This window comes from Rattus norvegicus, chromosome X (assembly GCF_036323735.1).
Source record: "Rattus norvegicus strain BN/NHsdMcwi chromosome X, GRCr8, whole genome shotgun sequence".
NCBI lineage: Eukaryota > Metazoa > Chordata > Mammalia > Rodentia > Muridae > Rattus > Rattus norvegicus.
The window spans coordinates 129,571,727-129,643,815 of NC_086039.1; positions in this window are offsets into that span (position 1 = coordinate 129,571,727).

Below are 72,089 nucleotides of genomic sequence, written 5' to 3' on the forward strand. Positions count from 1 at the left end.
ACTTTGTAAAAAAATATCTGACAAAGGTAAAGATATATTGACTCAAGTAATGAAACTGTAAGCATTACATTACCAGACATCAAAATCTATCTAAACAGTAAATGTAGTGATGATATTTTAGAAAAAAAAGACACACCCACCATTGAAACAATGCAGACATATCAAAAATAAAAGTGCCACTTATGATCAGTATATTTTTATCAATACCTCTAAAATGACAAAATTAACATAAGAATTTTATTAGATACTTATATAAATACTGGATATGCTTCCAAAGGAGAAAAAAAATTAATGGACTGTTAGCTCACTTCATATAAAGGGAAGTTGGACAGGGCTGTGTTGAAAGACACTTATACAAAAATACTTAATTTTAAATAAATGAAGCAAATAATGATGTCAAAAATATCTTCAAGGGGTTTAATCAATAGTACTCATTGAAATTATTCCAACCCAACATATATATGAAAAGCTAAATAATCATTAATCAGCAATAAAATGTAAGTTAGAATCATAATAAGATATTCACATACACATAAATAGATAATATCAAAAAGGTCACTCACGAATCCTAAAAACAATGTAGAAGAAAAAAGAAAATGCTTGCAAACCATTGTTAAAAGGTAAGATTGCACAATCATAAACATCATTATGAACTTTACTCAGACAACTAAATAAACAGTCATAGGACCCACTTCTTTGTATACCTAAAGTAATGAATCAGTGTGACCAACCAGGGTCCACACTCAGTCACTATTCATAGCAATATAACTGATAGACAAGATTTATAAACAATATACATATACATAACTAGGTTAATTGGTGAAGCTAATGTGTTTCACATATACATATACTATATTTCCTTAGGAAGAAGAAAACATTTTGTAAAATTATTGAATAAGCTTAATAATATTATTCACAGTGATATAAATTAGTCACAGGAAAAACAGTACAGTATGATCTTGTTTCTATGAAAAAAGCTATTAATTGCAGTTGCAAAAAATATAAAGATAAATAAGAAGATATTAACAGTAAATGCAATAAAGTATTTAACTAGTATTTATAGACGTTTGACACAAACTGATTTTTTAAAATTACTGTACACTTCAAAATTTTTAAGATGGTAGAATTTAGGAATAGAAATATGCAAAACAGATAAGAATATGTATTCTTCTTCTAGAGGATCCAAGTTTAATTTCTAATACACACATATGACAGCATGTAGCTACTTCATAAACTCAACGTTAAGATGTGTCACTTCTGGTTTTTGCAGGAGTCTGTATTCATGTGCTCATGCCAATTGCACAGATATCCACAGAGAAACTTTAAATATTTTGATTGAAAAAGCACTTTTTACAAAATACATTCTGATCACAATTTCCCTTCCATTGCATCTTCCCATCTCTCCATGCATCCAACTCAGTCCAACTTTCTCTTTGGAAAGCAAAGAGGCACAAAAGCCAAAATGGAATAAAACAGAAAAAAAAAGTGGAGGAGATCAAGATGGCAGAACATACACAAGCAGAGACACACACCCACATAGATAATACATAAAAATATAAAACTGGAGAGTACTGGCTGGAGAAGGGGCGGCGCAGATGTTCCTGGTTGCTGCCGCTGGAGAGAGCCCATGGGCAGCACCCCGCGAGTGAACTTGAGCCTCGGGACCACAGGTAAGACCAACTTTTCTGCTGCAAGAAAGCTGCCTGGTGAGCTCAGGACACACTGAGGCAGAATTCCTCTAGGACCGGGCACTTCCTGTGGTTACCTGGAGTCCCACACCCGAGGATCCCGGCCTGCAGCAGCTCTCTGCTCCCAGACCCCGTGAGAGAGAGACCCAACCTACTGGTCAGGTGGGCACTCCTGAGGCTGCAGAACGGAAGAGACCACCAACACTGCCCACCCCTGCCCACATCCCTGGCCCAAGAGGAAACTGTATAAGGCCTCTGGGCTCCCGTGGGGGAGGGCCCAGGAGCGGCAGGACCCCTGCCTGAGACACCGCTGGAACCTGAAGGAAACAGACCGGATAAACAGTTCTCGGCACCCAAATCCCGTGGGAGGGAGAGCTAAACCTTCAGAGAGGCAGACAAGCCTGGGAAACCAGAAGAGACTGCTCTCTGCACATACATCTCGGGCCAGAGGAAAACACCAAAGGCCATCTGGAACCCTGATGCACTGAAGCTCCCGGAAAGGGCGGCGCAGATCTTCCTGGTTGCTGCCACCACAGAGACCCCGAGGGCAGCACCCGGCGAGCAAACTTGAGCCTCAGGACCACAGGTAAGACCAACTTTTCTGCTGCAAGTGACCTGCCTGGTGAACTCAAGACACAGTCCCACAGGAACAGCTGAAGACCTGTAGAGAGGAAAAACTACACGCCTGAAAGCAGAACACTCTGTCCCCATAACTGACTGAAAGAGAGGAAAACAGGTCTACAGCACTCCTGATACACAGGCTTATAGGAGAGTCTAGCCACTGTCAGAAATAGCAGAACAAAGTAACACTAGAGATAATCTGATGGCGAGAGGCAAGCGCAGGAACCCAAGCAACAGAAAACAAGGCTACATGGCATCATCGGAGCCCAATTCTCCCACCAAAACAAACATGGAATATCCAAACACACCAGAAAAGCAAGATCTAGTTTCAAAATCATATTTGATCATGATGCTGGAGGACTTCAAGAAAGACGTGAAGAACTCCCTTAGAGAAACACAGGAAACCATTAATAAACAAGTAGAAGCCTACAGAAAGGAATCGCAAAAATCCCTGAAAGAATTCCAGGAAAACATAAATAAACAAGTAGAAGCCCATAGAGAGGAGACACAAAAATCCCTGAAAGAATTCCAGGAAAACACAATCAAAAAGTTGAAGGAATTAAAAATGGAAATAGAAGCAATCAAGAAAGAACACATGGAAACAACCCTGGATATAGAAAACCAAAAGAAGAGACAAGGAGCTGTAGATACAAGCTTCACCAACAGAATACAAGAGATGGAAGAGAGAATCTCAGGAGCAGAAGATTCCATAGAAATCATTGACTCAACTGTCAAAGATAATGTAAAGTGGAAAAAGCTACTGGTCCAAAACATACAGGAAATCCAGGACTCAATGAGAAGATCAAACCTAAGGATAATAGGTATAGAAGAGAGTGAAGACTCCCAGCTCAAAGGACCAGTAAATATCTTCAACAAAATCATAGAAAAAAACTTGCCTAATCTAAAAAAAGAGATACCCATAGGCATACAAGAAGCCTACAGAACTCCAAATAGATTGGACCAGAAAAGAAACACCTCCCGTCACATAATAGTCAAAACACCAAATGCACAAAATAAAGAAAGAATATTAAAAGAAGTAAGGGAAAAAGGTCAAGTAACATATAAAGGCAGACCTATGAGAATCACACCAGACTTCTCACCAGAAACTATGAAGGCCAGAAGATCCTGGACTGATGTCATACAGACCCTAAGAAAACACAAATGCCAGCCCAGGTTACTGTATCCTGCAAAACTCTCAATTAACATAGATGGAGAAACCAAGATATTCCATGACAAAACCAAATTTACACAATATCTTTCTACAAATCCAGCACTACAAAGGATAATAAATGGTAAAGCCCAACATAAGGAGGCAAGCTATACCCTAGAAGAAGCAAGAAACTAATCGTCTTGGCAACAAAACAAAGAGAATGAAAGCACACAAACATAACCTCACATCCAAATATGAGTATAACGGGAAGCAATAATCACTATTCCTTAATATCTCTCAACATCAATGGCCTCAACTCCCCCAAAAAAAGAAATAGATTAACAAACTGGATATGCAACGAGGACCCTGCATTCTGCTGCCTACAGGAAACACACCTCAGAGACAAAGACAGACACTACCTCAGAGTGAAAGCCTGGAAAACAACTTTCCAAGCAAATGGTCAGAAGAAGCAAGCTGGAGTAGCCATTCTAATATCAAATAAAATCAATTTTCAACTAAAAGTCATCAAAAAAGATAAGGAAGGACACGTCATATTCATCAAAGGAAAAATCCACAAAGATGAACACTCAATCCTAAATATCTATGCCCCAAATACAAGGGCACCTACATACATAAAAGAAACCTTACTAAAGCTCAAAACACACATTGCACCTCACACAATAATAGTGGGATATTTCAACACCCCACACTCATCAATGGACAGATCATGGAAACAGAAATTAAACAGAGATGTAGACAGACTAAGAGAAGTCATGAGCCAAATGGACTTAACGGATATTTATAGAACATTCTATCCTAAAGGAAAAGGATATAACTTCTTCTCAGCTCCTCATGGTATTTTCTCCAAAATTGACCATATAATTGGTCAAAAAACGGGCCTCAACAGGTACAGAAAGATAGAAATAATCCCATGCGTGCTATCGGACCACCACGGCCTAAAACTGGTCTTCAATAACAATGAGGGAAGAATGCCCACATATACTTGGAAATTGAACAATGCTCTACTCAATGATAACCTGGTCAAGGAAGAAATAAAGAAAGAAATTAAAAACTTTTTAGAATTTATTGAAAATGAAGGTAAAACATACCCAAACTTATGTGACACAATGAAAGCTGTGCTAAGAGGAAAACTCATAGCGCTGAGTGCCTGCAGAAAGAAACAGGAAAGAGCATATGTCAGCAACTTGACAGCACACCTAAAAGCTCTACAACAAAAAGAAGCAAATACACACAGGAGGAGTAGAAGGCAGGAAATAATCAAACTCAGAGCTGAAGTCAACCAAGTAGAAACAAAAAGGACCATAGAAAGAATCAACAGAACCAAAAGTTGGTTCTTTGCGAAAATCAACAAGATAGATAAACCCTTAGCCAGACTAACGAGAGGACACAGACAGTGCATCCAAATTAACAAAATCAGAAATGAAAAGGGAGACATAACTACAGATTCAGAGGAAGTTCAAAACATCATCAGATATTACTATAAAAACCTATATTCAACAAAACATGAAAATCTTCAGGAAATGGACAATTTCCTAGACAGATACCAGGTACCGAAGTTAAATCAGGAAAAGATAAACCAGTTAAACAATCCCATAACTCCTAAGGAAATAGAAGCAGTCATTAAAGGTCTCCCAACCAAAAAGAGCCCAGGTCCAGACGGGTTTAGTGCAGAATTCTATCAAACCTTCATAGAAGACCTCATACCAATATTATCCAAACTATTCCACAAAATTGAAACAGATGGATCACTACCGAATACCTTCTATGAAGCCACAATTACTCTTATATCTAAACCACACAAAGAAACAATAAAGAAAGAGAACTTCAGACCAATTTCCCTTATGAATATCGACGCAAAAATACTCAATAAAATTCTGGCAAACCGAATTCAAGAGCACATCAAAACAATCATCCACCATGATCAAGTAAGCTTCATCCCAGGCATGCAGGTATGGTTTAATATACGGAAAACCAACAATGTGATCCATTATATAAACAAACTGAAAGAACAAAACCACATGATCATTTCATTAGATGCTGAGAAAGCATTTGACAAAATTCAACACCTCTTCATGATAAAAGTCCTGGAAAGAATAGGAATTCAAGGCCCATACCTAAACATAGTAAAAGCCATATACAGCAAACCAGTTGCTAACATTAAACTAAATGGAGAGAAACTTGAAGCAATCCCACTAAAATCAGGAACTAGACAAGGCTGCCCAATCTCTCCCTACTTATTCAATATAGTTCTTGAAGTTCTAGCCAGAGCAATCAGAGAACAAAAGGAGATCAAGGGGATACAGATCGGAAAAGAAGAGGTCAAAATATCACTATTTGCAGATGATATGATAGTATATTTAAGTGATCCCAAAAGTTCCACCAGAGAACTACTAAAGCTGATAAACAACTTTATCAAAGTGGCTGGGTATAAAATTAACTCAAATAAATCAGTTGCCTTCCTCTATACAAAAGAGAAACAAGCCGAGAAAGAAATTAGGGAAACGACACCCTTCATAATAGACCCAAATAATATAAAGTACCTCGGTGTGACTTTAACCAAGCAAGTAAAAGATCTGTACAATAAGAACTTCAAGACACTGAGGAAAGAAATTGAAGAAGACCTCAGAAGATGGAAAGATCTCCCATGCTCATGGATTGGCAGGATTAATATAGTAAAAATGGCCATTTTACCAAAAGCAATTTACAGATTCAATGCAATCCCCATCAAAATACCAATCCAATTCTTCAAAGAGTTAGACAGAACAATTTGCAAATTCATCTGGAATAACAAAAACCCAAGGATAGCTAAAGCTATCCTCAACAATAAAAGGACTTCAGGGGGAATCACTATCCTTGAACTCAAGCAGTATTACAGAGCAATAGTGATAAAAACTGCATGGTATTGGTACAGAGACAGACAGATAGACCAATGGAATAGAATTGAAGACCCAGAAATGAACCCACACACCTATGGTCACTTGATTTTTGACAAAGGAGCCAAAACCATCCAATGGAAAAAAGATAGCATTTTCAGCAAATGGTGCTGGTTCAACTAGAGTTCAACATGTAGAAGAATGCAGATCGATCCATGCTAATCACCCTGTACAAAGCTTGAGTCCAAGTGGATCAAGGACCTCCACATCAAACCAGACACACTCAAACTAAGAGAAGAAAAACTAGGGAAGCATCTGGAACACATGGACACTGGAAAAAATTTCCTGAACAAAACACCAATGGCTTACGCTCTAAGATCAAGAATCGACAAATGGGATCTCATAAAACTGCAAAGCTTCTGGAAGGCAAAGGACACTGTGGTTAGGACAAAACGGCAACCAACAGATTGGGAATAGATCTTTTCCAATCATACAACAGATAGAGGCCTTATATCCAAAATATACAAAGAACTCAAGAAGTTAGACCGCAGGGAAGCAAATAACCCTATTAAAAAATGGGGTTCAGAACTAAACAAAGAATTCACAGCTGAGGAATGCCGAATGGCTGAGAAACACCTAAAGAAATGTTCAACATCTTTAGTCATAAGGGAAATGCAAATCAAAACAATCCTGAGATTTCACCTCACACCAGTGAGAATGGCTAAGATCAAAAACTCAGGTGACAGCAGATGCTGGCGAGGATGTGGAGAAATAGGAACACTCCTCCATTGTTGGTGGGATTGCAGACTGGTAAAACCATTCTGGAAATCAGTCTGGAGGTTCCTCAGAAAATTGGACATTGAACTGCCTGAGGATCCAGCTATACCTCTCTTGGGCATATACCCAAAAGATGCCCCAACATATAAAAAAGTCATGTGCTCCACTATGTTCATCGCAGCCTTATTTATAATTGCCAGAAACTGGAAAGAACCCAGATGCCCTTCAACAGAGGAATGGATACAGAAAATGTGGTACATCTACACAATGGAATATTACTCAGCTATCAAAAATAATGACTTTATGAAATTTGTAGGCAAATGGTCGGAACTGGAAAATATCATCCTGAGTGAGGTAACCCAATCACAGAAAAACACACATGGTATGCACTCATTGATAAGTGGCTATTAGCCCAAATGCTTGAATTACCCTAGATGCCTAGAACAAATGAAACTCAAGACGGATCATGAAAATGTGAATGCTTCACTCCTTCTTTAAATGAGGAAAAAGAATACCCTTGGCAGGGAAGGGAGAGGCAAAGATTAAAACAGAGACTGAAGGAACACCCATTCAGAGCCTGCCCCACATGTGGCCCATACATATACAGCCACCCAATTAGACAAGATGGATGAAGCAAAGAAGTGCAGACTGACAGGAGCCGGATGTAGATCGCTCCTGAGAAACATAGCCAGAATACAGCAAATACAGAGGCGAATGCCTGCAGCAAACCACTGAACTGAGAATAGGACCCCCGTTGAAGGAATCAGAGAAAGAAGTGGAAGAGCTTGAAGGGGCTCGAGACCCCTTATGTACAACAATGCCAAGCAACCAGAGCTTCCAGGGACTAAGCCACTACCTAAAGACTATACATGGACTGACCCTGGACTCTGACCTCATAGGTAGCAATGAATATACTAGTAAGAGCACCAGTGGAAGGGGAAGCCCTGGGTCCTGCTAAGACTGAACCCCCAGTGAACTAGACTATGGGGGTAGGGCGGCAATGGGGGGAGGGTTGGGAGGGGAACACCCATAAGGAAGGGGAGGGGGAGAGGGATGTTTGCCTGGAAACCGGGAAAGGGAATAACACTCGAAATGTATATAAGAAATACTCAAGTTAATAAAAAAATATATAAAACTGGAAACCATAATACATATACAAAAGAAAATAAAAGAAATACCCAGATAAACTCCAATTTCTAACCCAGAAACTATATTATCTCCAACTGATAATCTCTTACAAATGATAATTTAGTTTCCTTCAAGGTAGTCTCACTGGGGAAACAAACTATACTTTTTTAAAACAATATTTTTGTTTTTTGAAAAAGATTATGTTCTTATAACATAATCTTGATAATAGTTTCGCATCTATCTAATAATCTGAGACCTTCTCCACCTCCCAATCTCTCTGGACCCACTTATTTTCTTTAAAGAGTGAGCCATGTCTCCAGTCACATATGTCCACCATCGATGAAAGGAAAAAACCTGGATCCTGTGAAGGCTTGTTTCCCCAGTGTAGGGTAATGCCATGACACTGAGGTTGGAGTGAGTGGGTGGGAATGAGAGCATCCTCACAGAAGCAGGGGGAGGGGGAAAGGGTATGAAGGGGGAGGAAAGGGGATAATATTTGAAATGTAAATACATAAAATTCTCACAACGTTTTGTGAGAATCTCTGTCTCAAACATAAGTAGAGCAGGAAAGGAAGACAAGAGTAGTTAATCTTTGAACCTTTGTCTTTTGCTACATGCAGACATTAGCTAGTCTTTATATGCATATAGAGAAAGAGGAAAGGAGCATAGAAAGTTTGTAATGTTAAAGATTATAGATTTTTATCATCACCAATACAGTTTAGATTTAGAAGATATTTGTTGATGTTTTCATATCTGATTTTTTAAGCATGCTTTAGAATTTTACATGTTCAAAACTTGTAGATCTTTTTACTCATATTTGCTGGAAAAAACTACTGGCATGGAGAAATTTACACTATTGGAACATTTTTGAGAGAGTAAGAGAGACATACTGAATATATTTTTAATGCTTAGTGACAGTCACAAAACCTAAGGGCCAGAATTTGTAGAATATGGTAAGTAATTTGTTTTAATGAAACATTTATTCTCTTGATGAGAAGCCATATCTCATTATTTAGTGCTTGGTAGCAGTTCATACTCTTTTAATACATTAATACATCATTCATTTCCTCTGGCAATTTTTCCTTCTGAGTAACATGGGTTATTCTTTCTATATTAACGGGCTATCAACACATGGCAAAAAAATAAAGAAAAACAAAACAAAAAAACAAAACAAAAAATCCTGGGAATATATTGAGGCTTGATAAAACAAAAAAATTTCCAAAATACTCAAGTTGCTTTCTTTATTCACATGTTATGACAATCATACAAACTTATTAAAACCTATACATGAATTCAGAGTGTTTGAAAGTTGTAGGATTTTTCACAACAATAAACAAAGAAAAGAAACCCAAAGAACACCTTGGTTCACATTATGATTCCAAATGAGAATATCTATATTTAAAAAGTTGATATTGAAATGCAGTCCAATAGATATGCCATTGAACTTATAGCATTAACTCTGGTTTAAATGAAATAATAATGCAATCTATAATGTTTTCAAGAACTTTTAAATCAGCAAGTTAAACCTCACTTTATTTTTAAAGAAGCATTCACAGTTTTACATGGTTTACCAAGGATCACACAACTTTATTTTTATTAATGTGTCTTTTATTACTTTCAATAACCTACATTACTCATGGATATATATGTTTCAAATGAAAGTAAAGGAGAATATAAGTTCTGGCATATACTAAATAGAAAATAACTATGACAATAGTGGTGATCCTGATATATAGGATCTATTCTCAACACAGGGTGTGCAAAGTTTACAAGCATTTCTAATTGACTTCTTTTAACTGTGATATTCAGATTTGCATAACTGTGATAAAATAAAAAATCAATTTGTTACGAGAAAGATTTGTTCTAGTTAAAAGATCAAAGATCAGATGTACCTCTATGTAGGACTACCTGGCTTCATTGTTTTTGAACTTTGTTTCGGCAGATCACATTGTAGGATTTTATGATAGAATCAACATACTTGTTTCATAGGCACCACTAATCTAAAAAGAAGGAGGGAGGGCAATAAAAAGAGAGGAAGAAGAAAGAGGGAGAGGGAGAGAGGAGTTGGAGAGAGAGACACAGAGAGAGAGAGAGAGAGAGAGAGAGAGAGAGAGAGAGAGAGAGATGCTCAGCTTTTTGATGCCACAGTGCAAACTGGCACAACGTCAGTTATAATGTTCTGCAACTGGCTATCTCTTCCTACATTCCTCATCCTCAAAGGCCCATAACATTATAAATAAGTCAATGGTTTAATGCATTAATAAATTTAGAGCTGTCAGTTAATCACTTCAAAAATTTACTCTATGAATATATTGTTGCATTTGGTACAAAGCCTTGAAGATGTAAATATTTTGGGTACAAGGACACTAAGTTAATCATTAGGTAATAATATTATTAATTTAAAAATCTATGCCATTGCCTTACATAGTATATTCTTGTATATGTTATCAAAAGAAAGGAAAAAATAAATTATAAAATAAGATGATGCCAGAATACAGCAAATATAGAGGCGAATGCCAGCAGCAAACCACTGAACTGAGAATAGGTCCCCTATTGAAGGAATCAGAGAAAGAACTGGAAGAGCTTGAAGGGGCTCGAGACCCCAAAAGTACAACAATGCCAAGCAACCAGAGCTTCCAGGGACTAAGCCACTACCTAAAGACTATACATGGACTGACCCTGGACTCTGACCCCATAGGTAGCAATGAATATCCTAGTAAGAGCACCAGTGGAAGGGGAAGCCCTGGGTCCTGCTAAGACTGAACCCCCAGTGAACTAGTCTATGGGGGGAGGGCGGCAATGGGGGGAGGGTTGGGAGGGGAACACCCATAAGGAAGGGGAGGGGGGAGGGGGATGTTTGCCCGGAAACCGGGAAAGGGAATAACACTCGAAATGTATATAAGAAATACTCAAGTTAATAAAAAAAAAATAAGATGATGCCCTTTAATGAACTAACTTGATGTATTAATTGCTCATCCAAAATCATACATCCAAGTACATGACACAATTTGAATATAGGACTTTCAGTTTATAATTTCTACAACAACGTTAATACAGTAAACAGCTTCTTTAAGTTGATAAAACCATAAATATACAGTCCCAGAACCCCTAAGGAATAGAAAAGGTCATTAAAAGTCTCCCCCAAAAAAATCCCCGGACAAGAAGTTTTTAGTGCAGAATTCTGTCAGACCTTCAAAGAATGCCTAATACTAATATTTCTCAAATTATTTCAAAAATAGAATAAAAAAGAACATTACTCAGTACATTCTATGAACCTACATTTACACTGATACCTAAAACACACAAAGACCCAACAAAGAAAGAGAACTTCAGAACAATTTCCCTCATGAATATTGATGCAATTATACTCAATAAAATTCTTGCACACCAAATCCAAGAACACGTCAAAACAATCATTCACCATGATCAAGTAGGCTTCATCTCAGTGATACAGTGATGGTTCAATATATGAAAACCCATCAACATAATTCACTATATAAACAACTAAAAGATATAAAACCACATGATCATCTCTATTAGTTGCTGAAAAAGCCTTAGACAAAGTACAACAGCCCTTCATGCTAAAAGTATTGGAGAGATCAGGAATTCAAGGTCCATACTTATATCTAATAAAAGCAATGCACAGCAAACCAATAGTAAACATCAAACTAAATGGAGAGAAACTTTAAGCAATCCCACTAAAATTAGGGACAAGACAAGGTTCCCCACATAGAACTAGAAGTTCTAGCCAGAAGTGTTAGGCAACAAAAAGAGTACAAATGGGCTGCAAAGGAGCAAGTTAAGAGATTTATATTTGTAGATGATATGATAGTACACATAAGTGACGAAAAAATCCATGAGAGAAATCCTATAGCTGTTAAACAGCTTCAGCAATGTGACAGGATAAAAATTGAACTCAAACAAATCAGTACCTTTCCTTTACTCAAAGGATAAACAGGCTGAGAAAAAATTTAGGGAAATAACACCCTTTACAATAGTCAAAAATAATATAAATTATATTGGTGTGACACTATCCAAGCAAATGGAAGGTCTGTATGAGAAGAACTTCAAGTCTTTGAAGAAAGAAATTGAAGAAAACCTCAAAAGATAGATTATTCATGCTCATGGAACAGCAGGGTTAACATAGTAAAAGTGCCTTTTATCAAAAACAATCTTCAGATTCAATGAAATTCTCATCAAAATTTCAACTCAATTCTTCATAGAGATACAGATAATAATTCTCACTTTTAACAGGAAAAACAAAAAACCCAGGATAGCAAAAACCATTCTTAACTGTAAAGGAACTTCTGGGGAAATCACCATTCCTGATCTCAAGCTATACTACAGAGAAAAAGTGATAAAAAAACCTCATCGTATTGGTACATAGACAGAGATGTAGATCAATGTAATATTTGTGAAGACCCAGAATCAATCCACACACCTTTATTTACTTGATCATTGACAAAGGACAACATGTAAAAGACTGCAAAGTGATCCATTCTTATCTCCTTGTACAAAGCTCAGGTCCAAGTGGAACAAGAACCTCCACATAAAACCAGATGTGATTAATCAAATAGAGGAGAAAGAAGGGAAGAGCCTGAAACACATTGGTACAGGGAAAAAATTCCTGTACAGAACACCAATGGCTTATGCTCTAAGATCAATCGACAAATGGGACCTCCTAAATTTGCAAAGCATTTGTAAGTCTAGGGACACTGTCAATAGGACAAAACAGCAACCCACAGGCTGGGAAAAGATCTTTACCAATGCTACATCCATTAGAAAGCTAACATCCAAAATGTACAAAAAACTCAAGAAGTTAGACTCCAGAGAATCAAACAAAACTATTAAAAATGGCGTTCAAAGCTAAACAGAAATTTCTTGACTGAGAATCTCAAATGGCTGAGAGGTACCTAAGGAGATGTTCAACATCCTTAGACATCATGGAAATGCAAATTAAAACATTTCTGGGTTCTACCTTACACCATTCAGAATGGCTAAGATCAAAACTCAGGTGACAGCAGTTCCTGGCAAGGATATGGAGAAAGAGGAATACTCCTCTGTTGCTCATGGGAATGCAAGCTGGTATAACCACTTTGGAAATCAGTCTGGCTGTTTCTCAGAATATTGGAAACAGTTCTATCTGAGAACCCATCTATACCACTCTTGACCATATACCTAAAAGAAGTTCCAACATATAACATGGATACATGCTCCACGATATTCATAGCAGCCTTATTTATAATAGCCAGAATCTGGAAACAACATGGATATCCCTCAAGAGAGGAATGAATATAAAATTGTGGTACATGTACACAATGAACTGATATTAAAAACAATGACTTCATGAAATTCGCAGGCACATGGATGGAGCATGAAAACATTATCCTGAGTGAGGTAACTCAGTAATAAAAAATCCACACATGGCATATACTCACAGTTAAGTCGATATTAGACAAAAAGAAGCTCAAAATCCCCAAGATACAACTAACAGACCATATGAAACCCAAGAAGAAAGAAGGCCTTTCCAAAGTGTTTATGCTAAAGTCCTCCCCAGATGAGGGAAGAAAATAATCTCAGGAAATAGATGGAGAGAGGGATGTTGGACGTAAAGAGGAGGGGGAGGGATAAAGGGTGTTCAGTACATATATGAGAGGAGATGGGGAGAAGTACAGCAGTTTAGGTATTTGAAAGGAGGTATGTAACACTGGGAGGGGGGAGGAACTTGGGGTAGCTACCAGGAAGTGCCTGTTGCCAAGTTCCCAAGTGATTCCCAGGACCCAACAGGGAGAACATTAGCCTAAATACCAAACAATCGAAACATAGAACCTGTTCAGACCATACAGTGTATAGGTACGACCACAGGTTGGGGGATAGGCCATCCATCTACCTCAAAAATTTTAATTCAGAAGTACTCTTGCCAAAAGAAAATTCAGGGACCAAGAATGGAACAGAGACTAAAGGAAAGGCCATCCAGAGACACCAAAGCCACACCTACGGATCCATCCCATCTGTAGACACCAGACCCAGACAGTGTTGCTCATGCCAAGAAGTGCTTGATGACAGGAGCCTGGTACAGCAGTCTCCTAAGAGGCTTTGCCAGATCCTAACCAATACAGATGAGGTTACTTGGTGCCAAACATTGGAATGAGCTTGGGGATCCCAATGGAGAAGTTTGGGGAAGGATTGAAAAAGCTGAACGGGTTTTCAACCCCATAGGAAGAAAAACAATATCAACCAGACACCCAGAGCTCCCAGGAACTAAACCACCAACCAAAGAGTATATATAGGAGAACCCATGGCTCTAGCTGGATTTGTGACAGAGGATTGTCTTATTGGGCATCACTGGGAGGGGAATATCTTCGTCCTGTGGATGCTGGATGACTCAGGGTAGGGTAATGCTAAGATGTTGGGGCAGGAGTGCTTGGGTGGGTGGGGGAGCATCCTCATAGAAGCAGGGAAGGAGAGGGGGATAGGGGATTTGTAAAAGAGAACCTGGGAAGAGAGATAACATTTGAAATGTAAATAAATAAAATTATATATATACATATATATATATAATATTTCAACAAAGAACTCATCCACTGCATATTTTTATATGGATATTGAAGTTATCTACTAGAGCTTTATATGAATTCAACATAAGAGATCAGAAAAGGCTATCACTTGACAAACAGTTTTCTAACCACATCTGATCAAATTTTCCTAGACTGATGTGAAATGGAGTAATGAATCATGTTCACTAGCATCAGTCATGTTGGATTATGTTATTATGTCCTAATCTAAAATAAATGCATTCAATGAAATTGAGCATGGCACAAGGGAAAAGTGCAGCTGGGAAATTTAAAAGCATTGCAGTGAGAAATACAAGGCAATAGAATTATAGTCCCCTGGGAATGGAGTTTATCTAGTTGTGCTTAAGAAAACTTTACTTTCTTCACATTATAGGGGAGCTTAAGTATGCAATACAGAAGAAAATTCCAAGAGTCAGAATGTTTGTTTAGACATTCAGTCTTAATACAAATAGAAACTAAATATTTGCTGTGAAACTCATATAGGCCAAAAACTGATCTTTGTGTGAGAGAGTGTGTGTATATACATCTATTCAAAACTTTTGTTTAGTAAACCAAATAATGACCAAGGGAAAATACCTGTAGCTATAATGACAACAAAGAAGCACATTCATAACATGATTTGGAATTCATTATTTTATCAATTCTCTCTCTTTTTATCGTAACATTTTAATGGACAGTTTTGATAAAGTATATTCCTTTATGTTCATTGAATGTCAAGAGGATATTATATGGTAATAAAATAAATGTTTTAATTAGTTTATGCTACAAAAGTAACAATGAAAGAACATTTACATTTCCATCAAATAATTATTTTAAACAGCCCATTTAGTGTGTGTGTGTGTCTGTATGTGTACGCATGAGCATGTATGCATGCATGTGTGCATGTGTGCATGTGTGCATGCATGTGTGTGTATGTGAGTGTGATTAGAGAAGAAGCATACAAATGTGCAAACATACGCAAAATCTAGAGGAAAATTTAGGAGTAATTTTTTGCCTTCATTTTCTTGAGGCAAGGTATTCCTAGTATTGCCTTGTATTACTCATAGACTAGTGGGGCAGTGGGTATCTAGGTGATTCTCCTTTCTCTGTTTGCCATTTTACTCTCAGTTTATAAGCATTGTGCCAAGTCCAGCATGGCTGTAGAAAGGACAGCATGATAAAGTTCCCACTCTGGGAAGAGAGCCAGCAGGGCATGTGCCTCCAAGGGTGTTGACTATTGCTAGGTACGAGGCTTTTTTGTATATTAATGTGTATATTTTACTTCATGTGTCTCCTTTGGGAAATATTCTCCCTGTCCTGGTTATTGGGAAATGTTTACCCTCCCAAGGTTTATGACTCCATGATAATTAGAAACAGCATGATTCCTGGAGATAAGGGTGTATCTGGTGTTCTTGAGCAAGGTGGTGAATGCTGTGATTGTTAGGACAGACTTTAAGACTGTGGGACTGCAGTGTAAAACCATGAGTTCAAGAATATATAAACAAGATTTCACAATTATGCAAATTTTAAGAATGCAATATAAAATATGTGAAGGGCTTCATGGACCTGAAAGAAGAAAGGCAGCAGCACTAATGAACCAGCTTGTCAGAAAGATACAAACATAGGTAGATTTCTGAGTTCAAGGTCAGCCTGGAACATAGAAAATCTATGTCCAAGTATGTTCATGGAAGTGGTGATCTCATGAGCCAGGTCCCATCCAGCTAACTTATTGTCTGTTCTTACAAAGACAAGCCCATCTCTGAATTAATTTACCAAGTTAAAAATGTACTTGTTGTCTTTTCTAAGAATCAAGTAGCTAAGGTCCTAAAGTGCTGATTTGTGGTGTGATCAAAAGGGAAATTAGGGTAATCACTGTACTGATATGTCAATAAAACCCTGGGCTTTGGTCTGCAAGAGTTGAGCTATGTAGAGAACTGTCTAGAAAACTATCACAAACAGAATACAAAGCCTTCAGCTTGTATCCATCACTGACTTCAAGTCATTTCTCCCACTTCTCCCAAACACACCCCTTTCTCAAGGCCCCTTCTATAAGACAAGGCTGGTTCTTGACAGAACTGCATTTGCATATTACCTGCTTTTTAATTTAGGATCTGGAAATGGAAAATCAACTGACTTCTACCATTCTTTTTGATTCTACCAATAAGCCATCTTACTGACCCTAAGAAACATTATACTATAGGTGTTTATGATAATTATTTCTTTTTTTTATTAACTTGAGTATTTCTTATATACATTTCAAGTGTTATTCCCTTTCCCGGTTTCCGGGCAAACATCCCCCTCCCGCCTCCCCTTCCTTATGGGTGTTCCCCTCCCAACCCTCCCCCCATTGCCGCCCTCCCCCCATAGTCTAGTTCACTGGGGGTTCAGTCTTAGCAGGACCCAGGGCTTCCCCTTCCACTGGTGCTCTAACTAGGATATTCATTTCTATCTATGAGGTCAGAGTCCAGGGTCAGTCCATGTATAGTCTTTAGGTAATGGCTTAGTCCCTGGAAGCTCTGGTTGCTTGACATTTTTGTACTTTTTGGGTCTGGAGCCCATTCAAGCTCTTCCAGTTCTTTCTCTGATTCCTTCAATGGGGGACCTATTCTCAGTTCAGAGGTTTGCTGCTGGCATTCGCCTCTGTATTTGCTGTATTCTGGCTGTGTCTCTCAGGAGCGATCTACATCCGGCTCCTGTCGGTCTGCACTTCTTTGCTTCATCCATCTTGTCTAATTGGGTGGCTGTATATGTATGGGACACATGTGGGGCAGGCTCTGAATGGGTGTTCCTTCAGTCTCTGTTTTAATCTTTGCCTCTCCCTTCCCTGCCAAGGGTATTCTTTTTCCTCATTTAAAGAAGGAGTGAAGCATTCACATTTTCATCATCTGTCTTGAGTTTCGTTTGTTCTAGGGATCTAGGGTAATTCAAGCATTTGGGCTAATAGCCACTTATCAATGAGTGCATACCATGTATGTCTTTCTGTGATTGGGTTAGCTCACTCAGGATGATATTTTCCAGTTCCAACCATTTGCCTACGAATTTCATAAACTCGTTGTTTTTGATAGCTGAGTAATATTCCATTGTGTAGATGTACCACATTTTCTGTATCCATTCCTCTGTTGAAGGGCATCTGGGTTCTTTCCAGTTTCTGGCAATTATAAATAAGGCTGCGATGAACATAGTGGAGCACATGACTTTTTTATATGTTGGGGCATCTTTTGGGTATATGCCCAAGAGAGGTATAGCTGGATCCTCAGGCAGTTCAATGTCCAATTTTCTGAGGAACCTCCAGACTGATTTCCAGAATGGTTTTACCAGTCTGCAATCCCACCAACAATGGAGGAGTGTTCCTATTTCTCCACATCCTCGCCAGCATCTGCTGTCACCTGAGTTTTTGATCTTAGCCATTCTCACTGGTGTGAGGTGAAATCTCAGGGTTGTTTTGATTTGGATTTCCCTTATGACTAAAGATGTTGAACATTTCTTTAGGTGTTTCTCAGCCATTCGGCATTCCTCAGCTGTGAATTCTTTGTTTAGCTCTGAACCCCATTTTTTAATAGGGTTATTTGTTTCCCTGCGGTCTAACTTCTTGAGTTCTTTGTATATTTTGGATATAAGGCCTCTATCTGTTGTAGGATTGGTAAAGATCTTTTCCCAATCTGTTGGTTGCCGTTTTGTCCTAACCACAGTGTCCTTTGCCTTACCGAAGCTTTGCAGTTTTATGAGATCCCATTTGTCGATTCTTGATCTTAGAGCATAAGCCATTGGTGTTTTGTTCAGGAAATTTTTTCCAGTGTCCATGTGTTCCAGATGCTTCCCTAGTTTTTTCTTCTATTAGTTTGAGTGTGTCTGGTTTGATGTGGAGGTCCTTGATCCACTTGGACTTAAGCTTTGTACAGGGTGATAAGCATGGATCGATCTGCATTCTTCTACATGTTGACCTCCAGTTGAACCAGCACCATTTGCTGAAAATGCTATCTTTTTTCCATTGGATGGTTTTGGCTCCTTTGTCAAAAATCAAGTGCCCATAGGTGTGTGGGTTCATTTCTGGGTCTTCAATTCTATTCCATTGGTCTATCTGTCTGTCTCTGTACCAATACCATGCAGTTTTTATCACTATTGCTCTGTAATACTGCTTGAGTTCAGGGATAGTGATTCCCCCTGAAGTCCTTTTATTGTTGAGGATAGCTTTAGCTATCCTGGGTTTTTTGTTATTGCAGATGAATTTGCAAATTGTTCTGTCTAACTCTTTGAAGAATTGGATTGGTATTTTGATGGGGATTGCATTGAATCTGTAGATTGCTTTTGGTAAAATGGCCATTTTTACTATATTAATCCTGCCAATCCATGAGCATGGGAGATCTTTCCATCTTCTGAGGTCTTCTTCAATTTCCTTCTTCAGTGTCTTGAAGTTATTATTGTACAGATCTTTTACTTGCTTGGTTAAAGTCACACCGAGGTACTTTATATTATTTGGGTCTATTTTGAAGGGTGTCGTTTCCCTAATTTCTTTCTCGGCTTGTTTCTCTTTTCTGTAGAGGAATGCTACTGATTACTTGAGTTAATTTTATACCCAGCCACTTTGATGAAGTTGTTTATCAGCTTTAGTAGTTCTCTGGTGGAACTTTTGGGATCACTTAAATATACTATCATATCATCTGCAAACAGTGATATTTTGACTTCTTCTTTTCCGATCTGTATCCCCTTGACCTCCTTTTGTTGTCTGATTGCTCTGGCTAGAACTTCAAGAACTATATTGAATAAGTAGGGAGAGAGTGGGCAGCCTTGTCTAGTCCCTGATTTTAGTGGGATTGCTTCGAGTTTCTCTCCATTTAGTTTAATGTTAGCAACTGGTTTGCTGTATATGGCTTTTACTATTTTCAGGTATGGGCCTTGAATTCCTATTCTTTCCAGGACTTTTATCATGAAGGGCTGTTGAATTTTGTCAAATATTTTCTCAGCGTCTCATGAAATGATCATGTGGTTTTGTTCTTTCAGTTTGTTTATATAATGGATCACGTTGATGGTTTTCCGTATATTAAACCGTCCCTGCATGCCTGGGATGAAGCCTACTTGGTCATGGTGGATGATTGTTTTGATGTGCTCTTGAATTCGGTTTGCCAGAATTTTGTTGAGTATTTTTGCGTCGATATTCATAAGGGAAATTGGTCTGAAGTTCTCTTTCTTTGTTGTGTCTTTGTGTGGTTTAGGTATAAGAGTAATTGTGGCTTCATAGAAGGTATTCGGTAGTGATCCATCTGTTTCAATTTTGTGGAATAGTTTGGATAATATTGGTATGAGGTCTTCTCTGAAGGTTTGGTAGAATTCTGCACTAAACCTGTCTGGACCTGGGCTCTTTTTTTTTGGGAGACCTTTAATGACTGCTTCTATTTCCTTAGGAGTTATGGGGTTGTTTAACTGGTTTATCTGTTCCTGATTTAACTTCGGTACCTGGTATCTGTCTAGGAAATTGTTTATTTCCTGAAGATTTTCAAGTTTTGTTGAATATAGGTTTTTATAGTAAGATCTGATGATTTTTTGAACTTCCTCTGAATCTGTTGTTATGTCTCCCTTTTCATTTCTGATTTTGTTAATTTGGACGCACTCTCTGTGTCCTCTCGTTAGTCTGGCTAAGGGTTTATCTATCTTGTTGATTTTCTCAAAGAACCAACTTTTTGTTCTGTTGATTCTTTCTATGGTCCTTTTTGTTTCTACTTGGTTGATTTCCGCTCTGAGTTTGATTATTTCCTGCCTTCTACTCCTCCTGTGTGTATGTGCTTCTTTTTGTTCTAGAGCTTTTAGGTGTGCTGTCAAGCTGCTGACATATGCTCTTTCCTGTTTCTTTCTGCAGGCACTCAGCGCTATGAGTTTTCCTCTTAGCACAGCTTTCATTGTGTCCCATAAGTTTGGGTATGTTGTACCTTCATTTTCATTAAATTCTAAAATTTTTAATTTCTTTCTTTATTTCTTCCTTGACCAGGTTATCATTGAGTAGAACATTGTTCAATTTCCAAGTATATGTGGGCATTCTTCCTTGATTGTTATTGAAGACCAGTTTTAGGCCGTGGTGCTCCGAAAGCACGCATGGGATTATTTCTATCTTTCTGTACCTGTTGATGCCCGTTTTTTTACCAATTATATGGTCGATTTTGGAGAAAGTACCATGAGGAGCTGAGAAGAAGGTATATCCTTTTGCTTTAGGATAGAATGTTCTATAAATATCCGTTAAGTCCATTTGGCTCATGACTTCTCTTAGTCTGTCCACATCACTGTTTAATTTCTGTTTCCATGATCTGTCCATTGATGAGAGTGGGGTGTTGAAATCTCCCACTATTATTGTGTGAGGTTCAATGTGTGTTTTGAGCTTTAGTAAGGTTTCTTTTACATATGTAGGTGCCCTTGTATTTGGGGCATAGATATTTAGGATTGAGAGTTCATCTTGGTGGATTTTTCCTTTGATGAATATGAAGTGTCCTTCCTTATCTTTTTTGATGACTTTTAATTGAAAATTGATTTTATTTGATATTAGAATGGCTACTCCAGCTTGCTTCTTCTGACCATTTGCTTGGACAATTGTTTTCCAGCCTTTCACTCTGAGGTAGTGTCTGTCTTTGACTCTGAGGTGTGTTTCCTGTAGGCAGCAGAATGCAGGGTCCTCGTTGCGTATCCAGTTTGTTAATCTATGTCTTTTTATTGGGGAGTTGAGGCCATTGATGTTGAGAGATATTAAGGAGTAGTGATTATTGCTTCCCGTTATATTCATATTTGGATGTGAGGTTATGTTTGTGAGCTTTCATTCTCTTTGTTTTGTTGCCAAGACGATTAGTTTCTTGCTTCTTCTAGGTTATAGCTTGCCTCCTTATGTTGGGCTTTACCATTTATTATCCTTTGTAGTGCTGGATTTGTAGAAAGATATTGTGTAAATTTGGTTTTGTCATGGAATATCTTGGTTTCTCCATCTATGTTAATTGAGAGTTTTGCAGGATACAGTAACCTGGGCTGGCATTTGTGTTCTCTTAGGGTCTGTATGACATCAGTCCAGGATCTTCTGGCCTTCATAGTTTCTGGCGAGAAATCTGGTGTGATTCTGATAGGTCTGCCTTTATATGTTACTTGACCTTTTTCCCTTACTGCTTTTAATATTCTTTCTTTATTTTGTGCGTTTGGTGTTTTGACTATTATGTGACGGGAGGTGTTTCTTTTCTGGTCCAATCTATTTGGAGTTCTGTAGGCTTCTTGTATGCCTATGGGTATCTCTTTTTTTAGATTAGGCAAGTTTTCTTCTATGATTTTGTTGAAGATATTTACTGGTCCTTTGAGCTGGGAGTCTTCACTCTCTTCTATACCTATTATCCTTAGGTTTGATCTTCTCATTGAGTCCTGGATTTCCTGTATGTTTTGGACCAGTAGCTTTTTCCACTTTACATTATCTTTGACAGTTGAGTCAATGATTTCTATGGAATCTTCTGCTCCTGAGATTCTCTCTTCCATCTCTTGTATTCTGTTGGTGAAGCTTGTATCTACAGCTCCTTGTCTCTTCTTTTGGTTTTCTATATCCAGGGTTGTTTCCATGTGTTCTTTCTTGATTGCTTCTATTTCCATTTTTAATTCCTTCAACTGTTTGATTGTGTTTTCCTGGAATTCTTTCAGGGATTTTTTTGCGATTCCTCTCTGTAGGCTTCTACTTGTTTATTAATGTTTTCCTGTGTTTCCCTAAGGGAGTTCTTCACGTCTTTCTTGAAGTCCTCCAGCATCATGATCAAATATGATTTTGAAACTAGATCTTGCTTTTCTGGTGTGTTTGGATATTCCATGTTTGTTTTGGTTGGAGAATTGGGCTCCGATGATGCCAAGTAGTCTTGGTTTCTGTTGCTTGGGTTCCTGCGCTTGCCTCTCGCCATCAGATTATCTCTAGTGTTACTTTGTTCTGCTATTTCTGACAGTGGCTAGACTGTCCTATAAGCCTGTGTGTCAGGAGAGCTGTAGACCTGTTTTCCTCTCTTTCAGTCAGTTATGGGGACAGAGTGTTCTGCTTTCGGGCGTGTAGTTTTTCCTCTCTACAGGTCTTCAGCTGTTCCTGTGGGCCTGTGTCTTGAGTTCACCAGGCAGCTTTCTTGCAGCAGAAAAGTTGGTCTTACCTGTGGTCCCGAGGCTCAAGTTCGCTTGTGGGGTGTTGGCCACGGGCTCTCTGCGGCGGCAGCAACCAGGAAGACTTGTGCCGCCCCTTCTGGGAGCTTCAGTGCACCAGGGTTCCAGATGGCCTTTGGTGTTTTCCTCTGGCGTCCGAGATGTATGTACAGAGAGCAGTCTCTTCTGGTTTCCCAGGCTTGTCTGCCTCTCTGAAGGTTTAGCTCTCCCTCCCACGGGATTTGGGTGCAGAGAACTGTTTATCCGGTCTGTTTCCTTCAGGTTCTGGTGGTGTCTGAGGCAGGGGTCCTGCCGCTCCTGGGCCCTCCCCCACGGGAGCCCAGAGGCCTTATACAGTTTCCTCTTGGGCCAGGGATGTGGGCAGGGGTGAGCAGTGTTGGTGGTCTCTTCCGTTCTGCAGCCTCAGGAGTGCCCACCTGACCAGGCGGTTGGGTCTCTCTCTCACAGAGCATGATAATTATTTCATTTCATTTCTTCTGAATCTTCCAAATGTGCTTGAATTGAATGGGAGATGCTAGGGAATTCAATGGATTTATGATCGACAATTTCCCAGAGAATATAGCATTGAATATTTGATACTAAAATATAAGTGGGTTGAAAATTCATTATCTTTATATTTTATTATAATACTGTCACCAGAGGCAGTAATAAATATACATTTGTTTTTTTAAAAAAGGTAGACTCCAAAGAGACTAATAACCCTACTAAAAATGGAGTAAAGAGCTAAACAAAAATTCTCAGCTGAGGAATATCGAATGGCTAAATGCACCTAAGGAAAGGTTCAACAGCCTCAGTCATTAGGGAAATGCAAGTCAAATCAACCCTGAGATTCCACCTCATACCAGTCGGAATGGATAAGATAAAAAACTCAGGTGACAAAAGATGTTGGCGAGGATGTGGAGAAAGGGGAACACTCCTCCATTGTGGGATTGCAAACTGGTACAACCACTTTAGGAATCAGTCTGGAGGTTCCTCAGAAAATTGGATATTGAACTACCTGAGGACACAGCTATACCTCTCCTGGGCATATACCCAAAAGATGTTCCAACATACAACAAAGACACATGCTCCACTATGTTCATAGTAGCCTTATTTATAATATCCACTGGCTGGAAAGAACCCAGATGCACTTCAAGAGAGGAATGGATTCAAAAAATGTGGTACATCTATACAATGGAGTACTACTCAGCTATCAAAAACAATGACTTCAGGAAATTCTTAAATTCATAGGCAAATGAAATGAACTAGAAAATATCATCCTGAGTGAGGTAACTCAATCACAGAAAAACATACTTCGTATGCACTCATTGATAAGTGGATATTAGCCCAAAAGCTTGAATTACCCAAGATGCAATCCACAGACCACAGGAAGCTTAAAAAGAAGGATGACCAAAGTGCAGATGCTCCCAATCCTTCTTAAAAGGGGAAGGGGGAATACCCATAGGAGGGGATATGGAAGCAAAGTTTAGAGCAGCGACTGAAGGAACCACCATTCAGAGCCTGCCCCACATGTGGCCCATATATATACAGCCACCAACACTAGATAAGATTGATGAAGCTAAAAAGTGCATGTTGAAAGGGATCAGATATAGATCTATCTTGAGAGACACATCCAGAGCATGTGCAATAGAGAGAATAGAGAGGTCAATGCTAGCAGCAAACCACTGAACTGAGAACAGGACCCACTTGGGGGGGGGGAAGTATTGAAAGAGCTTAAGGAGCTTACAACTCCATAAGAAGAACAATGCCAACCAACCAGAGCTTCCAGGGATTAAAACACTACCTAAAGACTATGCATGGACTGACCCAGGGCTCCAACTGCATATGTAGCAGAGAATAGCCTTGTTGGGGCATCACTGGAAGGGGAAGCCCTTGGTCCTGCCTAAGTTTTACCCCCAGTGCAGGGGAATGTGATGTGGGGGAGCAGTAAGTGGGGTGGATGGGGGAAACACCCATATGGGGGTGGGGAAGTGGTTGGGGGCTTATGGACAGGAAACCGGGAAAGGGAATAACATTTGAAATTTAAGTAAAGAACTATATCTAATTTAAAAAAAGTGTGTTAATGTAACATTGTCCCTACATACACACAGTCTTTTTACTTGAATTTAAATTTTTATTTTGTGTATAGTTTAGATAATATACATTGAATATAGTTTGGTGACTAGTACCAGGTATTCTTAAGTTATTATTTACAGACTTGGAATATAAATCAATAGTGGTCACAAAATAAAACTAGCAGCTTTCACCAACAATTTAAAAAGCGAAATGCACTAAAAAATATACTATTGTCTGTGACAAGGCACTGTTTTATATACAAGCAAATAAAATTAAGTCAAATCCTATCATGTAAAAGGAAGAAGGGAAAAAAATTCCAACTCGAGTTGTGGAGTATAGCCATGGTAGATCAGACATGCTGTTCTAGAAGACCACATAGTCAATAATATTTAGTTCAGCAAAGATTTTATTTTCAGTTTTTTTTTCATGTACACTTTGAGAATAAGATAGAAAATAAGAACAATAATGATGGACCATAAGAATGACAAGTGATTTCTAAATAGTCAGCAAACAAATATTACATTTTATAAACTATTTCACTAAGTAACCATTCATCTTCATGGGGGACACATGTGGTATAGTACCAACAGCTCTGCCGCTCAACAACAGAAATGAAGTTGGTTCTTAGCCTTTCAAGATTCCTCAGTTTAGAATTCTTTATTTAACTTTATACCCCATTTTTAAAAGTATTTTTTGTAGCCATGATTCAATTTTAATTGATTATCACAACTGCTAGTATTAATTTATCAGGTAATTCATGGGGACAGACATTTTGTTACAAAAGTATTGTTGGAGGATCAAGTACCAACATTTCATTACATAGTTTAACCTTTTGTTTGATTTCTTTTTTTCCCTCCATATTTATTAACTTGAGTATTTCTTATTTACATTTTGATTGTTATTCCTCTTCCAGGTTTCCGGGCCAACATCCCCCTAACCCCTCCCACTCCCCTTCTATATGGGTGTTCCACTCCCCATCCTCCTCCCATTACTGCCCCCCCTGAAACAATCATGTTCACGGGGGTTCAGTCTTGGCAGGACCAAGGGCTTCCCCTTCCACTGATGCGCTTACTAGGCTATTCATTGCTACCTATGAGGTTGGAGTCCAGGGTCAGTCCATGTATAGTCTTTGGGTAGTGGCTTAATCCCTGGAAGCTCTGGTTGGTTGGCATTGTTGTTCAGATGGGGTCTCAAGCCCCTTCATCTCTTTCAGTCCTTTGTAAGATTCCTTCAACAGGGGTCCTGTTCTCAGTTCAGTGGTTTGCTGCTGGCATTCGCCTCTGTATTTGCTGTATTCTGGCTCTGTCTCTCGGGAGAGATCTACATCCGGTTCCTGTCGGCCTGCACTTCTTTGCTTCATCCATCTTGTCTAATTGGGTGGCTGTACATGTATGGACCACATGTGGGGCAGGCTCTGAATGGGTATTCCTTCTGCCTCTGTTCTAAACTTTGCCTCCCTATTCCCTGCCAAGTGTATTCTTGTTCCCCATTTAAAGAAGGAGTGAAGCAATCACATTTTGGTCATCCTTCTTGAGTTTCATGCGTTCTTTGCATCTAGGGTAATTCGAGCATTTGGGTTAATAGCCACTTATCTATGAGTGCATACCATGTGTGTTTTTCTGTGATTGGGTCACCTCACTCAAAACTCTCAATGAACATAGATGGAGAAACCAAGATATTCCATGACAAAACCAAATTTACCCAATATCTTTCTACAAATCCAGCCTTACAAAGGATAATAAAATATTTTATTGGATATTTCATCTATCTACATTTCAAATGCCATCCCCCTTACTATCTCCCCCAGAAACCCCCATATCATCCTCCCTCCCACTGCTTCCTTGAGGGTGCTCCCCCTACCTACTTCCACCTCCCCACCATGTCATTTCCCCACATTGGGGTATCAAGCTTTCCCAGGACCAAGGGCTTCTCCTCAGATTGATGTTCAAGAAGGCCATCCTCCATCATACATGCGGCTGGAACCACGGGTCCCTCCTGGAACTGCTTTTTAAATTAGGAAATGTGGTTCTCTGAAGTGTACCTTCTTGAATTATTTGTAAATATTGGATATAAGCTCTCTATTTGACGTAGAGTTGGTAAAGATTTTTTCAGTCCTTATATTGCATTTTTTTCCTATTGAGAAATTACTTGTTATGACAAGGGGGAAAATAGTCTCTGGAGAGCATGACATAATTTTTTTTTGTAATTTTGTGGGTATTATTTCTTTTTAATAAAAAATGTGTGTTTTGAGCCTGGAACATACACTCTGAACTCTCAGAACTAACCACCAGGGAGAAGAGGCTTAGAGAATTTCTTACTGTGATTGTAAAACCTTGTTATTGCTATGACACATGTGGCAAGAGAGATGTATAAGATTGTAATGGATATTTACTTTGGGATTCCCTTACATAGTAAAAATTCAAGAGGTATAATGCTAATAAACATCTTTATAAAAATAAATTAAATTGGGATCACTTGACAATAGAAAGATACTCTGATTCTCATTACACATATTAATTCTATGATATAAGTAAATCTGCCCAGAAAATCTGGCCTGTTTTTAGGATCTCAACACTTCCGGTGACCTCAAACAATTATTAAATTGGTTACTAGCAATAGATAGTCTCCATCATTATTAATCATGTATGTATTGCATATATATCCATATCTTATTAATTCATATATAATAACAAATACAGTATATTACCCACCTAGAACTGAAATGCCTTTCTCAGTTATAACTTTATAAACTACTTCTCAGCAGTATATAGGACTTACTCAAATTCATGTCATATTAGAGCACAGTACACATCTCACTGAATACAGTGAAATTTAAATAGCTTCACATATTCTATTTTATCACAGAACAACAAAGCTAGCAATAAATAGGAAAAGAAATGTTGGAAAATATACACCATAATAAAATCTTTACATTATATTTGTGAACATTATTTGAAACACTGAAAATAAAAAGAAACAAAATTAAAATTTCCTAGAATCTGGGCCAGTAAGAAGGATTGTTGGGTAAAGATGCTTGCTACCAAGCCTGATGAACTGTGTTTAATCACAGGAGCCCACTGTGTAAAAGGAGAACAGAGGTCCCATATGTCATCTTCTGACCTTTAAACATACATAAATACAGCTACACACATATACATACATACATACACATACAGAGTGAATAAATGCTTAGATTTTTTTCCTAGAATTGAATGAAAACACAAGACATTTAAGATTTATTAAAATTGACCTTATTTAGCTTAGATGTCTGTATTATGAGCTTTCTAACTTCTGATAACACATGTGTTTATTTATTTTTTGAATGCGTCAATCTTGTTGCTATGCCACCCCAAGTAATATGAACAAAAATTTTATACTTATCCCTTGCTATCCATATGAATATTTTGCTGAAATTCTTTTAATTTCTCAGAGCTCTCTTCAGTGTATAAGTCCATTACTGCAAATTATCAATAAGGGTGAAAATATGACCTATTGGATTTTCTGGTTACATTTTATTTATATATGCACTATTCTTAGAAAGTTAGTGATGTCTCTTAAAAGCAAAACTTAGAGTTAGGAATTTGCAATTCTTTTGAAAAATGGGGTTGGGTAAACATATTCTGTTCATTGTGAGAGATTCTGAAAAATAAAAGTGAAATATAAATGAGATTTGATATATATTATGTATAATTGATATACCAATTTACAGTTAGTATTAACTGTATGTTAGAACAGTACTACATATCAAAGCCAAGGTACAATGAGTGAAATAATGCTTATGTGTAACACAAGTTACACTAAGTTTAAGGAGACTATAAAAATAATTGGAAATAAATTTAGGGCTTTCTGTTTGCCTGTGCCTGTCGCTGACCCAGTCCCACAGACCTCTGTACCCAAATCAGATGAGGGAGGGAGCCAGAGTCTCAGAAGTGTGGGCAATCCTGAGAGCTCAGGGAAGACCACAACTTCTGCACACATTCCAGGCCCAAGAGGAATCTGCATACAGCCCTCTAGACACAGGAACCTAGGAGCAGTCATGGAGAGGATACTTCCAGTCTCTGCCTGCACCTAGAGCTGAAAGCAAGTTCCCAGGAGCACGGACACAAATGAGAGCAGAAGTAAGACCAACACTTCTGCTCTGAGGCAACTGCCTGGAGCCCTTAGGACACACAAACCTAGGAACATTCTGGGACAAGACCCTTTTTAGTTACTGCCTGTGATCAGAGCTGACCCGGTCCCACAGCTCTCTGTGCCCAAATCCTGCTGGGAGAAGGCTTATCTTCAGGAGTGCTAACACACAGGCTTACAGGAAGGTCAAGCCACTATCAGAGACAGCAAGGCCAGAGACAACAAGGCAGAGAGAGGTGCACCACAAGAACTTATGCAATAGAAACCAAGAATACTTGCCATCATCAGAGCCCAGTACACCCATTAAAGAAAATACTGGATATCCCCAACACAAGAAAACTAATATTTGGATTTATAATCACATCTCCTAATGATGATAGAGGACTTTAAAAAGGACATAAATAACTACCTTAAAAGAAATACAGGAAAACACAGGTAAACAAGTAGAAGACCTTAAAGAGGAAACACAAAAATCCCTAAAAAGAGTTACAGAAAAAGGTGAAGGAATTGAACATTAGTATCAAGGATTTAAAAATGGAAATAGAAACACTAAAGAAAGCACAAAGGGAGATAACCCTGGAGATAGAAAACATAGGAAAGAGATCAGGAACGATAGACACAAGCATCACCAACAGAATACAAGATGGAAAAGAGAATCTCAGGGGGAAAATACCACAGAAAACATGGATACAACCATAAAAGATAATATAAGACATAAAAAGCCACTAGCACAAAACATACAGGAAAGCCAGGACACAATGAGAAGATCAAACCTAAGGATAAAAGGTATAGAAGAGAGCGAAGACTTCCAACTTAAAAGGCCAGTAAGTTTCTTCAACAAATTTATAGAAGGAAACTCCTCTAACCAAAAGAAAGAGATGCCCATAAACATACAAGGAGTCTGCAGACCTCCAAATAGATTGTACCAGAAAAGAAATTCCTCCTGTCACATAATAGTTAAGTCATCAAATGCACAAAACAAAGAAACAATATTAAAAGCAGTAAGGGACAAAGGTCAAGTAAAATGTAAAGGCAGACCTATCAGATTTATACCGAACTTCTCACCAGAGACTATGAAAGCCAGAAGATCCTGGGCAGATGTTGTACAGACCCAAAGAGAACACAAATGCCAGCCCAAGCTACTATATCCTGTGAAACTCTCATTTAACATAGAAGGAGAAACCAAGATATTTCATGAATAAACCAAAATGATATAAAATATTTCTATAAATCCAGAACTACAAAGTATAATAGATGGAAAACTACAACACAAGGTAGGAAAGTACACACTAGAAAAAGCAAGAATGTAATCTCCTTTCCACAAACACAAAGGAAGATAGCCACAAAAAGATAATTCCACCTCTAACAACAATAATAACAGGAAACAACAATCACTATTCCTTAATATCTCTTAACATCAATGGACTCAATTCCCCAATAAAAAGACATAGACTAAAAGACTAGACATAAAAGGGTAACCAGTATTTTACTGTACACAGGAAACATACTTCAGTGACAAAGATAGTACCTCAAGTAAAAAGCTGGAAACAAATTTCCAAGCTAATGCTCCCAAGAAAAAAGATGGAGTAGCCATTCTAATATCCAATAAAATGAACTTTCAGCTAAGAGTTGTCAAAGATGATAAGGAAGGAAACTTTATATTCATAAAAGGAAACATCTGACAAGGTGAACTCTCAATCCTGAATATCTATGCTCCAAATGTAAGGACACATACATTCGTAAATGAAGCACACATTGCACCAAACACAAAAATAGGGGCAGATTTCAAAACCCACTCTCAACATTGGACACACCAGGGAAACAGAAACTAAAGAGAGGCATAGAGAGACTAAAAGAAGTTATGAACCAAATGTATTTAACAGATATTTATAGAACATTTCATCCTAAAACAAACGAATATACCTTCTCAGCACCTCATTGTACCTTCTCCAAAATTCACCATAAAGATAAAAAAGGCCTCAACACATAAAAGAAGATTGAAATAATCCCAAGAATCCTATTAGATCACAATAGACTAAGGCTGATCTTCAATAACAACAAAAATGACAGAAAGCCCACATAAATATGGAAGTTGAACAAAACTCTAGTCATTGACAACTTGGCCAAGGAAGAAATAAAGAAAGAAATTAAAGACTCTTTAGAATTTAATGAAAGTTTAACCCAAATGTATGGGAAACAATGAAAGCAGTGGTGAGTGGAAAACTCATTGTTCTAAGAGAAGGCCTCTAAAAGGAAACTAGACAGAACATACATTTGCAGCTTGACAGTACACCTTAAAGCTCTAGAACAAATAGAAGCAAATACACCTAAGTGGGGTAGAATGCAGGAAGTAATCAAATTCAGGGCTGAAATTAACCAAGCTGAAAAATAAGAACTATGCAAAGAATCAATAAAACCAGGAGCTGGTTCTTTGAGACAATCAACAAGATAGATAAATATTTTCCAGACTACCCAGAGGGCACAGAGTGTGTATTCAAATTAACAATATCAGAAATGAAAAGGGAGACATAACAACAAAATGTGAGGAAATTCAAAAAATCATCACATCCTACTTCAAAAGCCTATATTCAACAGAACTGGAAAATCTGGACGAAATGTACAATTTTCTAGAAAAGGTACCAAAGTTAATCAGAATCAGATAAACCATAAAAACGATCTCATAACTACAAAAAAGTGGAAGAAGTTATTAAAAGTCTCCAAACAAAAAGAGCTCAGGACCAGATGGGTTTAGTACAGAATTCTATCGAATTTCATAGAAGACATAATAAAAACACTTTCCAAAATACTTCACAAAATACAAACGGACAGAGCACTATCCAATTCCTTCTATGAAGCCACAATTACATTTATATGTAAACCAAACAAAGACCCAACAAAGCAAAATTTCCTATGAATATCAACTCAAAAATAATCAATATAATTCTCAAAAAGGAATCCAACACTATATCAAAATGATTATCCATCATGATCAAGTAGGATTTATCCAAGGGATCCAGGGATGGTTCAACATACTGAAATCCATCAATATAATCCACTACTTAAACAAAGTCAAAGGAAAAAAAAACATGACCATTTCATTAGAGGCAGATAAAGCATTTGACAAAATTCAATACCCCTTCATGACAAAAGTCCTGGAAAGATCAAGAATTCAAGGCCCATACCTAAATATCGTAAAAGCAATATACATCAAACCAGTAGCCAACATCAAACTAAATGTTGAAAAAGGTGTAGCAATCTCATGGAAACCAGAAAATAACAAGGACACCCACTTTATCCATATCTATTCAATATGGCATTTGAAGTGCTAGAAAGAGCAACCAAACAACAAAAGGAAGTCAAAGGGATACAAGTTGGAAAGGAAGAAGTCAAAATATCAGTATTTGGAGATGATATGATAGTATACTTAAGTGATCCCAAAAGTTCCACTGGAGAACTACTAAGCCTGATAAACAACTTCAGCACAGGTAATGGATATAAAATTAACTCAAACAAATGAGTAGACTTTCTCTACTCAAAGGATAAAGAGGCTGAGAAGTGACATACTTCACAATAGTCACAAATAAAATAAGATGCCTGAGTGTGACTCTAAGAAGCAAGTTAAAGATCTGTATGACAAGAACTTCAAGTCACTGAAGAAAGAAATTAAAGAACATCTCAGAAGATGGAAAGACCTTCCGTGCTCATGGAATGGCAGGATTAATATTGTAAAAATGAACATTTTGCCAAAAGCAATTTACAGGTTCAATGCAATCACCATCAAAATTCCAACTGAATTCTTCATAGAGTTGGAAATAACAATTTGCAACTTTATTTGAAAGAACAAAAAACCCAGATTATCAAAAACTATCCTCAACAATAAAAGAAATTCTGGGAGAATCACCATCCCTGACCTCAAGCTGTATTACAAAGCATTATTGATAAAACAAGCAAACAATCAAAAAGAACTGTATGGCATTTGTACAGAGACAAGCTGGTATATCAATGGAATAGAACTGACAACCCAGAAATGAACTCACACACCTATCATCACTTTATCTTTGACAAAGGAGCTAAAACCATACAATGGGAAAAAAGATAGCATTTTCAACAAATGGTGCTGGTTCAACTGGAGGTCAGCATGTAGAAGAATGCAGATCGATCCATACTTATCACCCTGTACAAAGCTTAAGTCCAAATGGATCAAGGACCTCCACATCAAACCAGATCAAACCAGATACACTCAAACTAATTGAAGAGAAAGTGGGCAAGAGCCTGAAACACATGGGCACTGGAGAAAATTTCCTAAAAAAAAAAATACCAATGGCTTATGCTCAAAGATCAAGAATCAACAAGTGGGACCTCATAAAACTGCAAAGTTTCTGTAAGGCAAAGGACACTGTCATTAGGACAAAATGGCAACCAAGAGATTAGGAAAAGTTCTTTACCAAACCTATATCCCATAGAAGGTTAATATCCAATACATACAAAGAACTCAAGGAGTTAGACTCCAAAGAGTCAAATAACTGTATTGAAAATGGAGTATAGAGCTCGACAATGAATTCTCAGTGAGGAATATCAAATGGCTCAGAAGTATCTAAAGAAATGTTCTACAACCTTAGTCATCAGGGAATGCAAATCAAAACAACACTCAAATTCCACTTTGCACCATTCAGAATGGCTAAGATAAAAATTCTGGAGAGTATGTGGAGATAGAGGAACACTCATCCTCTGCTGATGGAATTGCAAACTGGTACAACCACTCTGGAAATCAGTCTGGATGTTCGTCTGAAAATTTAACTTTGCACTACCTGAAGACCCAGCTATACTACTCGTGAGTATATACCCAAATTGTGCTTCAGCATACAACAGACACATGCTCCACTATGTTCATAGCAGCCTTGTTTATAATAGCCAGAAGCTGGAAAGAACCCAGATTCCATTTAAAAGGGGAATGGATACAGAAAATATGATACATATACACAATGGAGTACTACTCAGCTATTAAAAACCATGACTTCATGAAATTCATAGGCAAATGAATGGAAATAGAAAATGTCATCCTGAGTGAGGTAACCAATCACAAAACCCACACATGGGATGGATATTAGTCCAAAAGCTAGATTTACCCAAGATATAATCCACAGACCACAGGAGGATCAAGAAGAAGGACTACCAAAGTGCGGATGCTTTCGTCCTTCTTAAAAGGGGGAACAAAAATATTCATAGGAGGAGATATGGATAGAAAGTTTGGAGAAAGACTGTTGGAATGGCCATTCAGATACTTCCCGTCTTGGGGATCAGGGCCATATTCATACAGCTACCACACCCAGACAATTTTGTGGATGCCAAGAAGTCCATTCTGATAGGAGCCTGATATAGCAGTCTCCTGAGATGATCAGCCAGAGCATGACAAATACAGAGGCAAATGCTGGCAGCCAAGCATTGAAATGAGAACGGGTTCTCCATTTGAGGAGTTAGAGAAAGGATTGAAAGAGTTGAAGGGGCTTGCAACTCCATAAGAACAACAATACCAACTAACCAGAGATCCCAGGGACTAAACCACCATCCAAAGAGTACACATGGACAGACCCATGGCTCCAGCTGCATATGTAGCAGAAGATAGCCTTATTGGGCACCAGTGCAAGGAGAAGCCCTTGGTCCTCACAAGCCTTAACCCCCCAGTGCCGGGGAACTTCAGAGTGGGGAGGTGGGAAAGGGTGGGTGGTTTGGGAGTCAGGGAACACCATTGTAGAAGAAGGGGGAAGGGGTATGTAATGGAGCTTTACGGACAGGAAACCGGGAAAGGAGATAATATTTTAAATGTAAAGAAAATATATCCAATTAAAATATGACTTTTGAACATGGGTAGACAATGCTTTTTCAAGACATGCATTCATAAATGAAACTTTCAATACCATCTTTCTATGTGTTATTAGTCAGTTGGTGACACAGAGGTCCCAACACAACACAGGCTATTGTCATTGTCATTGGTCTTGGTTATACACTCTCATTAGATGGTAAGTCCTAATTACAGAAGAGAGAACACACTTTTGTACAGGATACCGACATCAAACTGGCACTGACCTTAAATGTCTTTCCTTATGGCCAGAGAGTGCTATGTAGGTTGCTGGGGAATAATAGTTAATCAGCAATCCTAGCAGTAGACCTGCATGCTAAAATATCAGTATTCCCAGCAACCACTGCTGAAATAGTGACATGACTATTATGTAACTAAGCACTTTCTGATTAGATGAGGCCGATACCACAAGAGGGAATTGACGTCTGATACTATAAACCTCAGGAGAGCAGAGGACTTGGCAAAACTGATGTTTTGCTAAACTGACATTGTAAAAATACAATCCAAAAATGAACTCATAAGAGATTTCTGAGTACTTGTGAAAAAAACTCCATGAAACCAAGAGTCTTGTGACCTCAGTTTCTTCAAAAACACAGGATTATTCTTAGATTATGCTTTTGTGCCCCTCCCAAATATAGGGAAAAAGAGTGTTCTTACTTCAGATTACTCATTACAACTGACTGTTGTCATTTGTTTATGTGTCTCTCCATAAAAACATGTTTTTGCTGCAAACAGCTTACCAACTACATGTGGTTTGCCTGCCAGCAATTGTCCATTTATTCACATGACTCTTCTTATGCCTCAGTGTATATAAATTGTCTGAAGCTCTGAATAAAGTTGGCTAATCATTGAAAAAAAATACCAGCCTGGCATAAAAAAGAATATTGTTCTTCTATACAAACAACAATCTTGTATATCAGACTGGGCTTCAGTACCTTGTAAAGCCACTGAAAAAATATGCAAAATGAAATCTTAAAATGTATTATTTGAAATATGATGTGTCATTGTACGGTAAGTATACAATTTCCCATCTTTATGCATATGTGATTATATATATCACTTTACAAAAATAAGATTATATTAAGAAAACTCTTTTATAAACATCTTTGACAACTACTATTAAATAGCTTTAGAATCTATTTCCTTGTCATTAAGTTGTTCAATTTTATATTTCCTTTAAATTACTACATAATATTTGTTTCAATTGATGCTCAATACTTTGTTTAAACAAATTATTTTCTGAAAGTCTCCGAAAGAATATGTAATCAACTGAAGTTATTTGCTATAATATTTTATACTCAAAAGAAAATGGTATTATAAGAACAATAGAAAAACTAAGTATTTTCTATAATATTCATATTATTGTGAATAACTTAACTTAATCTGACATGTGAACAAGTTAAATAATAAAGCTGAGTGAAATAAAAAATAAAAAAGGAATTTAGATAATAAATTTATAAAAAGAGAAATAAAAAATAAAATATAAGATACATACCCAGAAGTTGCTCCAATATAAAACAAGGACACAGTCTGTATGCTTGAATATAACTTTCCTGTTATTTCATTGACACAGTGAACCAAGATATCGCAGTTTTTACCAAAAGGCACTATTAAACGTATTAACACTAGAAATAAACATCAACAAATATACACATATATATTCCAATCAAAATTAAATGACTATATTTTTATCAAATTTTATGGGTATGGGGTTTTGCTTTGTATTCGTGTTTATGTACACAGGCATCCAGTACCCACAGAGGATATAAGTGTAAGATATTTGACATTAGAATGACAGGAGGTTTAGAGATGGCAGCTACATGCTGGGAATAGAATCTAGTTCCTTAACTGCTATTAACTAATCAACCCAGATCTAGTTTGAATTTTCTTAATCTTAGAAAAAGTCACGAACTGAATTCTCTTAATCCTATAAAAAGGTATAGACCAAAGAATTCAATTTTCAGAGTATGGCCAGGTGTTTTTAACTGAAAAATTGAAACACATTTGTTTTCTTCCCTATAATCAGGAAGCATAAGAAACACATGTAAGCGTTAATACATATACAATGCACACACAAAATACAATCTTTTGTCTAATCATGACAAAATATTGAAAAGTAAAGAAGTAAAAATTATAGTTAGTTAGCTAGCTCTCTCAACATTAAAGAATTTTATTTTCCAAAAGGATATTTTGTAGGACTTCCTAAATAGATTTTGGCATATTTAAACTTCCTTGGTCACTTAGCAACTGTACCCTGTTATTCCAACTTCATAAGTATCAATGCAAATTATAATATTCTGTTATAATATCTGGTGATAATTTCCATATTCAATTTTTCTATTCCTCAAATCTGGGACATTTTAGCTTTGATTTGACAATAATATCTCATTTGTATTCTTGGTGCAAATGTGATGACACTGTATTGTTCACTTTCCAATAAAAACTTATCTATTACATCCCAAGTTCATGTCCTATTACTCACCTTTCTCTCCTTTACCTTCAACAAGAACTCTCTGCCTTCCAGGAACTGGATATCTGTCTTTTTTTTTCTATTTTTTTTTTTTGGGTGTGTGTTTAATGAAGAACTGGTGTGTCTTAATCTATTATGCTGAACACTAAAGTGATAATTCAATCTTCAAGTTGAATCAACTTCTTTTATCTTATCTTTAATTTCACTACAGAATGATCTAGACATTTACTTAATAATAATTGCTTCAAAAGTTGTTCTTTTATGAAATCTTCTTCATAACTTTTATATTTGGTCTGTTCATCTCATTTGATGACAAGTATTATTTATTCTGAAATACTTTGCATCTTTCTTATCATGAATTTCTTTCCCTTTTATCCAAATTTAAGATTCATAAAATATTCTTTTTTCTTTCCAACTCTTACTACTGATCACAGATGAAACATCTGGTCAAGGTAAAATTTCTCAGTTGTCAAGTAGTGTTAAGTCAAAGAAATCAATAAGCAGAGAAGCACTAAATTTGCTGTAAATTTGTATCTCCTAGTAACTTATGAAATCTCAGAAACACGAATGACTACATGTGATCTGAACAAGGAGGATATCAAAGAATATGCCATACTGCACAGAGAAAATCCCACAAGGACTTAATCCCACACAACTACAAACAGCAAAGTAAACCTGGGTGAAGAAAAAGAATGGTCACAGTAATTCATTGTCCAGTATCAAATGGTCAGCCCTGAAAACATACAATGAGTAGCATACAGACTCAGCAGGTTATATTTGAGATAGATAGATGATATAGATATAGATATAGATATGTCTCTATCTCTATATATGTATGTGTGTGTGCATTTGCACATGGATATGTGAACAATTAGGCTATAATACAAAGAAAGGAGAGTAGGAGAAGTGCTTATAGTAGGGTTTACAGTGCGGAAAGAGAAGGAAGAATATTGTAATTAAAATACAATCTCAAAAAGAAAAGTAAAGGTATATTGGTGATTGTGATTTATATTAGCTGTTATTTAGACAATTCTTTAAAAAATATTTGAATTTGTCCTCTCAGTCATGGACAACTGTAGACAACTGCCATTATTCTCCTATCTTGAGATTTATCAAATGACAAAAAAGAAGTACAGTATATGACATTTCTGACAAGCCCACCAAGATGAAAAAGAAATAGAATTATGTCATCCCTCAGTTTCCCAAAGCAAAGAGAGAGGAAAGATAAAATAGGCAACCTTACAAGAAATTCTCAAGTCTTTGATTCCCCACTGAAAGATTGATAAAGGATTAATGTATTACTACTAATATGTGATAGACATTTTTTAAAATAGGATGCATGACCACCATATAGAAAACTATATAGAATATTTAAATGTTTTTTGTTATGTACTAAACTGGAGTTTGTATTTCTTCTACAACTTTTTATACATAAACTTCATAATCTTCTTTTACAACTATGAAATACAAAAATATCTCTAGTGCATTTGTTGATATAAATGAATCTCATGTTTTATGTGCTAACATAAAATTATCCAAACATAAAGGTTGCTGTTACTTCTACAGAAAGTAGAGATAAGAGACTTTATGTTAAAATAAATTTCTAAGAAGTAAAGATATATGCTAATGTTTTCTAAATAACAGAAAATATTTGGGTAACATGATACAATAATCATTTCTCATTCATACTATAGCAGATTTTAAATATAATCCTTTTGTCTCCTTCACGTGTCATTTATAAACTTTGTTTTCCATTTCTCTAGAAGTCGTTAATCAAGCCATTGATTGATGCTTGAAATCATGCAGGTGCTGCTATTACATATTCATTATTAATCATATTATTTATTCAGGCTATGGAATTTTGCATACCCAACACAATCTCAGGCAAATCCTTAAGTTATCTACAATCAAAATATATCACGATATTATTTCTATAAAAGTATAGGCTTAGACCTCCTTCAAAATCTACTTTGCTAAGAATTCCTAAATGCCTCACCCTCTCATCTAAACCCTCGACCATAGGTAAGGGGAAAATAAGGTTAATGGGGGAAGGGTGTTATGTACTTGTTTAGAAGTAGTTCCTAGGGGATATTAATTGTAAGAATATCAGTAGTTCAATAACAAACACCAAAAATGAATCAGTAGCTGCCGCAAGATCCAGAAACAAGAGCAATTCTCCGCTGATTCTGCAAGATTCAGTGGAAGTGGCCAGTATCAGACTGAAGAGAAATCCTTCAGCATGTTTTCCTCTACTAGGAATGGAACATCACTGAAGGCCAGTAAAGCATTGCATGGCTGCATAACAATGCAGAAGTATACTGCCACTGTGTGGGGAGTTCTTTCTAAACATTATCACATGCCCTTTCAAAAGGAAGCTTCCAGAAAAACATCACAGGACATACCTGAATTGTTAAAGAACCCAGAAATTTCCATTTCAAAACAGTCAATGAAGGCTATACAAAATACCATTTCTCTAATTACAGGTCTCAGAAGCCTAGTTTCACTGTGCCTTCATATTTTAGGTAATCTGTAAGATCTTTAAAAAATAAAATTTCATTAGTTTTTAAAATATTTTAATATGTAAAATTGTACTTTAAAATTATTTTGGGGAAATTGATATGATGACTATTTCAAGATTATCTTAAATTCATCAGTTTACAACCATGAAACCCAGTAATAGAAGTAAATAATTAGTTCAAGATATGTTGTGAATAGAATGCATGTAATAGAACCTTGCACATGACTCTCTGAGGCCAACATGCCTAGAAGGCTATATAGCCTTAAGTGTTTATTACCCCATTCATTATTTCTACTCTTACCTATAATTTTGAACACTAATTTTTATCACTGTCCCTCACTTTGTTCACACAAAAAATCATGTCTTCTTCATATCTATATGTCCCTTCTAGCTCTCATACCTCCAACTTCATTCTTATAGTGCCCCTATTTTTCCATGCTCCTTTCCTATTTAGTTTACTCCTTAAATATTAATGCACACTCTTCTACAATTTTCAATAAATCATACATTTTCCAAATACTACCCTCTAGGATGAGACAGTTAACAAAACAATCAACCAGACAGACTTTGGAAAGTGGAAGTCAAACTGTATGACACATCTACTGAGATATTTAACAAACACACACACGCACATACATACAAACACACACACACACACACACACACACACACCAAACATATACACACACATGAAAATAAACATTGTGTGGAATACTCAAAGTAATATTATGTATATGTTCAAATACTTTAGAAATTAAAAAAATAAATCCTGAATAAATTTTAAGATGAAATAAATAGCCCTTTGATTTAATTCCACTTGCATATAAACAAGTAATATGTCCTGCATACCTACTTAGGTTACTTAAAGTTATACTTACTTCCTGATATTTTCTTTCTTTCCATATACTTCATTAGTATTATAGTGTAAAAATCATCAATATTTCAGTTACCCAATTTCTTTACATATTTAATCATCCTTATTAAATTATTTGATACATGTATTAATTATAAAGTAATAGTATTATAGTTAGTAGCAATAATGGAAATAATTCAAAATATTAAATTCAGAAAGTATAGGATAACCAAGCTATAATCAACAGAACAAAAGAAGCCAAATAACAAGGAGAGCACAGGGAAGATGCCTGAATCTTTCTCAGAAGGGGAAACAAAATAGATATTGGAGGGAACTGGATGGAAGAGGGAATGAGAAGGAAGTGCTTCAGGTGATAGGATCATATGTGTAGGGAGGGAGAACAGGGGAGAGAGAACGGAATCATCTGGGGACAGAGGCAATCTTTAGGATATACTAGAGACCTGGGATGGGGAGAGGTCTGATGGGGTCCATGGGGACAATTTTAGCTGAGATTCATAGCAGTGGGAAATATGGATCCTGAAGTGGCCACTTCTGGTAGCCAGGCAGGACTCTCAGTGGAAGCATAAGGACAGTAATATAAACATACAGTCTTTGACTCAAAATGTGCAGGGACAGGGATGGATCAGATACTGGGTAAATGGTCACCCACTGACTTCCCCAATTTGAGATGCATCCCTTGGTCTTCAAGTAGGTTCCCCAACAACTAGAGTAGGGTCTGTCCCTGAGCCTTGTTGCCTGTCTTCCTGTTTTGGATCTTAAAACTCTAAAATGATAGCCTTGTCTGGCTTCTGTGGGAGAGGATATGTCTCAAAGCAACTTGATAAGCAGGGTGAGGGTTGGGGAATTGAGAGTAGGGAGTAGGGAATGTGGAATTGTGATAGGGGTTATTGGGAGTTAACAGACAGTGACTGACCCTGGACTCTGACCCCATAGGTAGCAATGAATATCCTAGTAAGAGCACCAGTGGAAGGGGAAGCCCTGGGTCCTGCCAAGACTGAACCCCCAGTGAACTAGACTGTTGGGGGGAGGGCGGCAATGGGGGGAGGGTTGGGAGGGGAACACCCATAAGGAAGGGTAGGGGGAGGGGGATGTTTGCCAGGAAACCGGGAAAGGGAATAACACTCGAAATGTATATAAGAAATACTCAAGTTAATAAAAAAAAAAACATAAAAAAACCCACCCACTCCTGCCCCACTTCCCTACTATTTCCTTACACTGGGGAATATTAACAGTATGAACCAATCAGACACTCCAGAGGCCCCAGGGACTAAATCACCAACCGAAGAATACACTTGGAGGAACCCATTGCTCCAGCTATGTATGTAACAGAGGATTACCTTATCTGACATCAATGGGAGGGGAGGTCTTTGGTCCTATGGAGGCTCGATTAACCCAGTGTACGGGAATGCTATAGCAGTAGGGCAGGAATAGTTGGGTGGGTGGAGCAGCACACTTATAAAAACAGGGAGCAAGCATAGGATAGGGGGTTTATGGAAGGGAAACTAGAAAGGGGAATAACATTTGAAGTGTTAATAAATAAAATATCCAATAAAATATTAAATAAAATAAACTGACAATTGTGATGGTTTGTATATGCTTGGCCCAAGGAGTGGCACTATTTGGAGATTTGGCCTTTTTAGAGTAGGTGTGTCACTGTTGGTGTGGGCTTTAAGATCCTACTCCTAGCTGCCAAGAAGCCAATATTCTGCTATCTGCCTTCCAATAAGAGGTAGAACTCTCAGCTCCTCCTGTACTATGCATGCCCTGATGCTGTCATGTTCCTGCCTTGATGATAATGTACTGATTCTCTGAACCTATAAGCCAGACTCAATTAAATGTTATCCTTATAAGAGTTGTCTTGTTCATGGTGCCTGTTCACAGCAATAAAACCCTAAGAAACAATGATATTTTAAATGATTATAAAATGGTTCTCATCCTAAATCTAAAGAACATGTATTAAACTATTGTGGTCATATTTAAAAAAAGAAAGACACCCTGGCTTGAGAAACAAACAAAAATATAAATAAATACCTGCATAAATATAAACTTTCTTATATTTCATATTTTTGGTGAAGAGTCATTTCATAGAATGAGTCAATGAAAACTTTATATGATAACAGTTATTGAGATGTAACTTGAACAAAATGCCCACCCCCCATTTGTTTATTGACATTTACCAACATAATCTTTCAATTCCTCTTCAAGCTCTTTTCTAGTTTCCAATGCTTCATTTCTTTCACACTGAAGCACACTTTAGGGTTAAATTTTCCAAGTTGTATAGGTCTAAATATCACATAATTCAGGCTTTTTCTTGATTAGAATGTCATTTTATAAATTTTGATTCAAAATTAATATCTCAAAATTATATTTTTAAGTTAGTTTACTTAGCTTTCAAATACACTGCTTTATTGTCATCATTTTTCCTATTGCCTTTATCTCCATCATGTTGTCCCTTGTTCTCCATCTGCTACTCAAATCCACAGTTTCTTTAATTGTATATAAGTTTAACATATTAATTTTAGTAGTTTGTATTTTACTATTGTTTGTGTCTTCTTTTAATTTTAATTTGTATTTTTATGATCTTGCTTACATGTAACTTTAAATATGCTGAAAAAGTTAATACCTCTTTTATATTATTCCTTTGTATGTAGTTCAACAATATTATTTTATATTTATTATTGATTTATTCCACTATTCTGTTTTCTCTTTTAAATTTTATTTAATATATAATTACATACTCTTTCCACTTCTATTTCTTCTCATCCTTCCTATATACCTTTCTTGCAATATATCCCAGAATGTCCCTTACTCTCTAAAATTAATGCCAACTATTATTTGGTTATTATTGTTCCATAGATGTGTATAAATATGCAATTCTAATCTTCTAAACCTTTTGTTTTTGCTTGTAAGTGTACTGTATTAGAACTGACCACTTTATATGGATAACAAATTGGGAACCTCATTCAAGGAGAAGACTAATTCTCTTTTTCTCCAGACATTAGTTGCCTGAAGATTTCTGTCAATGTTAAGGCTCCATGAGATTTTCCCCTTTCACAATAGCATGCATATTGCTTTTATCATTTTAGACTTGTTCAGGAAATCGTATTGTGAATGCATCATTATGTTGGTACCCTGTCATACCTAGAAAACATAATTTTATAAAACATTTGCTTGTCCTCTAGCTTTTTCAGTCTTTCCACTATGAGCCTTGAATATGGAGTTTTTGTTGTAGACGTATCAAATGTAGCTAACATCCCAAAATAGATTGTTTTCTACATTTAGACAAATTGTGGCTTGATGTAATGTTTCCTGCCTACTGCAGAAAAAGCTCTTTGATGAACAGATTGACAGTGGCAGTTATACTTATCTGTAGGTATAAAGAGAATAATTATAATGCAATTAGAAATTATGTTAAAAAAGGAATTATGTTGGTCTGGTATACTTATATTACTGTGTTCTTTAAGATCCATGATTTCACTAGACCCTTGTAATTGCCTAGGTCTAGGTATTTTCCTCCGGTTGAGTGGACATTAGGTACCTGTTGGTTATCACCAAGATATGACGTTTCATTAAGATTATTTCAAACATCCTTAGTGTTTTCATTTACATGATCATTAATTAAATATAACATTATCTGCTGAATAATTTTTACAAGACTGCTTTGTGTCTTACATTGTTTAAATATGTATCTAGCATTTTCATATATTTTTGGATGAGAATCTATAGATACATATCTAAAGACTATATTTTGTTTAGATTTGTTCATAGTCATAAAGTTATTAGGATTGTATGAGTTGGAGACTTGTCTATTTATGTCATTGGCTTGGGCATGTGATTTAAAGGTGCTAATACTTTTTTTCTCTCAACACTCTCCAGATGACCAGCACTCTTACAAATACCTAGGAACATAACTAGACATAGTTTAATGCATATTAGTACATTGACTTTTTTTTAAAAATGTCTCCAAGTACTTTTCAGAGGCCACAGCTCCATTTCTCATCTATCGGATCTTTTCACATTTGTGTATAATTTGTTTATTTACTTGAAGGTTTTTTTAAACCTAGGTCTTTGCACATAGTTAACAAACACTATACAAACAAAGCTGTATCTCAAATAACTTTTATGTGTACAAATATTAAAATATCACTTACAAAAATATTTCTGATTCCTATATTCATTTTCATGTTCTGCGCACTTATGTCTATTTAGTTCCCAGATGCTTTTTTTTTTAAATTTTTTTTTCAGAGCTGGAGACCGAACCCATCCAGATGCTTTTTTTTTTAATCTTTATTAAGTTGACTATTTCTTATTTACATTTTGATTGTTATTCCCCTTCCTGGTTTCCATACCAACATCCCCCTAATCCCTCCCCCTCCCCTTCTTTATGGGTGTTCCCCTCCCCATCCTCCCCCCATTGCCGCCCTCCCCCCAACAGTCTAGTTCACTGGGGGTTCAATCTTAGCAGGACCCAGGGCTTCCCCTTCCACTGGTGCTCTTACTAGGATATTTATTACTACCTATGAGGTTGGAGCCCAGGGTCAGTCCATGTATAGTCTTTAGGTAGTGGCTTAGTCTCTGGAAGCTCTGGTTGCTTGGCATTGTTGTTCATATGGGGTCTCGAGTCCCTACAAGCTCTTCCAGTCCTTTCTCTGATTCCTTCAACGGGGGTCCCGTTCTCAGTTTGGTGGTTAGCTGCTGGCATTCAGATGCTTTTAACAATGTACTAGGTATTTCCAGAATAATATTCACTAACATTTAAAGTCACATTTCTTGAACAAAAATTTTACAATCAATTATTAGTTTATTACTCTGAATTTTCTGTGGCATCCATTTACTGTAATGCACACTTGATGAAACACCTCAGCCTAATGTCTTACAAGCTAGCAAATAATTTTTGATATATACAAGTTTTTTTTTAGGCAAAAAATTAAAATCCTAAAATGTATCATGTTTATTACATATAGAATTCATTTATTTGTGGCACAATGGTTGTCTTGTAGTATTTCCTTTATGATTTATTATGTGTTTAATTCCAAACAATTCAGAAATATATTTGATCTCATTTTCATGTTATTTAATTCATGTCTTTTGTCTTTGAAACATCACAACTCTAGTCTTCAGACTTTATATATCATAGTATGAAGTTAAAACATATTTAAATATTCAAACATTTGTACTAGTGGGTGTTAGTTTATAGACTTAGATATATAAGTTGCCTATACCATCTTGAAATTATAATGAAAATTTAACAACCTATAACAACTTGTCAACTAATATGCCAAATTTGAATCAAGTAAACGTTAAATAGCTTATATAGCAGGTTACACAGGTCACTGATATAACATTAATTATTATGAATCTCATTTAATATCTTTGTTATTAATTTTTCTCAATTGCATGGAAATACCTGAAAAAAGCAATTCAAGAAATGAAGGATTTATTTTGTCTTAGGCTTTGGAAAGATAGATGATATTTGTGAAGGCTTGAGAATATGATTGTGCATAAGTGATGGAAGCTGGTATATATCTCATTTTCTCCAATTGTCTTTTTTCTTCACTTCCTAACCCTTTCCTTTCTAACAGGGGTGTGCTTCAGGATATATTTTCTTTTCTTAGTGAAACATCTCTGGAATACATAGATTACACAGATGTTTGAGGTACTTAATGGTTAGTTGTTTATACACCCAATGATGTTGACAAATCAAGGACAATTATCACAACCTTTGTCTTTGTCAGTATTCATTTGTGAGGTAAATTATTTCATACACACACACACACACACACACACACACGCATGCATATATATATATATATATATATATATATATATGTATATGAAACCTTTTTTTAAAACATTCTCCCAGCCACTGGTTTTACAAAAGCCAAAAGCACTCACAACACATCTATACCATTCCCATTTTTTCTTCTTCTCATTTGGATTTTTGCCCAAATATTTGGTCCTGATCCTGTTATCTTCACAAAAGATACTGTCTCCTGTTTATACTGCTATTTCTATGGTGGCCAACACAATTTCCTGGATTTGAAACTTGGGATGTACTGTATGGGAATGTTGGCTGAACACAAACATTTAACAATCTGTTTCCTGACTGTGTATACAAAGTGGCCAATATCTTGAGGCTCCAGAAACCTTGACTGTTGTGTGGTAATGGACTATATATAATCTTAAACTGTGAGCAAAGTAAAACACTTTCTTCTTTGGGTTGTTTTTCTTTTTTTCAGAGAAATTTTTCACAGCAATAAAGAAAGAAACTAAGCCACTATCATTTCATGATATTTAACACAATTTAAAGTGTGACCTTTGATCCTTTTCTAAATGAATGAATTTACTTTACTCAAACATCTTGATCTATTGGTCTCCCAAGTGCATAAAATGTATAGTTATGCATAGTGCTCTTTCCAAATATAATTAACTGGAGTCATGGAACCCCTTGTAAGTTTGGCTTTCAAGGCTAATTAGATGAACTTTGTTTTTGACTGCACACTTTCTCTTATTTATGCAAAAAGAAAACTTACTAACCCTTTGTGAAATTTAACTACACAAAGCATGATGGTATGGTAATAGTATATGTACTAAAGATATTCAAAGAGAGTTGACATATAGTCTACTAATAAATCCATATAATTAAGAAACACTAAACATAATTATAAGCTGGATAGTATCCATGATGCCAAACAAGTGTTTGGAGTCACCAAATATCTTTCACACAATAATATAGAGGAAATGATGGTCTCAAAAGATGGTTGAACTAAAACCTCTTATAAATAACTTCATTTTATATTTTAGCTTTGTTATTGAGGGTCATATTACAAAAGTTTAAATTTCTTCGTGTGTTTGTTCATATACTAATAAACTAAAGGGCTTTTAAACCATTGTATGTCATTTGTCAACTGGCAAATTACACTTTTTACATAAGGGAAATGGAAGGCCTGACAGGGAGGGAGCCATCCTCTTGAAGGCAGGGCAGACTGGGAGCAGGCAACTACTGGATTGTAAAAAAAATAAAAGTAATAGAAAATTATGAATTTTTAATATATGGACCTTTTGATGTAGTAAACTGCATTAAAATGTTTCTAACAGATTACTGTTATTGTACGCATTACTCCTGTTATTTTGATATTAGTATATTTCATTATAATGTTTGTTGAAGGATTGCAATAAAGGATAAAAAGAAAGTTAAACATTGGTACAATAGCTGTATTATTTTACTTCACGTTTTGACTATTTTTATTATTCTTACACAGAAATCAATTAAAATGCTAGCAAGGCCTAGAATGGAATGTTCACTAAATGTCAGCATTAATAGCGCCCTGTATCTCTGTACTCCCTCAAGAGTTTCAATCCTTTAGATATTGTTTACAAGTTTGGAAACTATTTGGCCTTGAAACAGTGTCAATGCTGTGTTTAAGGTACTAAACTTGTGTTTTTATTCCTCCTGATTTGGAATTAAGAGAAAAGAAAATGCCTGGGTCATTTCTTCTCCTTCTCCTTTTCCTTCTCCTCCTCTTTCTTCTTCCTCCATGTAACTGATCAATTCAACATACATGTTATTAAAAATTGATCAATTTTGGAAAGTTATTTACTTGATAGACGATAGTTATAGGATGAAAAATTGCCCCAATATTTATTCAGCATAGTCTCAAAGGGCGGCACTTCTTAAATCTTCTTATAACCAGCATACAGTATCATGGAGTATTTCTTTTAGTATATTTTTTATTAAAACTCCTTCAGAGAATTGTATTTATGACTTAGGAATTAATAGGTTTTAATGGTTGCTTTTTTTGAAGCAGCCTTTCAGTGCACATTTATTCATAGCCTATTGTCATGTGAATTTTTCTTTTTAAATATGATTTTTGTCTTTTAAAATATCTGCCTCATTATCTCTTCAATCTCACATGCTATATGGAATAAAAATAGTCATTATATGCAATCAAAGTCAATGATGCAATTCTCCTTAGCATAGAAAATTTTCTTGGCCTTTTATATAAGATGCATGCAGAGTTCTAGACATTAAGGACAAGAAAAAAAATGGAGACACTTTTTGCAAGTAGTACTTATCTGAGTTCCTAAATAACTTTCAATCATTTTCATAAAAATGATTTCTTTTTAGAATTTTCTAATTTTATTTTTTCTGATATTCAATATTTTAGATTAAAAATTACATCATTTTGTGCCCTCCTTTTCCAACCTCCAATATTTCTTTTGCACCATCTGAAACTAATGAACTTTTATGTAGTTCTTGTTTTTTACACACACACACAGACACACACACACACACACACACACACACACGTGTGTGCCTGACTAAATATGTAAATATTAACTATTCATTATGCTTAGTGTTGCTTTTATATATGTGATTTGAGGGCTTACTGTACAATATATGAGTGGGGTTTTGTGTGATTTCTTTCTTGGCTATTAGAACTTCTTCTAGTATTATACTTCTCCAGATCCTGTTCAGACAGCCATAGTTTGGAAGTACCATGGGTTTAGCTTCTGTTTCCTGTCTAGGAACCACAGTCCCATGGAAGATTTCCTTTTTCTCTTGCTCATACAATTATTTTGTTCCCCTTATTGAATATGCCCTGGGATTAGTTTGCAGGTGTTGTGTTGCAGGTTTATCAACCGGGCCTGTGGACCCTATTATCACTTTCTCTCTTATTTTTGGCTAGTTGTTTTCTGTAATGATCTTCATCTGCTTCGATGAGAAGCTTCTTTGAAGAATAGTGAAAGCTATACTTATCTGTGGATATAAGAATTCAGAATGCAGTTAGGAATTGTACTGGCTTAGTATAGACATGGTAGTATGTTCTCTTCTACGATCTGTGACTTCACTAGCCACAGGTACTTGGCTAAGTATACAGTACTAGGAATGAGTTCCTTACCATTGAGCAGGCTTTGCATACAACTATAGATTTGTCAGTTGTCACCAACAAATGTGAATTATTATTAACCCATAGAATTACAATACCATTCTGGTCACTATTATAGTTCATAAACATTGCGACTGGGAGAACTATTGGCTGCTTCTACAGATTGATTGCTCCCATTGTACCTTTTCATACCATAAAGAATTTTTTTTCAAGGAGGCACCAAGTCATAACCAATCTTTTGTCTTCTGGATATTATTATATAAGTGCATGATGTCTTAAGCACTTGCATAGATGAAGCATTTTTTATAATCAAGTAAGGATTAAAAATAAGGTGAAAAAGTTCATGAATTCAGTAACATCCGTACAGACAAAAATTACAAGACACAATTGCTGTCAAGAACCAATCAGAGAACAACATTAATATCACTGACAATCCTGTTTTAAGGAATGGCAGCATTCACTAAAAATATTCACTCAAAAAAGCTGCAAATTTATTAATACAAACCATGGTATTTTGTATTAAGTCACATCATCTTGGAGGTTACACAAAATGTAGAAAAGTATACAGCTAAATTTTACTATTATGATGAGGGACTCTTATATTTATCTATATGTTGAGATCCCAGTGAGTATACACAATAACTTTTGGGGTTGTCATGAAAAAAATTACAATAAATTAGAGGCATGACAATTGGCCTTTGGGAATTTTTAGCTTTCTTAAGAAAACAGAATGGAGTCCCAGAATATAACTTGAATATTACATAGAAATATGGTCACAATTTTAAAAATTAGCAAACAAATACAAACCATATCTGTGGTGGAACATGTATATAGAATGTGCAGTAACAATCTTAGGAATTCATGTGATTATTTTCTTGGGGGATGAAATTCTGTATATTTTATTCAAGCACCTCCAATTTCTACACAAACAATAGAGAAGGTAAGTAGGAAACCATAGTTAAACTAGAAGGTAACCAGTCTTTGTGACATCAATTCATTCCACTTCTGCACTCCAGTACCTTCCAAGTTAGATGTCCCTCCTTTTACATAAGCAAAGCTATACCTGTCATCCTGATAATGTACACATTTTACCCTTTTTCTTCCTGATAACATCACAACATCAGATCTATAAATTTTACATCTTTTTCTCTATGTTTACTACAATTCCCATGGGTTTCTAGCCAAATTAGACATAAAACTGTCAAAAACTATTTCTTGAATTCTGTCCTACCCTGGAAAAAAATAAATGTCACATTAATTCATTATTTTTAAAATATCTTGATATCTTTTGTGTTCCTTAATGATATTTACTCTATTTTTAAATGTGTCATATGTTTGTATATGATAGAATTAATTTTGATTTGGTTGGAATTTGGAAATATTTAAATAATAGTAAAAATTCTCTAGATTTCTATTGAGTTCTACTTTGAAAAGCTCGCACATCTCCACCCTTGTAATTTGGAAACATTTTTGAAGAATAAATTGTTGTTCATTGTCTCATTCAGAAAGCATCCCACATAAGATGGAGACGGAATTATTACATTCGGAGCAGGAGTTATGTGAAATGTAGCATGTGTATACATGAAGCTGGAAGGCTGAGGCCACAAGCTGTTTGTTGTCTTGCAAATAACTAAAAGCACTACTGATTTAAGTGTTATTGCTTAAACAGCTTTTACTATAATCAGATGCAGAACATATTTATTAACAAATATTTATAGAACCACCTGCAATTTATCAAATAAGCATTGCTGAACATTTTTATTATTCTCTTACTATCTAGTAACTGACTTGTGAATAACTTTTTAATACACACACAACAACATGATTAGCAATTCTGATTTATATATATATATAAGTTTCCCCTGAAAAATGAGCAATTCTGTGAGGCAAGTCTTAGTCCTCTTTAAATATATGTTTGGTTTTCAAAATTATGACAGAAAATAACAGAAGACTTCAGGAGTAAGTAATATAGTGAAACTTTTTCAGGAATTTAAGAAACCTAAACTGAAAGAAATGTTACTCGAAGCATTTAAGATGTGCCACTCGGTTTGTATTTACATGTAGACACCTAATCTAAAAATTGCATGAATTGTTTTTTTTTCTTTTTTTTTTTATTAACTTGAGTATTTCTTATATACATTTCGAGTGTTATTCCCTTTCCCGGTTTCCGGGCAAACATCCCCCTCCCCCCTCCCCTTCCTTATGGGTGTTCCCCTCCCAACCCTCAACCCCATTGCCGCCCTCCCCCCCCTAGTCTAGTTCACTGGGGGTTCAGTCTTAGCAGGACCCAGGGCTTCCCCTTCCACTGGTACTCTTACTAGGATATTCATTGCTACCTATGGGGTCAGAGTCCAGGGTCAGTCCATGTATAGTCTTTAGGTAGTGGCTTAGTCCCTGGAAGCTCTGGTTGCTTGACATTGTTGTACATATGGGGTCTCGAGCCCCTTCACTTCTTTCTCTGATTCCTTCAACGGGGGACCTATTCTCAGTTCAGTGGTTTGCTGCAGGCATTCGCCTCTGTATTTGCTGTATTCTGTCTGTGACTCTCAGGAGCGATCTGCATCTGGCTCCTGTCGGTCTGCACTTCTTTGCTTCATCCATCTTGTCTAATTGGGTGGCTGTATATGTATGGGCCACATGTGGGGCAGGCTCTGGATGGGTGTTCCTTCAGTCTCTGTTTTAATCTTTGCCTCTCCCTTCCCTGCCAAGGGTATTCTTTTTCCTCATTTAAAGAAGGAGTGAAGCATTCACATTTTGATCATCCGTCTTGAGTTTCGTTTGTTCTAGGGATCTAGGGTAATTCAAGCATTTGGGCTAATAGCCACTTATCAATGAGTGCATACCATGTATGTCTTTCTGTGATTGGGTTAGCTCACTCAGGATGAATTGTTCCAGTTCTGACCATTTGCCTACAAATTTCATAAACTCGTTGTTTTTGATAGCTGAGTAATATTCCATTGTGTAGATGTACCACATTTTCTGTATCCATTCCTCTGTTGAAGGGCATCTGGGTTCTTTCCAGTTTCTGGCTATTATAAATAAAGCTGCTATGAACATAGTGGAGCACGTGTCTCTTTTATATGTTGAGGCATCTTTTGGGTATATGCCCAAGAGAGGTATAGCTGGATCCTCGGGCAGTTCAATGTCCAATTTTCTGAGGAACCTCCAGACTGATTTCCAGAATGGTTTTACCAGTCTGCAATCCCACCAACAATGGAGGAGTGTTCCTCTTTCTCCACATCCTCGCCAGCATCTGCTGTCACCTGAGTTTTTGATCTTAGCCATTCTCACTGGTGTGAGGTGAAATCTCAGGGTTGTTTTGATTTGCATTTCCCTCATGACTAAAGATGTTGAACATTTCTTTAGGTGTTTCTCAGCCATTCGGCATTCCTCAGCTGTGAATTCTTTGTTTAGCTCTGAACCCCATTTTTTAATAGGGTTATTTGTTTCCCTGCGGTCTAACTTCTTGAGTTCTTTGTATATTTTGGATATAAGGCCTCTATCTGTTGTAGGATTGGTAAAGATCTTCTCCCAATCTTTTGGTTGCCATTTTGTCCTAACCACAGTGTCCTTTGCCTTACAGAAGCTTTGCAGTTTTATGAGATCCCATTTGTCGATTCTTGATCTTAGAGCGTAAGCCATTGGTGTTTTGTTTAGGAAAATTTTTCCAGTGCCCATGTGTTCCAGATGCTTCCCTAGTTTTTCTTCTATTAGTTTGAGTGTGTCTGGTTTGATGTGGAGGTCCTTGATCCACTTGGACTTAAGCTTTGTACAGGGTGATAAGCATGGATCGATCTGCATTCTTCTACACGTTGCCCTCCAGTTGAACCAGCACCATTTGCTGAAAATGCTATCTTTTTTCCATTGGATGGTTTTGGCTCCTTTGTCAAAAATCAAGTGACCATAGATGTGTGGGTTCATTTCTGGGTCTTCAATTCTATTCCATTGGTCTATCTGTCTGTCTCTGCACCAATACCATGCAGTTTTTATCACTATTGCTCTGTAATACTGCTTGAGTTCAGGGATAGTGATTCCCCCTGAAGTCCTTTTATTGTTGAGGATAGCTTTAGCTATCCTGGGTTTTTTGTTATTCCAGATGAATTTGCAAATTGTTCTGTCTAACTCTTTGAAGAATTGGATTGGTATTTTGATGGGGATTGCATTGAATCTGTAGATCGCTTTTGGTAAAATGGCCATTTTTACTATAATAATCCTGCCAATCCATGAGCATGGGAGATCTTTCCATCTTCTGAGGTCTTCTTCAATTTCTTTCCTCAGTGTCTTGAAGTTCTTATTGTACAGATCTTTTACTTGCTTGGTTAAAGTCACACCGAGGTACTTTATATTATTTGGGTCTATTATGAAGGGTGTCGTTTCCCTAATTTCTTTCTTGGCTTGTTTCTCTTTTGTATAGAGGAAGGCAACTGATTTATTTGAGTTAATTTTATACCCAGCCACTTTGCTGAAGTTGTTTATCAGCTTTAGTAGTTCTCTGGTGGAACTTTTGGGATCACGTAAATATACTATCATATCATCTGCAAATAGTGATATTTTGACCTCTTCTTTTCCGATCTATATCCCCTTGATCTACTTTTGTTGTCTGATTGCTCTGGCTAGAACTTCAAGAACTATATTGAATAAATAGGGAGAGAGTGGGCAGCCTTGTCTAGTCCCTGATTTTAGTGGGATTGCTTCAAGTTTCCCTCCATTTAGTTTAATGTTAGCAACTGGTTTGCTGTATATGGCTTTTACTATGTTTAGGTATGGGCCTTGAATTCCTATTCTTTCCAGGACTTTTATCATGAAGGGGTGTTGAATTTTGTCAAATGCTTTCTCAGCATCTAATGAAATGATCATGTGGTTCTGTTCTTTCAGTTTGTTTATATAATGGATCACGTTGATGGTTTTCCATATATTAAACCATCCCTGCATGCCTGGGATGAAGCCTACTTGATCATTCTGGATGATTTATTTGATGTGCTCTTGAATTCGGTTTGCCAGAATTTTATTGAGTATTTTTGCGTCGATATTCATAAGGGAAATTGGTCTGAAATTCTCTTTCTTTGTTGTGTCTTTGTGTGGTTTAGGTATAAGAGTAATTGTGGCTTCGTAGAAGGTATTCGGTAGTGATCCATCTGTTTCAATTTTGTGGAATAGTTTGGATAATATTGGTATGAGGTCTTCTATGAAGGTTTGATAGAATTCTGCACTAAACCTGTCTGGACCTGGGCTCTTTTGGGTTGGGAGACCTTTAATGACTGCTTCTATTTCCTTAGGAGTTATGGGGTTGTTTAACTGGTTTATCTGTTCCTGATTTAACTTCGGTACCTAGCATCTGTCTAGGAAATTGTCCATTTCCTGAAGATTTTCAACTTTTGTTGAATATAGGTTTTTATAGTAAGATCTGATCATTTTTGAACTTCCTCTGAATCTGTAGTTATGTCTCCCTTTTCATTTCTGATTTTATTAATTTGGACGCACTCTCTGTGTCCTCTCGTTAGTCTGGCTAAGGGTTTATCTATCTTGTTGATTTTCACAAAGAACCAACTTTTGGTTCTGTTGATTCTTTCTATGGATCTTTTTGTTTCTACATGGTTGATTTCAGCTCTGAGTTTGATTATTTCCTGCCTTCTACTCCTCCTGGGTGTATTTGCTTCTTTTTGTTCTAGAGCTTTTAGGTGTGCTATCAAGCTGCAGACATATGCTCTTTCCTGTTTCTTTCTGCAGGCACTCAGCGCTATGAGTTTTCCTCTTAGCACAGCTTTCATTGTGTCCCAAAAGTTTGGGTATGCTGTACCTTCATTTTCATTAAATTCTAAAAAGTTTTTAATTTCTTTCTTTATTTCTTCCTTGACCAGGTTATCATTGAGTAGAGCATTGTTCAATTTCCACGTATATGTGGGCATTCTTCCCTTATTGTTATTGAAGACCAGTTTTAGGCCGTGGTGGTCCGATAGCACGCATGGGATTATTTCTATCTTTCTGTACCTGTTGAGGCCCGTTTTTTGACCAATTATATGGTCAATTTTGGAGAAAGTACCATGAGGAGCTGAGAAGAAGGTATCTCCTTTTGCTTTAGGATAGAAAGTTCTATAAATATCCGTTAAGTCCATTTGGCTCATGACTTCTCTTAGTCTGTCGACATCACTGTTTAATTTCTGTTTCCATGATCTGTCCATTGATGAGAGTGGGGTGTTGAAATCTCCCACTATTATTGTGTGAGGTGCAATGTGTGTTTTGAGCTTTAGTAAGGTTTCTTTTACATATGTAGGTGCCCTTTTATTTGGGGCATAGATATTTCGGATTGAGAGTTCATCTTGGTGGATTTTTCCTTTGATGAATATGAAGTGTCCTTCCTTATCTTTTTTGATGACTTTTAGTTGATAATTGATTTTATTTGATATTAGAATGGCTACTCCAGCTTGCTTCTTCTGACCATTTGCTTGGAAAATTGTTTTCCAGCCTTTCACTCTGAGGTAGTGTCTGTCTTTGACTCTGAGGTGTGTTTCCTGTAGGCAGCAGAATGCAGGGTCCTCATTGTGTATCCAGTTTGTTAATCTATGTCTTTTTATTGGGGAGTTGAGGCCATTGATGTTGAGAGATATTAAGGAATAGTGATTATTGCTTCCCGTTATATTCATATTTGGATGTGAGATTATGTTTGTGTGCTTTCATTCTCTTTGTTTTGTTGCCAAGACGATTAGTTTCTTGCTTCTTCTAGGGTATAGCTTGCCTTCTTATGTTGGGCTTTACCATTTATTATCCTTTGTAGTGCTGGATTTGTAGAAAGATATTGTGTAAATTTGGTTTTGTCATGGAATATCTTGGTTTCTCCATCTATGTTAATTGAGAGTTTTGCAGGCTACAGTAACCTGGGCTGGCATTTGTGTTCTCTTAGGGTCTGTATGACATCAGTCCAGGATCTTCTGGCCTTCATAGTTTCTGGCGAGAAGTCTGGTGTGATTCTGATAGGTCTGCCTTTATATGTTACTTGACCTTTTTCCCTTACTGCTTTTAATATTCTTTCTTTATTTTGTGTGTTTGGTGTTTTGACAATTATGTGACGGGAGGTGTTTCTTTTGTGGTCCAATCTATTTGGAGTTCTGTAGGCTTCTTGTATGCCTATGGGTATCTCTTTTTTTAGGTTAGGGAAGTTTTCTTCTATGATTTTGTTGAAGATATTTACTGCTCCTTTGAGCTGGGAGTCTTCTCTCTCTTCTATACCTATTATCCTTAGGTTTGATCTTCTCATTGAGTCCTGGATTTCCTGTACGTTTTGGACCAGTAGCTTTTTCTGCTTTACATTATCTTTGACAGTTGAGTCAATGATTTCTATGGAATCTTCTGCTCCTGAGATTCTCTCTTTCATCTCTTGTATTCTGTTCGTGAAGGTTGTATCTACAGCTCCTTGTCTCTTCTTTTGGTTTTCTATATCCAGGGTTGTTTCCATGTGTTCTTTCTTGATTTCTTCTATTTACATTTTTAATTCCTTCAACTGTTTGATTGTGTTTTCCTGGAATTCTTTCAGGGATTTTTGCGATTCTTTCAGGGATTTTTGTGATTCCTCTCTGTAAGCTTCTACTTGTTTATTAATGTTTTCCTGTGTTTCCCTAAGGGAGTTCTTCACGTCTTTCTTGAAGTCCTCCAGCATCATGATCAAATATGATTTTGAAACTAGATCTTGCTATTCTGGTGTGTTTGGATATTCCTTGTTTGCTTTGGTTGGGAGAATTGGGGTCCGATGATGGCATGTAGTCTTGGTTTCTGTTGCTTGGGTTCCTGCGCTTGACTCTCGCCATCAGATTATCTCTAGTGTTACTTTTTTCTGCTATTTCTGACAGTGGCTAGACTGTCCTATAAGCCTGTGTGTCAGGAGTGCTGTAGACCTGTTTTCCTCTCTTTCAGTCAGTTATGGGGACAGAGTTTTCTGCTTTCGGGCGTGTAGTTTTTCCTCTCTACAGGTCTTCAGCTGTTCCTGTGGGCCTGTGTCTTGAGTTCACCAGGCAGCTTTCTTGCAGCAGAAAAGTTTGTCTTACCTGTGGTCCCGAGGCTCAAGTTCGCTCGTGGGGTGCTGCCCACGGGCTCTCTGCAGCGGCAGCAACCAGGAAGATATGTGCCGCCCCTTCCGGGAGCTTTAGTGCACCAGGGTTCCAGATGGCCTTTGGTGTTTTCCTCTGGCGTCCGAGATGTGTGTGCAGAGAGCAGTCTCTTCTGGTTTCCCAGGCTTGTCTGCCTCTCTGAAGGTTTAGCTCTCCCTCCCACGGGATTTGGGTGCAGAGAACTGTTTATCTGGTCTGTTTCCTTCAGGTTCCAGCGGTGTCTCAGGCAGTGGTCCTGCTGCTCCTGGGCCCTCCCCCACGGGAGCCCAGAGGCCTTATACAGTTTCCTCTTGGGCCAGGGATGTGGGCAGGGGTGGGCAGTGTTGGTGGTCTCTTCTGCTCTGCAGCCTCAGGAGTGCCCACCGGACCAGGTGGTTGGGTCTCTCTCTCAAGGGGTCTGGGAGCAGAGAGCTGCTGCTGGCCGGGATCCGTGGGTGTGGGACTTCTGGTAAACACAGGAAGTGCCCCGTCCTAGAGGAATTCTGCCTCCATGTGTCCCGAGCTCACCAGGCAGCTTTCTTGCAGCAGAAAAGTTGGTCTTACCTGTGGTCCCGAGGCTCAAGTTCGCTCGTGGGTTGCTGCCCACGGGCTCTCTGCAGCGGCAGCAACCAAGAAGCGCATAAATTGTTAAGTAACCAACCACCAATTATCTATATTAGAGGAAGTGATTGGTACAATGTCACAAGTGAAACAGGGGAATGTTGAAATTAGCCAAACTAGGGAAAACCTGTACATATAAAGGGGATCAAAATATTTTGAGGGATGGTAGAAAACACAAAAGATTAATTATGAAGCTTAAAGTCCTTAAATTTGAGGGTATATGCTATGAAAACAGGAAATTCAAAGAGAGATGGAAATCAAACTGTTATTACATAGTAGATCTTGGTTATGATCTTTAATATGTGGGCCAGATTCTACACTCTTTCACTGAAACTTTTAAGTATTTTTTTTGCACTTGTTCATCCTAAAATATCTTCCACTTATCTGTACAAAAGCTTATCTTACTTTCTGTATCATAATGCTCTCCCTGGGCTGCTTAGAACATTCCAGTTTGACAAAAACATTGACAGCTATCTTTGTCTCATTCCATGCCTTTGACAAGCATGTTCCTTGTTCATTTACTGAAATACTCAGGAGATGACCTATAGGAGAAAATAAGGAGAAACAATCAACATTTTTGAAATCTTGAGAAAGTTTATGCCATGTGAAGCAGTATCCAAGAACATGGGAGACCCAATGTCACCTGCATAGCATTACAGTTTGAAAAGCATCTATCTTTATTTTCATACAACTTCTAGTAAATCAGTCTCCAGCTCAGATGCCGGATTCCCTATTCTCAATAAGTGTAATTGACCATTTTAACGGATAATGCAGATGGTTATAAGAATAAATTCATATTCTTCTGCACAGCTGACCGATACATTAATTAATTTTTGTGTTCAAAATTCTTCCACTTCATTGATAGAGAACAATGGCACTTTTGTTGTTAAACATCAAGAAGCAATAGGTAAGAATTATTTAATCTTCTACAAAAATCACTGAACAATACCTACCATCATTCTGTCACGCAGTTGTCACATTTGAGTATCGCCAGTTCTACCAATTTAAGAATGACTTCTATAAAAAAAGTCAGTTTAAAATGTAGGGGAAAATAAGAATGTCTATCCAAATATTAGTTGAATGGAGATGTGAGTTTTATTTCCTGGATATGAAATTTATAGGGATACAGACATTACATTGCAAAACTACTGATGAATTTTAGAAGTGTAATAAACTAAATGTATGCCTCACTTTAAGAACATAAGCTCAGATTGCTTTTACCTACTCATCCAGTTTCTTTTACAAAATTCAAACAAAAAATACCTCTTGTTATAAATAAAAGGGAATGAATTGCTAATTGAAAACCTGCTATTGAAAAATGTCATTTGTTTTCTAGAAAGTGACTGAGCAGTCTTTATTTTTTACACAAAGGGACTTTTTTCCTTTAGCAGGAACTGTCCCTATGAAAATGTTGCATTTGTGTAAGAATGCTCACAAACATAAGAATTTAGCTAATTTATTTTATTTACAAAGTAAATTGCTTTACAGACTTCTTAAAGAGACCAAGAGACTGCTGAGAAAAAATCTTGTTTGTTGGGGAGTCATAAGTTACTGTGTCCTAAGAACGCATTTTTCATTTTTGAAACAGTGAAAACCTACTCAGTATTATCATGGTATACTTTATGAAAATTTCCCATCTTTTACTAGAATATGCTTTGTATTTCTAACTTTTTTACTTTATTCCTTATGAACATCTGTTTATGACAAATTCAGAGTAGACAACTCTATTTTATGCCCTTATATTAATTATGAATTAATAACTAAATTTTCATTAAGTATGCTTTTCAGATTTATTTAAATTCGTTATAATTATACGTTGATAGATATCTATTATATATATTCTCATCTTTACGAGGCTTGAAAATATTCTGCTCAAAAACATTATACACATTTGTATATAATACCATTTAAAGGGCTGCCCATAAATCAAGCAACTAGTAACTATGCCCATGTCTAAATCTCCTTGACTGTTTTGATCATGTAACAGGTTGGTATAAGTTAACAAATGTAAAACAAAATAATTTCGACAAATATTCCCATTTCTTGGCCCTTTATAAAACTTTCTTTTGTGATACTAATACTATGCTTTTGGAAGAGACATTTTTTTTATTATTTTCACACTCCACATTTTATTCTCCTCCATGTCAAACCCCTGCCTCCCTCCCCAACTCCTGAAGACAGTTCCAAATTCCATATCTACCCCCTGCCACCAATGTGTCTCCACAAAGATGTCCCCACCTTACCAACCCCACCAGATCTCTAAATTTCCTGGGGCCTCCAGTCTCTTGAGGGATCTTCTCTGACTGAACCCAGACCTGGGAATGCTCTATGTGTGTTGGAGGCCTTATCTCAGCTGGTGTATTTATTTGACTGATGATCCAGTGTTTGAGAAATCTCTGGGTTCCAGGTCAAACAAGACTGCTGGTCCTCCTACAGGGTTTGCCCTCTTCCTCAGCTTCTTCCAACTTTTCCCTAATTCAACCAGAGAGGTGAACAGCTTCTGTTCATTGGTTGGTTGGGTGCAAATATCTGCATCAGACTCAGTTGCTTGTTGGGTCTTTTGGATGGCAGTAATGATAGTACCCATTTTGTGAACTGCTCATAGCCTCAGTAGTGGTGCCAAGTCTTGGGTCCTCCCCTTGAGTTTGATCCCACTTTTGGCTATGGCTGGACCTTCTTTTCCTCAGTCTCTTCTCCATTTCCATCCCTGCAATTCTTTCAGACAGGAAGAATTATGGGTCAGAGCTTTGACTGTGGGATAGCATCTCCATCTGTCACTTGATGCCTTGTCTTTCTGCTGGAGGTGGGTTCAATAAGTTCCTTCTCCCGACTATAGGGCATTTCATGTAGGGTTCCCCCACTCTTGAATCCTGAGCATCTCTCACTTCCCAGGTCTTTGTTACATACTTGAGTGTCCTCCTAACTTTCTTCCTCCTGAAGTCACCTATTTCCATTCCTTTTGCTGGCTCTCAGGGCTTCAATCCTTTTCCTCCACCAGATCATATTCCACTCTCCCCTTACCCCTCCCCATCTCCCCTCCCTTCCTTCCTGGCGGCTGCTTTCTTCTCCTTCCCAAGTGGGACTGAGGTGTCCTTTGCATCCTACAGATTGTTAAAAATCTTCACTAACCCCACATCTGATAGAGGGTTAATATCCAAAATATATAAAGAACTCGAGAAGATAATCACCCAAAAAGCAAACAACTCAATCAAAAATTGGGTATAAAAATAAACTGAGAATTCATAACACAGGAATCTAGAATGGCTGAGAGGCATCTAAAGAAATGTTCAAAATCCTTAGGGATCAGAGAAATGCAAATCAAAACAACCCTGAGATTTCACCTCACACCAGTCAGAATGGCTGAGATCAAAAACACAGGTGACAGCAGATACTGGCAAGGATGTACAGAAAGAGGAACACTCCTTCATTGCTGGTGGGATTGCAAGCTAGTTCAACCACTTTGGAAATCAATTTGGAGGTTCCTCAGAAAATTGGAAATAGACTTACCCAAAGACCCAGAAATACCACTCTCAGGAATATACTGAAAAGACGTCCTATCATTCCACAGGGCCACATGTTCATAATGCCTTATTTGTTCATAGTGGCCTTATTTGTGATAGTGAGAGGGTAGAAACAACCAAGATACAGTCCACAAAATTCAAAAAGGTCAGCAAGCTGATGGAAGGGACTTCTTAAAAATGGGACTCAAAAAAAATGGGACTCATGAAGAAATTCTGGATGCTGAAAATTATGGTCTTGAAACTCCAGTTATATGAATTTCTAGCCAACACAAAAACAAATGATCATATCAGATGACTTTTACAATAGCAAGGAAAAGATAATTCCTCATCTCTAATCAACAAAAAATATGACATACATTTCAAAATTATATATTATTATTTATTCTAATAAATGTATAATACATAAGTAACATATCATAAATATCCATGTATATGGTAGAGAACATACATTATTGATCATTCTGAGCTTGGTGTACCTCATTTATATAATTTTTAATCGATTAATTTTCTAAATATTACACTATTTCATTTTTTCTTGTAGCTAAATAAAGTTCCATTGTATATATCTATCATATCAAATTATATCATATATATTTGTCTGTGCTGAACATCTAGGCTCTTTATGTTTCCTTCTTATAAATACTGTAAGTATTACTCTAGTGGGATATAAAGGATTTTGAGAATATGTTCAGGAGTAGTACTTTTAATTTAACTTTTGAGAAATCTCTAAACTACTTTTCACAATGACTTTACTAGTTTACATCCCCACCAAAATTCAATAATAGTTCCTTTTATGTCATATTCTTACCTATATTGTTCTTTGTTTTTTTAATAATTTAAGCAATTCTAATTGAGAATAATTTGAAGTAATTACAGGTTGCATTTATATTATGCCTAATGATATTAACATTGTAAAAGTATATATTGCCATTTTTCAAAACTGTTTTATTTATTTACATTCCAAATGTTGCACCCCCTGTGGTCCTCCCTCCAAACATTCTTCATTCCATCCCCTCACCCTTGTGCATTTTTGTTTCATGTTTCAGAGTTATCTCTTTTTTTTTTGTAACAAAAAACCAAAACCTTTTAATGAGTGATTTTCAGTCTATAAATTAATACCCATTTATTTATTGAACTATTTCTAAAATATTAATATTTCTAAATGTTAATATTTCAATTTCTCTGCATTGTAAGTTCATGAGCATGTTCATGTGATTTTTCTGTTTCTTTTTTGTTTTTTGTTTTTTCGTTTTTTTTTTATTTTTATTTTTTATTAACTTGAGTATTTCTTATTTACATTTCGAGTGTTATTCCTTTTCCCGATTTCCGGGCCAACATCTCCCTAACCCCTCCACCTCCCCTTATTTATGGGTGTTCCCCTCCCCATCCTCCCCCCATTGCCACCCTCCCCCCAACAATCAGGTTCACTGGGGGTTCAGTCTTAGCAGGACCCAGGGCTTCCCCTTACACTGGTGATCTTACTAGTATATTCAATGCTACCTATGAGGTCAGAGTCCAGGGTCAGTCCATGTATAGTCTTTAGGTAGTGGCTTAGTCCCTGGAAGCTCTGGTTGCTTGGCATTGTTGTTCATATGGGGTCTTGAGCCCCTTCAAGCTCTTCCAGTTCTTTCTCTGATTCCTTCAACGGGGGTCCCGTTCTCAGTTCAGTGGTTTGCTGCTGGCATTCGCCTCTGTATTTGCTGTATTCTGGCTGTGTCTCTCAGGAGAGATCTACATCCGGCTCCTGTCGGCCTGCCCTTCTTTGCTTCATCCATCTTGTCTAATTGGGTGGCTGTATATGTATGGGCCACATGTGGTGCAGGCTCTGAATGGGTGTTCCTTCTGTCTCTGTTTTAATCTTTGCCTCAGAGTTATCTCTTCATTTCACTTGTCATTTATTGACTGAGAATTTTTGTTTTCTTTTTGCAGACTTTCTGATGCAGAAATAATCACTCCTATTCTATGTTTTTACTTTCTTATACAGTACTGAGGTTTTTTATTTTTTTTGACCCAATTGATAAGATATAATTGCCTACTTAAACATACAAAGCCCAGTACCATCCATCCCTTGAGAGCATTAATAACAACCTGTAAATACACAGAGCAGAATCTTAACATCACCTGCCATCTTCTCCTGCCACACAGCTTCTCTGCCCTTCTCTCCCTCCTGTCTCTCCTTTCTCTGTCTCCTCCTCTTACTTCAAACTTATCTCCCACCCATCCTTCCTTCTCCTCCAATGACAGGCCTCATTCTATCCTGTACCTGCCCCTCACCTGTACTTTACAAATTCAATGAAGAGGTGGTTCTGGTGAAGTCACCTTAGTTCTGAGTCCTTGATTAGGCAGCTGTCCTTGGGGCAGTGGAATTAGCATCAAAATACAGATAACTTCAGGGCAAACCACAACATTTCCCCCTTTCTGTCCAGTTAAAAAGCCTTTTCACTTATATATAAATTGAGTACAATTATTACCATTCTACAATTTATAAAGCATATGATGTACTCAACACCCAGTCCATCACTATATCATTTAGACAGAACATTTAGTTACTCATTCCAGCTTGAGAAAGGCTTAAAAATCTATATTATATCTTGGCCAGCTTGTATAGTATCTGATAACTATCCAATAAAATATGTATATTCAGATTTATACAGCCTGAGAGGCTATGAGACTATAATCAGTCTTCAACCCCATCAGAAATCTGAGAATGACCAAATATCTATACACAAAGGAAGCCTAACACAGCTTCCAGAACTGAGAGGTTGTAGAGACAAATCTCCACTAGCACAGTCCCCTGTTAGCAACATGTGAGCTCAAGTCTTAAGTCCTCTGGCCAAAAATCAACTGACAGACTCTAGAAATGCAGACTTTGAAGGGCTGATCACCCTGTCTTGGCAGGGTTTATCAGTCACCTATTCTGTGCTTTTCTGGACAGTATTAGTCTGCATATGAAACAGGCAGTTTTGTCCAGTGGCTGCCTAGCCACAAAGTGTTGCCTCACCTGGAGGTAGAGATGTTTACATTCTTTATTAAATCCACCAAAGGTTAACTGTTAGGAGCAGATATGTCTCAACAAAAGATAAATAACTTTAAATCTCAAATTTTGTGGATTTCTGACGTTTTTGAAAACCATCTACCTATAAGACAATCTGTACTGTTGTCTTTATATCTTAATAGTATCTTGAAAGCACTCTCACAACATCAGCAATATGTTTGCTATTTGGCCCTTAACTCACATGTGTAATTAACTCAGAAGTTTGTAATGACGTCAATAGAAGGACTGGCTCTAAACCTTGTACTTTTAAACTCTTGTAACAAATAAATTCTATACCCAAAGAAAGATATGATTTAAGCTTAGTTACCAAATGAGATTATGACTGTACAATTCAATCTAGTTAATTTCTCCCTGTTAAATTACCATTTCTAAATTCCTCATAAAAATAACTTTAGAATAACCACTTTCAGCCCCCCAAAGTCCAGGGAATTGGGACGATGACTCCTCCATAAATTCTTCAAGCTGTACATGGGCGTTGAGATATCCTTGTGGGTAGGGAGTAGGAAGAATGAAGCAAATGCTGTAGCAGGATGGGTCCTGACTGGACCCAGCTGAAAGCCCTTGAGACCAGGAATCCAAGTAGGCACACTCTGTAAAATACAACTCTCAAGATAAAAGTTTAGAATCTTTATGGGGGACGCCATGACAGGTTCGTATTCATAAGCACACCATAGCCTCAATAATAATGTCAGGCCTTTCGGCCTCCATTTGAGCTGGTTCCAACTTTAGTCCTGTGACTGGAACTTCTTCTCCTCAGGCTCTTCTCCATTTCTATTCTCAAATATTCTTCATACATAAGGAATTGTGTCATGGTTTTGATTGTAGGATAGCAGCCCCATCCCACACTTGATGACCTCTTGTCTTTTTGCTAGAGGTGGGTTCAGTAAGTTTCCTCTCCCCACGGTAAGGCATTTCATCTACCACCTCCCCTTTGAGCCCTGAGAGTCTTTCACTCCCCAGGTCTCTGGTACATTCTAGAGAGTCCTCCCAACCTCCTTCCTCCAGAGGTTGCCTGTTTCTATTCTTTCTGCTGTCCCCCAATACCTGATCCTCTTCACCTCCCTCAGGGCTTCAGTCCTCCCCACCCTGCCACCCAATACCAGATCACCTTCCCCTCCTCCCCCATCTCCTTTCTGTCCCAACTCCCTCCTTCCCTCACCCTTGTGGTTGCTTTCTTCTCCCTCCCAATTGGGACTGAGTTATCTTCACTTGGGCTTTTCAGCTTGTTTAACTTTTTCAGTTCTGTGGACTGTATCCTGGGGATTCTGTACTTTATTTATTTATTTAATGTTTTTGGCTAATATCCACTTATTAGTGAGTACATATGACACATGTCCTTTTGGGTCTGAGTTACCTCACTCAGGATGATATGTTCTATTTCCATCCATTTGCCTGCAAAACTCAGATATCTTTGGTCTTAATAGCTGAATACTATTCTATTGTGTAAATGAACTGCATTTTCTGTATACATTCGTCTTTTTTTGGACACCTAGGTTGTATCTTCAGCTACAAACATGGTCATATGGTTTCTGTTATTAAATGTATTGATATGGTTTATTACATTCACTTATTTCTGTGTTTTTGCTCAAATTATCTCAGAAATAAAAGAAAATTGACCGCAATTAACAATTTTATATATTCTTCATATTAATTTTCAAGAATTATGTTGAAATACACTTATCTGTATTATCACAGGAATCAGTCTATAGCATTTCTCACTCTGTGTTGTTTTACTCTGTGTGGTTATTATCATACGATTGCCTTTTTAAAGTGAAATATTTGTAAGTCCAGAGTGATGGTTCATCAGTTAAGGCTGTATATTGCTCTCTCAGAGGAAGAGATTTTAGTTCCCATAACAAACATCTGGATGCTCAAAAACATTGTTATTTTCAGATCGAAGCAAACCTTTGGCCTCTGCCTTAACCAGCAGTCATTTTACATATGCACACCCAGAAACCCATATTTTAAAAGTGAAATATATTTGAAAAAAAGAGTTAAATGTTTTGGAATGTTCCATTTATTTTATGGAAAAGATTAGTTTATGAATTGCTAGTGTTAAATCTTCATCAGAAGTTAAAATAATTTTCAGTACTCTTATGCGCATACAAGTTTTAAATTACTGCTTCAATACTAATGATCAGATTCCATTTCTTTATGTTGGTTAAATCCCTTAAGCATAGTATTGGTAGGTTATTTGTAACTAATAAGACACGTTCTTCTCATGAACATTTGAAGCGCTCCTTAAACATTACTACTATGGTAAGACACAAATCAAACTTCAAGAAAATTTTGAAATATGAAAAATTTCTTACATCTTATCAGAGGTCAGTAGGATGCAATTAGAATACATCATCTAGAGATGGGGGCACTATACACATATGACTGTCTACATTGGACAATATAGGATAAATCATGTAAGGAAATAAAAGATATAATCCTGCCTAAGGTTTTAATTTTTATATCAAGCTTTACTCTACTTGAATCAGCTGCAATGGAAGACCTTATTTTAATTTTATTATATAGGTTGGGATTGTTTTGTGTCCTGATGTGTAGTCATGTTTGAAGAACATACTGTGGGCTGTTGAGAAGGTTATGCTTTCTTTAGTGTATGGGTAGAATGTTTTGTAGCAGGCTCTTAGTTCCATTAGACTCATGACGTCATTAAAATCCAGAGTTTCTTTGGATAGTTTTTCATTGTTAAGTGTTGAGTTTTGTGGGCTTTCACCCTGACTACATTGCTTTCAACCACACTTTGGTCTTCTTTCTTATTAAGTTTTATGTTGTCTGTGAATTGTATCTTAGGTATTATGAGCTTTTGGGCTAATATCCACTTATTAGTGAGTGTATAATATGTGTGTTATTTTGTGACTGTGTTACTTCACTCAGGATGATATTTTCTTGTTCCATCCATTTGCCTATGAATTTCATGAAGTGTTTAAATGTACCACATTTTCTGTATCCATTCCTCTATAGAAGGATATCTGGGTTCTTTCCAGCTTCTGTCTATTATAAATAATGCCATGGAGTAAAACATCCCATGCCTTTCTGGTTTGAAAGGTTTATATTGAGTAACCTGTGTTGGTTTTCAATGAAGGTCATTGACAGGATATTGACCTATCTCTGTTGTCACTTTCAATAGACTTCTGGTTTTTTGTAATATTTTAACTAAAATTTCTTTTTCTTTTTTTCTTTTTTTTTCAGGTGCTCTGTAGTCCCATTACACCTGAATACAAATTTCTTTGTCTAGTCTTGAGAAATTCTCTTTTATTATTTTACAGAACATACTCTTTTTGCTGTAACTATAGCATTCAATTCTTCTCTTTCTTCTATGTCCATATTTCAGAGATTATGTCTTTTCCTGGTAGCTCAAAACCTTCTCGAGTACCATTCATATTTTTTTGTTCATTGACCTTTACCAAATCATCCCTTTCCTCTAATTTGTCATCCATCACTGACTGTTTTTTACCATGATTCCTTATGCTTCTTAGCTTTTTATTAAGTTTTTTTAATGGGATTATTAAATTTTTAATTTCCATCATTGTTGCAGATTGTGTTGTCTTGAAAGATAAAATCCTATTTTTGTCTTAAATTGACATTCTTATGGATCTCTTTGTCGTTGCCTCATTTGAACACAATTAAACGTGTTCCTTTGAATTATTTATATATTCCTAAATTTCATTTCCAATAGAAGCATTTACTACTGAACTGACATTCTGTCAAGAAAACATTTTGGCTTTTTATGTTATTTTTATTTCTGTTCTGGGATTTGTATGCCTAGAATTAATTTAATGGTTCAGTTTTCTTTTATTTTTATTTCATAGTTTGATTAAACTCATCTTTCTTTATTTGGCAGTGGTGTTTATAATATTCAGAAGTAGGCTAATTCTTAGCATGGTTGAGATATAGATTTCCCCTGTTTGTTTGTTATTTGAAACTACAACATCTTTTCCATGCTTTCTGATTATGAATTTCAGTTTAGAGATATCAATGGGCTATGTAAAAAGCTTGGAAATTTTTTCTTCTGGCAGTGTGGACTAGTTTTTTCTCTCAAGAGTGTATAAGAGAAATAAAAAGTTCCTATACGAGCAATCAGCACAGTTCTGGATTGGTCTTGGTTTCACATCCCTATGTACTAGCTAGACATTAGTTTATAGGGAACAGGGTAAACATTAGTGAGCCCCAAATGAAAAGAGGGGGATTAAAATGAGCTTAAAATTTGTGGAAATCTGGTTCATAGTGACACGAATAGAAAGAGGCTTTGAAAGTAATCTACTTGCATCTCCAGTACAGGAAGATAGAACATAGGTTATAGGTAAGGAAGTACGAGAAACGATAAGAGAGACAATGAGGAGGCCCTGGTTTCTGGAGTCATTCTCTGGTTGACCTAAGTGGGTTGAGTTTGTGAAGATCTCTTTTTCATTACAACAATTATGTGAACCAAAAGGTCTCTGTATAGCAAGGGGACATCAACATAAGAACTGATATCCTGAATATGATAATGGAAATAGTAAGAAATACTCTTGAATTCTTTGTTACAGGATAGGCTATTATGCACATGTTTTCAATAGTGTAGGCAATAAATTCAAATATGGTGTGTTTGCATAATAGAATATTATTCGTCTGTTAAGAAACATGAAAGTATAAAATTCTCAGGTATTGTATGGAATTAGAATCATTCTAATGTGTGAAGTAGCAGAGACCCATAAAGGTAGATGTTTAATATTTTCTCTAAATTTTGGTTATTGATCTTGAATCTTCAGATATGTGAGCTTCATTTGGAATATCTATTGCAATCATCAATGGAGGGGAGACTGAATAGAATGGTATAGAAATGGAATTATAGTATATTAATGGCTAAATTAAGATGGGAAAGGAGTCACTGTATATGTAGAAATTGGGGGAAGTTTAAATGACACTGAAGACCTTTCAACTAAGTTAAATAAATACAAAACCATAAAAAGTTAATGTGGATTTTTCATACAATGGTAGTAACAATGATTTTACCAGGTAACAAAGGCTTTCATATAAAAAGCCCAGTCCCAGAAATGAGTAACAAGTTCTGGAGTCATTGGCAAGTACGATTCCATAAACCTTCCAAACATTACAGGCTATTGGCAATTTTATTGTTTAAATTCCAGAAATCTAACCTTATTATTTAAGACACCATACATTTGAGTTATAAAATGGAGAAATCAAGCTGATACTGACATGGAAACTTCATTCCTACTGGATATCTTTAGTAGGACTGGAAGGTCTTATGAATGTTACTAGAAAAGAGAAGTATCAATCTAACCCAGCTATGAATTGGAGAGATAAAGCATAAAGGTGCCTGGCATCTCATCCCATTTACAAAAGTATAGCCGTAACATCATAGGAGTAAACAATTTTATTTTCATTGGATTTCAGTCCTGAACCTAGCCCATACGTAGGACTAGTATCTAACCAAGAACCAATAGCTAAACAAGTCATAGACCTTCAGGGAGAAACTGCAAATATCATTTTGCTAAATACACTTAAGTTGATTCCTAGTAACTACTCATCATTTAGAAATGTCAATGGATCTCTCAACCCTTATTGGTGATGCTTCTACTTGTAGTAGATGGTGACTGTCAGAGACACATCCGCAGTTAAGCACAGAAAATAAGTTATATAAAATATCCAATCTTACATGGAACATATATACTACATCTCCTAAAATGTCTCAGTTATTATTGCAGAAGAAATGTTGAGAAGAATGTCAGAGATAAGGAATGAATACAAGGAAAGATGGCTTCTGGACATCGAAATGAAGCTATGCATAGGAACCTAAAGAAATTGTAGCAGTATGCAAAGCTCCTGTTCAAACCCAGGTCAAACAAACTTTCTACACCAAAAAAGTGAGATGGTCCCATGATCCAACCCATAAATGATGAATTTTAAATATTTGAGAGATTTCTGGAAAGGGAAAGTCAGTTTTCTTTACCCCTTGTAGATTTACCATATTTCAGAAGTGGCACTATGCCGGGGCCAACCTCGACACAGGATCGGAGTTCTCAAATGGAAACAGGGCTATCTGGAAGGTGCATAATAAACATACACAGACTACTCTTTGGGTACAAACTAACAGGCAATTTCAAAGCTTAAAGTCTCTCTCTCTCTCTCTCTCTCTCTCTCTCTCTCTCTCTCTCTCTCTCAGCTTGAGGCTGCACACACTGCATTCTCTTTCAAACTGATTTTTTTTTAATTGCGGTTTTCTTTTCTCTAACTCCCATACTCATGCACACCTCTGTTCATTACCCTTTCATTCTCAACACATTCTTCATACACATCTCACGTTCTCTCTTCACTCACTCTTCACATTCTCTTCTCATGCTTTCTCACTCGCTCTCACATTTGTTCTCAGACTTGCTCTCTCATTCGCTCCCTCATGCACTCTCTCATTCACTCTTCACATGCTCTCTAGCTTTTTTCTTGACCCAGTCTTTTTTGATAATCCAAAAGCAGGTAGAAAAAAGACAGTGTATAATCATTGCCAAATTCAAAAGAATTGCCAAATTCAAAACAATAACCACATTCCACAAAGTACTAAGAATTACAATTGTTCCCCAAAGTTTCAAGCTTCCCCTATTCCCAGGCCTGTGGCAATAATAATAATAATAGTAATAGTAATAATAATAATAATAATAATAATAATAATAATAATAATAATTGTAAACTATCATTATTTAAACTTTAACTTTTAACTTATTATACTTCAGAGCTCAGATCCCCAAGGTCAGCTACTTGTATTCTCCTGTGAAGCTCTAATGATAAATGACATGGGCAAAGCTGTGAGGCACTGGTCAGAAAGAGTCAAGTTCACCCTTAACTCAGTGGTTCCACCAGCTTTCTGTTCCTTGCACACAATGACTCTTGTAAGAGTTCCAGTATTTTGACTTACTTTACTAGTATATAAGTTTATATATTCTATACTTCCTTATCCAGGAACCACTCTCAAATATTATATAAAACTTAATTCCTAACTTCATTAACTTGTTTCCTTTCTTAGGGTCCCAATGTTGGCTCTAATTCATTTTCTAATA